At 41.0% G+C, this 50,604-nt stretch overlaps 1 protein-coding gene and 2 pseudogenes across 2 annotated transcripts; 2 read left to right on the top strand and 1 right to left on the bottom strand.

Annotated features, from left to right (window-relative positions):
- Positions 1 to 4,211: 4,211 nt before the first annotated feature.
- On the bottom strand, positions 4,212 to 50,348 carry EXD2 (exonuclease 3'-5' domain containing 2). 2 transcript variants are annotated; one of them, XM_090272080.1, is made up of 10 exons: positions 50,258 to 50,348; positions 47,809 to 47,896; positions 45,797 to 46,206; positions 21,705 to 21,961; positions 15,370 to 15,496; positions 11,221 to 11,552; positions 10,200 to 10,306; positions 9,835 to 9,970; positions 8,015 to 8,371; positions 4,212 to 5,280 (listed from the first exon to the last, which is right to left on the bottom strand). In XM_090272080.1, exons 3-10 carry the CDS (start codon positions 46,157 to 46,159, stop codon positions 5,064 to 5,066), a joined length of 1,896 nt encoding a protein of 631 aa, XP_090128206.1. In that variant the 5' UTR covers positions 46,160 to 46,206; positions 47,809 to 47,896; positions 50,258 to 50,348; the 3' UTR covers positions 4,212 to 5,063. The 2 variants fall into 2 exon arrangements, with proteins under 2 accessions (XP_090128206.1, XP_090128207.1); XM_090272081.1 differs by lacking the exon at positions 47,809 to 47,896.
- LOC150016968 (triosephosphate isomerase-like) lies at positions 29,340 to 30,925 on the top strand (annotated as a pseudogene).
- Positions 34,250 to 35,806, top strand: LOC150016967 (RNA-binding protein FUS pseudogene; annotated as a pseudogene).
- Positions 50,349 to 50,604: the final 256 nt, after the last annotated feature.

The raw sequence follows: 50,604 nt of genomic DNA, 5'->3' as shown, positions 1-50,604 counted from the left end.
TACGGCTGCACTCGTAAGAGGCAACAAATCCCTGAATATTGTGCTTTGTTCACTTTAGGATAGCAAATCACGAATTCCTTGTCAAGCAGGGGAAAGAATCTGCCTATAACTTTTATTTTAAAATAAAAAAATTTTAATTATTGTTATATTTTTATGTTAAAATAAGCAGTTTTCCCAAAAAGCACTGACTGCAAGGGGAAAATGAGGTGATCCAGGTGGGACACAGAAGGAAAATGGAGAAGCTGCAAACATAATGATCAGGCGTATTGAGAGAGGCCCTTGTTAGGTCACTGTCCTCTCAGCTCATCGGCAAGCCCAGCAAGTGTGCCGGGACTCCAGCTGCAGGGTCAGGAGAAGCATTCCCTTGACAGACACCCCTGAGGGAGACAGCAATGGGGACGCATAGCAGCACTGTGAGTCCCCTCCTCACTTCCAATTTCTAGGTGCTTTTCTAATGAAATTAATAAAGATACAGTCAGAGATGTATAGACATGAAAGTTCACCACAGCATCACTGATATTCATTAACAATAGACCTGAAACAACCAAATTTTCAAGTGTGGGAATGGATAATAACCAAAGTAAGACAGAACCACTAGAAATCTACTTCGAATATTTAAAGACACAGAAAATTAATTACTTTTGGTAGATACCACGTTAGGTAAGGGGGGGAAACAGGATACCAAGCTGGATCTATGTATGACTCTCAACTTTGTTTAAATATATGTATTACATGCATTTCTAAATACTGAAATAAAATTCATAAACATACCAGCAAAGGTTAGCTCCGTTCTAGTGGAGGTAAGATAGATGGTTTTTATTCTTTTTTAGACTCCTCTACAATAAGCATATATTATTTTTGTACCAGAAAAAAACAATAAATATTTATTATATAGTTATGCCTACTCTAAAAGATCTCATTTGAAATAGCAATTGTCAGCCTTAGGGAAACGCTAATAAAGTCCAAGGCTGACTCAGAGAACAAAAAGATCCAAGTCTACACAATAACTCGTCTGAACAGGATGAGAAACCTCATGTGCCACAGTCTAGCTTCCTCCTCTGTTGTGGCTGCTGGAAGCTCTAGCAGAGAGCCCATTCCTCTTTCTCACAGCAGCCATTGCATCTTAAATGACCTTGCCCACGTTAATTACCTCTTAGCAGGAGGATCACAGGGAAAGAGAACAAAAGAGCCCTACTCCCTGCTTCAGAAGAAGTTTTTCTCACGAAACTATTAAAATGACCCCAAATAAGCTACACAAATTTTGAAACATTTGTGTTTCAGGAACCATGTATTAAAAAGTCTCTTATTTCTCATGAATATAAAACAAAATCGGTGAGTGCCACCTTGTGGCAAGCCTGGCTACTACATGACCACCTATGGATCTCCATGGTTGACCACTGGGCTCCACGCAGTATGGCCTCAGAGATACAGGCCCTTAATAACCTACTGCATTGAACACCGGCTCCCCACAGTGCCTGGTTACTATTCATTTTCAAGGATTTCTAGTTTAGATCCCAGAAATGCCTTTTTGAGGACAAGAGGGAATGAAGGGGCAGGGGAACAAAATATAGGCTGTGCCCATGCATTTGTGGGCTGCTGCTGACGGGCTGAAGCTGCCCTGTGTGTGTGCACATCCATCTGGGCACACAGCCCATGGTGCTGCCATGTGGCAGAGATACATAGGATAACTGTTTCCTCCCCCGAGAATATTTACCAATTTTATAAAGTTTTACAATTACAGTCAATGAGTTTTGTGCTTAGAAGAAATTTTATTTATCAATGTTAGAGCAACCATCACCAACTTGGGTACAATTTCAAAACAGATCTCTTATTGGATGCTGGCCATAAAATTCTTTTCTAAGCTTATTACAACCTTATAAAGTAAGAAAGTTTTCCTAATACTTTAAAAAAAATACTAATCACTAATAAGTGGATTTCATGCTTCAAGTACTGACCTCACATTTTGAAAGATAAAAACACCACTGTTTTTGAACATCTAAACACATTAATTAATCTCAGTGTTTGAGGTACGAGAGGAGATGGGGAAATCCTCACATTGCAACCTAATCAAATAACTCCAAGAGAGAATTAAATGCTCAAAAGAGGTCAGTATTGCAAATCTGATGGAACACAGAACACTGAAGAGACCTGATACTGCTTCTGCGAAAAAATAATCTTCCTCTCTGAAAAGGATTAAGGGCTTCCAGCCAAGATGGAGGCCTAGACAGACATGCTGCATCTCTCTCCACAACTAAGAAGAAACACAACTATCTCAAAGCTAGAGACAACCAGAAGTTCCAGAAAACCGAGCTGCATGGAAGTCCAACAAACAAAGATATAAAGAAGAAATACTCATCCAGACAGGTAGGAGGGGCGAAGAGGACAGGGTGTGGTGGTGGCAGCAGCGGTGGCAGTAGCAGGCCAGCAGAAAGCGCAGTTATACGTTTTAAAAAGTCAGGAGGGACACCTAGGGAGCACTCCCAGCACCAGAACAGACCACACAGCTCATGTTTTCAGTGCTGGGGAAAATAAAACCTCATTGCTTCTGACTGTGAAAACCAGTGAGGATTGGGGCGGAGGAAGAAACTGCCAATCTTTCAGCAGAGTCTGCTTGTTTAAAGGGCTCCATGGTCCTGGAGCGTCCAGAGACCCACCCAGTCTGGGAACCACGGCCAGGGCAACAGCTAGAGGGGTGCCAGTCCCATACGGAAGTGGGAGAAGTGCCTGGAGAAGGTGAGAGTGCTGAGCAAGTGGCCTTGTTCCCCCTCAGACCCCTCCCCACATACAGAGCCACAACATGGTGAAATGGGTCACCCTGTACTGATGACTACCTTCACTCCTTACAATGTAACAGGTGAGACAACTCTACCTAAGACACAGAGGCAAACAAACACAGGAGCCTATCAAGCTGAGGAGACAGAGGAGTATGTCCCAAAACAGGGAACAGATCAAGGTTCCAGTGGGAGAACTAAGTGATAAGGAGAGGCCAACCTAACAGATGAGGAGATAGACAAACTAACAGACGTAGAGTTCAAAACACTGGTGATAAAGATGCTCACGGACTTGACAGATATGCTTAAGTATGGCAAATGCACAAGGGAAGAAGTGAAAGCTATGCTAAATGAAATGAAGGAAAATCCACACAAAACCAATGGTGAAGGGAAGGGAATTGGGGTTCAAATCAATGATTTCGAACATAAGGAAGAAATAAACAGTCAATCAGTACAGAATGAGGAAACAAGAATTGAAAAAAACAAGGGGAGGCTTAGGAACCTCTGGGACTTTAAACATGCCAACATCCAAATCACAGGAGTGCCAGAAGGAGACGAGGAAGAGCAAGAAATTGAAAACTTATTTGAAAAAATAATGAAAAACTTTCCTAATTTGGTGAAGAAAATAGATATATAAGTCCAGGAAGCACAGAGTCAAAAACAAGATGGATGCAAAGAGGACCACACCAAGACACATCATAATTAAAATGCCAAAGGTGAAAGATAATGAGAGAATCTTAAAAGCAGCAAGAGAAAAAAGAGAGTTACCTACAAAAGGGTGCCTATAAGACTATCACCTGATTTCTCAAAAGATACTTTGCAGGCAAGAAGGGACTAGCAAGCAGTATTCAATGTGATGAAAAGTCAGGACCTACAACTAAGATTACTCTGTCCAGCAAAGCTAGCATTTAGAATGGAAGGGCAGATGAAGTGCTTCCCAGACAAGGTAAATCTAAAGGAGTTCATCATCACCAAGCCATTATTATATAAAATGTTAAAGGGACTTATTTAAGAAAAAGAAGATAGAAACTATGAACATTAAAATGACAACTCACAACTATCAACAACTGAATCTAAAAAATAAAAACAAAATCCAACTAAGCAAACCAGAATAGGAACAGAATCATAGGTATGGGGGGATCATTTGGAGGGTTATCAGCTGGGAGGGGGAAGGAGGGGAATGGTGCAGGGATTAAGAAGCATAATTGGTAGGTACAATATATACAGAGAGAAGTTAAGAATAATAGAGGAAAAGGTGAAGCCCAAGAACTTATATGCACAACCCATGGAAATGAACTAAGGGGGTGGGATTTCTGGAGGGAAGTGGGGTACTGGGCAGAGGGGAGCAAAGGGAAAAGAAATTGGGACAACTATAACAACATAATCAATAAAATATACTTTAAAAAAGTGAAAAAATAAATAAAAGGTTAACTGAAAAAAAAAAAAAGAAGAAAGGGATTAAGCTAAAATCCTTGCAGTTATGGGCAGGAGGATTGCAACAAGCAGACAATGAACAGCATGAAAGGAAAAACTAAGCAAATTATCAAAGGTCTCTTGGGAGATGGTGCTTAGCCTTCTCTCTGCTCCACCCAGGTTGAAAGCCTATTTCCAGAAAAGGGTTCCCTCCAGTGTTAGGGTGGAAGCGTAGAACAGGAAGTTGTTGCTTTGGTCCTAGACATGTCAAGGGGAGCATTCTCAAGCATGTGAAATAAACTGAAGTGATTCAGATGGGATGGATCCCAAACAGGTGCATTGTAGGACAGCATGAAGCCAAAGAATTTGTAATTATGAGGCTGAACTGGGAAAATGAATCTGAACCCTTGTTTACTTCTCCAACCCCCTGGAAGAACTTTTTGTTCCCTCCTGACCTGATGGGATTGAAATACTTGACACCTGGTTTGAGAGAAATCAACATACTGAACAGGAAAGATATGTATGAGAAACATGTTGAGAGTCCTGACAAGTCACTTCAGGGAGAACCCTTCATTTACCATCTGCACAGGGAAAGGAGAAGAGAAAGAGTAAAATGAATTCAAGGCTCTCCTTGTGCATAAAAATAAAATAAACGGAGAAAAAAAGCATTTTCACTCTGCCCAACTAAAATTCAAAACCATAAGCTCCCCTTAAAATAACAGCCATGCTCCACCAGAAGCATCCTGGGATCAGTGTGGGTTAGTATTCTGAGCTGCATCACAGGCTTTGACAATTAACAACGTATTCAAACAGGAAGAGGTGACTTCTCCACCTTGGTTCCAGCGTCCCAGCTGTCCTAACCTGGGAGGAGAGCAGCCCTCATGACAGCTTGATGGGAAGGTCTTCCCCATATTTCCGGAGCAGCTTCTGATGGTTGTGGTCCACAGACCACTGCTGGGGCAGGTGCTTGGGCTGCATGGAGTCCAGGAAGTGCTGGCGCCAGCGGCTCTCCAGCTGCATGAGTGAGCGCAGCCCGCCCTGGCTGTGGCACTGCACCACCTTCAGCCCGTGAGGAATGTACTTTTCATTAAAAATCCTGCCAAGACACAAAGTACAGGGGGTCTGAGGGAAACAGGCACAGCATGGTCCTGCAGATGGCTCCCAGCGCTGCAGGCCAAGGGGCTTCCACAAGAGTCTAAGGGAGGTTGCTAGACTCCTAACGGGTTGGCTACTTTAACGTTTTGAAACACCCTCTTTCCCATATATGCCTCTTAAAACAATAGTTTGGGCATGTTGCACACAATCCGACAGAAGGCGTTTGGGGATTCTGAGCTATATTTGTGGGAAAACCACTGCCTGATGCTCAGCCCCCTTTAGAGAGGCCCTACCGTCTGGCTGATGATGGGTGAAGAACGCTGGTCCTGTATTTACTCTGGGGTGCTCTGTTACCAGCCCATGCTTCTTTGAAGTTATTCATCCTGAACCATACCCAGTATTTATATGAGGTTGTTCAGTCAGGCCATGTGTTTGTTTTTTTCTAACAGTTTAATACCTGAATGTAAAATGCAAGGCAGGCCATTTCCTTAGTACCTTCCTTCTCACAAAAGAATGCCAGCTCACATCCATGAGGAGTGCTTCAGGCACAATGAAACGTTACAGTGGTTGCTCACTGTGCAGCTGGTGCAGCTCAACAGGAAAATGAATCCCTGCTTCCTTCCCAACTACACTGAAGGGCCTTAAAAACAGCTCTGACATCATGTGAACAGTGCTTTCGCCTCCTCTGGATAAAGATTACCTTTCCCACAGATTCCAGATTATTTGCCCCACAGATTCAGCTCCTCGTCCTGCATCCCATCCACACCCCACTATCATCCCCCTCACTCCAAGCTCCAGGAGTCTAGCGATGTCAGTGGCCTCTGGGTATTTCCAGACATTTTATGTTTACTCCCGAGCACCCCACTAACTTGTCTATCTTTCCCTAAACAGCTGTTCTTCTCAGTCCTAGATATCCAAGTCCAGAGCCCTTCTACCCAAGTTAGCAAGGTAAATTTATTAGAAAGGTCTGTGGCTGAAAGGAGAAGTTGGCTGTTTTAGAAAATACATTTGGGAATTAGTTAAAGAAGCTACTGTTATTTATTTTTAATATGACCTTTACAAGTTACTTAACCTCAGGGTATCTAACATAAAACTTGGAAAACATCTATTCCATAATAGATGCTCCTCCATAGCATCCGTAAGTATCAAATTCAATAATAAAATTTTTTTAATTCTGAAAGGTTTTTTTTTTTCCACATTTTTTTTATTTTTCGTTTTTCAATTACAGTTGTCCCCTTTTCCCCCAATTTCTCTCCCCCACCCAACCCACCCCCCTCTCCCACAATCATATCCCTCCCCGTTGTCCATGTCCATGAGTCATTTATACAGGTTCTTTGACTAAACCCTTCCCTTACTTATCCCCCTTCTCTCCCTCTCCCCTCCCCCCTATTGACTGCTATTCTGCTCTTCGTTCTATTTAGTTCCTTTGTTTGTGTTGTTCTTTAGTTTCCTGTATTAGGTGATATCATATGGTATTTTTCTTTCTTTGCCTGGCTTAGTTCACTAAGCATAATTCTCTCTAGTTCCATCCATGTTGTTGCAAATGGCAGGAGTTCCTTCTTTCTTTCTGCTACATAGTACTCCATTGTGTAAATGTACCACAGTTTTTTGATCCACTCATCTATAGATGGGCACTTAGGTTGTTTCCAGCACTTGGCTATTGTAAACAGTGCTGCAATGAACATAGGGGTGCATAAGTTCTTTTGAATGAAAGGTTTTTGAAAATGTAAGATATAATGTTAGCAGTTACCGATAAAAAACCTAAATTCTACCTCATAGGGTTTGTTAGAAGAAATAATCAGGACAAGTTATATAAAGTTTATTTAGCTTGGTTAAATAGATTAGTATATCTATAAATATTTGTTCAATAAATATTTATTGCTGTAATTAAGGTGTTTTGGTTTTTTCATAACAAAAATACTACAGGCAACCAGCATCACTATCAGGGTTTTGTGACCTTGTGGGTTCAATTATTTCCAGCCCTAGGACTGCTGAGAAAAGTGAGGGTTTGGCAGCAAAACTATAGCAAGTGGCCCAGAGTCTTTATCATCTGAGCCATGGACCCATTCATTTCTCAGGACCCCAAACTTCTCATTTAGCAACATTGATTAAAGTCATATGACTTCAACTATGTACTCATGGAGAAGGTGGTCAGAGAAAGTAAGGAAGGAAGGAAAAAGGAGAAAAGTAATTTAAGTAGTAATGGTAAATCTGGCCAACATTCCATTCAGGGGGCCCATGCCCTGGAGTGCAGGTGAGATAGGGAACATGAATCCATTGGTCACAATCCCCATAGACCTGGACAGGTGAGACACAAAACCACATATACTGTATTTCTTGGGCAACTTCAGTGATCTGAGGGTATTTTTTGACTATTACCTTCATTTTATGTGCTGACTTGAGGATTTACTTATGCATTAAATATATAAAGCACACTCTATTGCATTTGAACTTGCCTGCTAATAATGCAAATAGACATAAGTATATGACCTTAACGGGTCAAGGACAGAAGGAAAGTCTCCTATAGAAAGGAAATTCTCAAACAGATTGCTCTATCCACCCCCACCCCCCTGGTATTTTAAGTCATTGGATACTTACTGGGATAATCATAAGCTTATGCATTGCATTTAAACAACTAATACCCCCCTCCCTGGCAAGTGTTCCCACTTAGTAATCAGGGTTGATGTCATTGGATTATTCCTCACCCCCTTCTCTAACCAGACTGTAAATTGTACCTGGTCTCCAGGCAGGCAGCCTCTTGAAGCATCTCATCTGTGACTGTGTCTGTGTTATAAAACTCTCTGAGAGCTTGCAACAGCTCCTCCTTCCGATGAGCAGGCAGGCTACCAGCATTGAGCAAGGCCCTGGCCCCAGAACGCATCTGTCGGCGCTCCGGATCCTCCAGTAGGCGTAAGCCCTCCTCTGAGCCAATGGGGGCCTGGAATTCCTTGGCCAGCTGCTGCTTCAAGTGGTTGTCATAGTAGTTGGAGATGGCATGGCAGGAGGTGCAGAGCAGCAGTACGTCGTGGGAGTTGTGGTCCTTCATCTCGATGGGGAAATGCTTCCGGTACTCGTGTGGAATCACGTTCTTCCTGAGCAAGCCCACCCGGAAGGCAGTGTCGTTAGCATATGGCACAGGACACACCTGTCACTAGCACAGGGGCTACCTGGATTCTGATCTAGACCTAAGCATGACTGTGAAGCCCTGGGCACCACAACCCAACAGAGATGGCATCAAGACATACTACCTATTCCCCTCGTGGCCCACCCACCTACCTGGGCCTTAGCTTCTCCTCTTCTTGAAGTGAGAATAGACTACCTGCTATCAGGTTTCAATGTTTCCAGAAGGAAAAGTATCAGAGAAATGAAAAGACATTCTAATGGCCTTTAACATATGGAAGACAACTCTCTTAAACCATGTAGCAGGTAACCTATATTCCTGAAATTCTGGTGACCTGAAAAAGCCAATTTCCTTCACTTGAAGAATCCCTTACTCTAAGATTACTTCCCTGGTTCATTAAAGTCCATCATTATTTTCTAAGGAGAACTAAGCTCTCAAGAAAAAATCTTGCCCTGACTGGTGTGGCTCAGTTGGTTGAGTATCATATTGCAAAGCGAAAGGTCACAGTTTCAATTCCTGGTCAGAGCACATGCCTGGGTTGTGGTGCCAGTCCCTGGTTGGGGCACATGCAAGCGGCAACAAATTGATGTCTCTCTCATACATTGATGTTTTTCTCCCTCTCTTCCTCCCTCCTTTCTCCTCTCTCTAAAAATAAATATAGCCCTGGATGTTGTGGCTCAGTGGGTTGAGTGCCGGCCTATGAACCAAAGGATCCAGGGTTCGAGTCCCAGTCAGGGCCCGTGCCTGGGTTGGGGGCGGGGTCCCCAGTGGGGGGTGCAAAAGAGGCAACCACACATGGATGTTTCCCTTCCTCACCTTTTCCCTTCGTTTCCCTCTCTAGAAATAAATGGATAAAATATTTTTAAAAAATAAAATAAATAAATATAGAAAATCCTAAAAAAAAAGAAGAAGAAAGAAAAACTCTTGGCAGCAAGAACTACTTCTCCCACTTTGCAAGGGGAGAAAGGAAGAAGGTGAGTTACTCCACAGAAGGCAAGGAGAATGCTCAGTGGGCACCCAGGCTCAACAGGCAGCTTCACCTCCATTGCGGGGGCACCCTCACACAGAATAGTCTTCCAGACCATTCCCGAGTGTGCCTTCAGGTCATCTGGACACTTCATGGACAGCACCAAAGACCAGAACGCTTGTGAGCCCCTCAGGGGAGGGTTATAAGGACACAGAGAGAAAGGCGGCTTGTAAAGGAACTGTCTCTATTCCTTCAGGAGCAAAAACTGCTCTCTTATGGCAAACTGTTACTGGGAAGAGCACTGCACTCCAGAAACTAAGAACTGGGCTCAGGAAGGGTAGGGGCCACCAGAGCAAGGCCAGGCCTAGTGTTAAAACTCTCAGGGGAACTGGGCTGTGCCCTGGGGCCAAGTCTCTCAGCCAAAGTGGGCAGCCTCCAGCAAACAGGGCGGGCAGCCCCACACTCACCGAATGTAGGAGTCTTTCTTGCCACACACTACACACAGGTTCTCTTTAACCATCAGGTAGTAGTCTCCTGGGGATTCAGGTCTTCCTGCAGGTTCAAACTGTAGCTTGACTACAAAAGGCTCCTCACTCACCAGCTCTTAGAAAAAAGAAACTTTAGTTAGCGTCTGACAGTCTATCTTTCCCCCAGAGAAGAAAAACCACCTTAATTGTTCTCGTCTGTGTGCTGGCAGACATCGCTATTCTGGCCTTTTGAATAGCCCCGTCCCGTGGGACTCCAGATCTCTCTGCCTTATCTCACTCTCCACTCCTGCCAGTGCCCACATGAACCTAATTTATAGATAAAATGTGACAGGTGAATCTCAAACCTCCAATGCCTTTGTCCAGGTACCACTGGGCTTTCCTTCGATCACAAGTGCACAGGGGTTGTCCATCAGGAGCATGGAGAAAGCAGTTATCATAGAGTGGCGATTTTCTGCAGGAAGGGAGACAGAAATCTAAAACTGAAAGCTAACTGTTGGTGAAGGCATCGGTCATCTTCCCGTGTTCTCTTCTGAGTGACCCAAGCTATTCTCAACACTAGGGACAAACATTATTTTTAAGGGAGAGAAAAAAACCCAAACAGGGAAAGAAACGTGTTAATTCCTTCATCTGCATTGGGCTAGGAAACCATTAAAAAATGAATACTTTATACTTCTAGTCTTTATATGTATGGATTGGGACATTAGGGAGTGGGTTCTATTGAAAACAAGCACGAACAAAGAGGGTAATCAATCATTGGATTAAACAAAGTAAATTAGAATTTAAGAATGTTAGGCTAAAGTAATGAGAGTCACAGGGGTTTATTTTTGGCTCAAAAGCAATACTTGCTTCAATTTGATCATCCAATTCTTAAGGGCACTTTGCTACAGGGACCAAACTTCCACTCCAAAGTACTTATTAGGCATCTTTCTGCAACAGAGGCATAAGTTACAGAAAAATTCTCCTTGGCTAGAGAGTAGCATTGACTTAGAGCTGGATGCCATTCTAAATAGTCATATACCAAATGAACAAGACATCAAATGATGCATTTCTCCTGAAAAGTATTAAGCATGTCATGTTATTCATTTTCACAGCTACCCTGAAGCAAGCAGGAATAATAATTATACCCTCTTGGAGAAAGTACAGGTCTAAAGTCAAATCAGGGTCAGTGACAGAGCTAGGTTAAGCTCTCCTCATTTCCACTCCAAATGACCAACAATGAAGAAGTAAAAAGGGAAAAGGAGAAAAATACACAAATAAATCAAAGTATAGCTCCAAATGTCCTTGAAGGAAAGGAAGAATAATATTAACCCCTGGAGAGCCTTTGCTTTCTTACTCTCTTTACTAGACAGGGAACAAATCAGTTACCTGGCAGAATAGCCCACCCCCAGGGGTTTTCTTTTATGTTTTCTGGGGTCTCTCCCTTGGTGGTTGCCTGGCACTGTTACATCGATCTTAGACTTCTTATTTCTTGGCTTCTGCTGAGATTCCGTTGCTTCCCCATTAACCTCTTCTCCCAGTTTGCTAATTCCTTTGCTTCGGAATGGGATGTCTACCACATCCTGGCATTTCTCCAAGACCTTTCTCCAACCAGTGTGGTCATCACTTTCTTCTAAAGTTGAATTCCTAGGGAAAGGGTATCCAAGAAGATGGAGAAAGAGAGCCACTGAGATCTGGGCATCCCTGGCAGCATAAATTACCTGAAGAGAAAAGTCAGAGATCAGTGGAATCTGGAAGGCAAACCAGAGAGCATCTTCAAGTCATTACAAAGACATAAGCAACTTCTAGGTCTGATTCAAGATGTACAATAACCTAGGAACAGTGTACTTCTTAAAAACTTTTTATTATGAAAAATTTCAAACTATACAAAAGCAAATTGAATATTGTAATGAGTCCTCATGTTCCCTATGTTTTAACTAAAGTAGTTAAAATAATGACTTACTTTTTCCTCACCTAAGGATTTTTTTTTCATTGCTTTTAGAAAGAGAGAAATCAAAAGAGAGAAGCATCAATGTAAGAAAGAAGCATCGACTGGTTGCCTCCATTATGCACCTGGACTAGGGATTGAACCTGCAGCCTAGGTATGTGCCCTGAACAGGAATCAAACCTGCAACCTTTGGTTATGGGACAATGCTCCCAACCAACTGAACCACACCCAACCAGGGCAATAATGACTCACTTTAAATGTTTGAAAATCCTAATCTATATAGATCAGTGAAGTTTCTATCTGCTACCAAACCTGCTAGACAGATTCTATCCAAGCCTGGGACAGGGTAGTTACTACAGGTCTGACAACTAGTACATGAGCTTCACGTTGGGGATGGTCGTCATCTAGAACAGCTGAGACCAATATTCATTGCGAGGTCTGTGTGACTATAGTGAAGTTCACTGCAATACCAATTAATAAGATGTTGAAAACAAAAGGTTTCAAACATGGGCCTCAAATCCAAAGGCCCATTTCTGGAATTTATTTATTAAGAAGTCATTCTCCCAAACAACAGGTCACAAGCAAGCTGGTCATAAATAAAAGTAGTCAAACCTATAATTAATAGCTTTTCTCAACAAAGGCTATAAAGACTTTAAGATTTATTTAATTACCTTAATAACCAAGCCTGTTAAACAGTACTATTAGTAAAGATTTTTTTAAAGCTTCTAGAATAAAACAAGTTTGGATAAAAATTTCCACCTAGACTTAACAACAATCTACGTATCTATTAGCAAGTAGTCTTCCATAGGAAAAGAGTGTGCTTAAATGTATAAAGTTCAGAGTGCTTTTTAACAAATTATTTTCAAATGGCAAAACAACAAACAAAGAAAACAAAAAATAAAACAAAAACAGGCACTTGCAACAAATAGTACCAGAACAACTGGATCATGTACAAAAGAATGAAGTTGGACTCCTATCTCACATCATACACAAAAATTAACTCAAAATGGATCATAAACCTAAGTACATATAAGAGCTAAAACATAAGACTCTTAGGAGAAAACATTGGAGTAAACGTTGATGACGCTGGGTTAAGCAATGACTTTTTAGATATGACACCAAAAGCATGAATGATTTTAAAAATAAATAACCGGACCTCATCAAAATTAAAAACTTTTGTGCTTCAAAAGACTCCACCAAACCTAGGTGTTGGGAGACAGGGGATGGGAAGTGACTGCTAATGTGTATGGTGTTTCTTTTTGGGGTGACGAAAATATTCTAAAATTAAATTGTGATGATGGTTATACAACTCTGTAAATATACCAAGATCCATTGCCATGTACACTTTAAGAGGATGAATTTGATTGTATATGCATTATATTTCAGTAAAACCATTAAGAGGAAGAAAGTAAAAAAGGAATGAATGAACAAACCAAGGCACAGAGAAGTAACTTAGGGTTACAGCAAATCAGAAGTGGCTGTAGACAACAAATTCACATAATTTGAGTCCCAGAACTCCCTCACAGGATGATATTAACCTTAAGATACTAACTGTTGAACTACTGCTAACTCTTTCCATTAATAACATTTTGGAAGAATAAAAAAGTGGTAGCTGACTTGGCAACCAAGGGAAGGCTGAAACCTAAGCCTGTAGGATGTAGTAGGCCAAAAATTAAAAATCAAATTAATTTGAACCACAAAAAATGGCAAAGCATAAGGAATAGGAGGCATCAGGTATCTGCAAAAGCAAGGATAAGCAGGGGTGAAAACAGGAGGATAAGATGAAAGTCTCCATAATGAACACAAACCCCAGATCTCTTTATACCACAGGGCCAGACAATTACTCCTTCTCTAACCAGAGAGTAAAAAGTCTGTAGAACCAAAACTAAAATGGAGTCACTTATGTCAGGAACAAAATGGAGCTGGCCAAATCAGACACATTAAAGAAAACAAAACTTCACCTAACACAAGTTGCAGGAATTTATACCTCTCCTCAGAAATCAGCAGAGGACACCAGCCAATCCCGACACCACATCTTTGGACCCCCTTGTTCCTTTCTCAGCTACCCTGATTCAAATAAGAAAGAAGACCACTGGGCTGAAAAAGCCGAATAGCTTCCGCATTTACCCTATCAGATCCTCTTAGGCTGGGAGTAACTTGGAGTTCCCACAGTCTTGAATTTCCCAGCTTGCAGGGTGAAACCCTTACAATAAACTCATCATTCTGCCTTGTTTTAATTGATGTGCAGATTTTGGTTTGACCAGTTTAAGTCATATAATGGCTAAATCTCAGAGGATCTGGATCTAATAATATGAGGTATGTTGGAGACTGAAAGTACAGTGTCACCTGGAAAAGAGGGGATTGCTAGAACATCTACATATTAAATGGTGAGACTAGCAGATCCCTCCCCCACTCAGCTATCAGAATATAGGTTGGGCTTATACATCAGGCAGAAACTAGAAGACTCATCTCTGGAGAAACTGAGTAGCCTGTGAGAAAAGATTTATAGTTACTGACATTTGACCGTAATCTATAGTTACTGATAATAAAACCTACTAGTCCAAAAACCCTGGCCATATGTATTGTGCTCTCAATTCATTTTTTTAAATGTCAAATTTAAATATTATTGAGTTGGCCAAAAAGTTCATTTATTTTTTTCTGTAAGATGGCTCCAGTAGCACCTAGTTGTCTTTACCTTCATTCGAAACAATTTTGTTAAGACTGTATTGTGACAGCATGCATTTTTAAAAAACTTATCAAAATTGGTGAATTTGGCCCTGGCTGGTGTGGCTCAGTGGATTGAGCACCAGCCTGTAAACCAAAGGTTCGCCAGTTTGATTCCCAGTCAGGGCACATGCCTGGGTTGCAGGCCAAGTCCCCAGTTGGGGTGCATGAAAGGCAACCACACATTGATGTTTCTCTCCCTCTCTTTTTTCCTCCCTTCCCCTCTCTCTAAAAACAAATGAAGAAAATCTTTAAAAAAAGAATTTAAAAAATTGGTGAATTTTTGTGTAGTCATTTTAAAATTGAAGATGGAATACAATACACAACATTTTGAGCATATTATGCTTTATTATTTCAAGAAAGGTGAAAATGCAACTGAAATGCAAGAAGAGATTTGTGCAGTGTATGGAGAAGGCACTGTGACTGATCGAACATGTCAAAAGTGGTTTGCAAAGTTTTGTGTTGAAGATTTCTCGCTGGATGATGCTCCATAGTTGGGTAGACCAGCTGAAGTTGATAGCAATCAAAACGAGGCATTGAGAACAATCAACATTCTACCATGCGGGAGATAGCCAACATACTCAAAATATCCAAATCAATAGTTATTGGTGAAAATAAAAAATGTGTCTCTTATTTTATGGAAAAAACCATATTGACTTATTGGCCAACCCAATATTTTCTGCATTTCCTAAAATTTCATTAAGTATTATTATAGACCAGTTATCTTGGGTATCATCAGACAAGGCAACTATTTTAAGGCATTTCTGCCCAATACTTACATCTTATCTGAGGATTAGAATTTTAAAAACAATTACAGTTCACAAGTAATGACTCTTCCATTATTCAGCCACTCTGATAAGAAGTACCTGGTTTTCTGTAAGATCCTCAGCATCCCAGTTGCTGCAACGAAGTACAAGGGACTTGTCCAAGGGAAAGTTCAAAACAGTCTCTGCGAGTGATTTCAGGCTAAGCCCATTAGAGAGCAAATTGGTTCTACAAAAAGTGAATGAAATCATGTATCAAAACAGGCAAATTAAAAAAACATAAATAAATGGCCAATAAACAGATAACAAATATTTAATCTTACTAGACATTGAATAAGATAAAATTAAAATTATACACAATTTTTTAAATTTATTAGATTGTAAAGAGTTATTTAACATAACTATATTTAGCATTGGTGGAGCATGAAGAATCAGTCTAACCTAAAATTTGTTAACTTTACATTTCTACAATCTTTATGAAAAACATTTTAACAATAAATAACAATGAAAATATTGAACATGAAAATTCTGATTCCTGGTCAGGTAGCTCAGTTGGTTAGAGCATCATCCCAACAGGCCAAGGTTGTGGGTTCCATCCCTAGTCAGAGCACATACAAAAAGCAACCAATGAATGAATAAATAAGTGGAACAAGAACCTTGGATGGTATGGCTCAGTGGATTGAGTGTTGTCCTGTGAACCAAAGGGCTGCTGGTTCAATTCCCAGTCAGGGCACATGCCTGGGTTGCAGGCCAGGCCCCCAATTGGGGCAACCACACATTGACATTTCTCTTCCTTTCTTTTCTCCCTCCTTTCCCCTCTCTCTAATAGTAAATAAATGAAATCTTTTTTAAAAAGGCATCACTGTAAAAAAAAATAAGTGGAGCAACAAATTGATTTCTGATGTCTGGTCGTCTGTTTCTCCCTTCCCCTCTCTCTAAAATTAATTAATTAAAACAAATTTTTTTTTACAAAGGGCCCTGGCCAGTTTGGCCCAGTTGGCTGGGAGATCATCTCATAGACTGAAAGGTCACAGGTTCGATTCCTGGTCAGGGCACATCCCTAGGTTGCAGGTTTGATCCCCAGTCGGGGCAAGTATGAGAGGAAACTGATCAATGTTTTTCTCCCTCTGTCTTTTCCTCCCTTCCCTTCTCACTAAAATCAATAAGCATGTCCTTAGGTGAGGATAAAAAAAAAAAAATTATGATTCAACAATTCTACTTTTAGAAATTCAGTCTAAGGACAAATGTACTTAAAATAGCCCTCAATACAGCACTATTTAGAGTAGCAAAGATTTGAAAACAACTGAACTGTCCATCAACAGAAGACTGGTTAAATATCCATGTAATGAAATTCTATACATCTGTTGAAAATAAGGATGTGGGTCTGTCTATATTGATGTGAAAAGATGTCCATGAATATTAGTTAAGTAAAAAAAGAATGTGAAGGAAAATGTATGTTATGGTCCCTTTATGTTAATATATATACTATATAATAAATGTATGTGATTTTAGGGGTGTGATCACAGAGAGAGGAAACACAAAGAGATAACTAGAAAGAAATTAATCAAATGTTAGTGATATTATCTCTGGTTGTGGGATTTGGGATGATTACATATCCTCTTTATATTTTTCTGTGTTTGAATTGGCTACTGTTTGTGTATTTTCAAATTTGAAAAAATGATAAGGCTTTTTTCACTGAGGGGGTGAAAATACAATAAAATCGAGTAACCTTTCTGTGCTTCAAACACTTCCTGGTTAAAATAGCTGCAGGGTGGTAAAACAAAAATTAATTTGTTCCAGGATTGGAGATTCCAAACAAGAAGTAACTGTGAAATTAAGAACATGTCGGTCTACAAAAGTGGAGCTTGATTTCTGGTTATGAAGTATGAGACCAAAAATTTTAGAGCAGGAAGCTTGGAAGTGGAGGTTCATGTCAGTGTTAAAACATGCAGGATTCCCTCAGGTACTGTAGGAAATGAAACCATTAAAATGATGAAGAAAAAGAAGTTTTTCCTTAAAAAAAAAAAAAAGCAATAAATTGATGGATTTTATCACCCCCCAAGAGAAGTACTGATTAAAAAGTTAAAAAAAGGTCCAGACACACGTAGGTAAAATACATAAGGTCTTGGATCAATTAATAGAATTTAAGGATTTGGGAGAGACATAACACTTTCTTTTGTTTATTGGCAATTATAAAAGCAATAAATGCTTATTATTAAAAATTCAGGCAACAGAGCAGTACAATGGGGGATAGGTAAAAGCCCTCCACCCCACACTTCCACTCCTCAGGAATATGACTCTTAACAGGGTGTTGTGGCTCCCACCAGACTTTTTCTATGCACAGTAAACCGAAGAGATAATTAGGTGGAGAGATAGTTACAGTTTTATGGTATTTGTTTTGTTTCTTGTCCTGCAACTTGCTCTGTCACTCAATGTATCAGAGACTTCCTTCCATGACATAAAATACAAATGTAATCATTATCCTCACTGAAGGTACTTAAGAAGTACTTAATTCTTAGATATTTATTTCTATTTAGGTCATTAGTCTTTTTTAAAACATCATATTTGGGCCCTAACCCACGTGGCTCAGTTGGTTGAGCATCGTCCTGCAAAGTGGAAGGTTGCCAGTTCAATCCCTGGTCAGGGCACATGCCTGGGCTGCAGGCCTGATCCCCAGTTGGGGTGGGTGCAAGAGGCAATCGATTGATGTTTCTCTCACACATCGTTGTTTCTCTCCCTCTCTTTCTCCCTCCCTTCCCCTCTCTCTAAAAACAAATAAATGTCGTATTTGGGAAGGTTTCACATATTTTTTTTTTTTGAGGTTATTTGGGGTTTTTTTTGTTTTCTTTTGTTTTGTTTATTTATTTATTTTTAGAGAGAGGGGAAAGGAGAGAGGGAGAGAAACATCACTGTGTGGTTGCCTCTCACTTGTACCCCCAACTGGGGACCTGACGTGCAACCTAATCATGTGCCCTGACTGGGAATCGAACCTGCGACACTTGGCTCGCAGGCCGACGCTCAATCCACTGAGCCACAGCAGCCAGGGCTTCACATTTCTTGAGGATGAATGAAAAACAAGATGTCACCTTTGCCACTTCAGAGTTTCACTAGGAAAGATTCCAAAATCATATACTACGGTCTCTATAATAAATTATCTTCGGTTAATATACAATAAAAATATAAAGAGTTATGAAGAAAAAAAGACAGCATTACCAAAAAAAAGTGCTACCCTCTGAAGTCAACTAAAGGTAACAACTACTTATGTTAATAGTGCTAAGTATAATTCTTGCACTAGAATGTCACTTTTTTTTTAATGCATGCATGCCCCCAATGAGGGACCTGGCCCAGAACCTAGGTATGTGCCCTGACCAGGAACCGAACTGGTGACCTTTAGGTTCACATGCAACCCAGTGAGCCACACCAGCTAGGTTTAGAATGTCACATTTTTATACTATAGTGTCAAAATTTTTTATTTTTTTACTACTAAAGTGCTCAATAACTTTTAAATTTTAATGAAATTTCATTAACACTGAAAGGTCTGATAAATGCTTCGTTTTTACTTCTAGGAAAGTTCATGACCAAATTCTTATTCTGACACTTGGCCATTCTGCATATAGTCAAACAGAATTCAGACCACCATTAATTTCTATATAGTCATAGAGAGGACTGTAATTGCATAGAAAAACAAACCAATCATATAATGATACTACAAAGATTGGGGGTGACAGTGATGGTAATAGTTAAAATTTGCATAGTATTCTCTATATTTCCAACACTATTTCTAAGTTCTTTACATAGTTTATCTCATTTAATCCACACATCAGTCCTCTGAGGTGGGAACTTTATTACTTCTACTTCACAGACGAGGGAACAGAGGAATAGTGAGGTTCGGTAACTTGATAAAGGTCACACAGCTGATAAGTGGAGGCGCTAGGACTCTGACCCACACACTCTGCTCTGGAGTCAACTCTTTGCCACTGTACACGCCACCTCTAGCAATAGAGCAACAGTGTGTCCCTCCAGGGAAACAGGGCCAAAGGGAGGAGGGCCTGATGAAAGGCAGCTTTTGCTGTTACATTCCAAATATTTTCACAGAGTTCAAAAATTTTTACAGCGAACAGTTTAATGTACTACTTGGAAAAAAATTGATCCTTATTTATAAGAATTTTATTTACATAAGCCAAACTACAAAGGTAAAATAAAATTTCATTTTATACTAAAAAATTATGATCAGCATAGATTTTAATCAGGCGTTCTTTTAGTTTATCAAATCCTCCAAATTTTTTTTTAAGCCTCACCCGAGGATATGCCTTTAGAGAGGAAGGGAGAGAGAGATCCTCATGTGAGAGAGAAACATTCATCAGTTGCCACCCATACGCACCCCAACCAATGACCAAACCCACAACCTAGGTATGTGCCCTGACCAGGAGTTAAACACCCAACCTTTAGGTATATAGGACGATGCTCCAACCAACTGAGCCATGGGGCCAGGACTACACCTTTTTTTTTATTATTATTGATTTTAGAGAGAGAAAGAGAAGAAGAAAGATCGAAAGAGAAACATCAATTTGTTGCTCCTCTTATTTATTTATTCATTGGTTGATTCTTGTATGTGCTCTGACCAAGAATCGAACCAGCAACCTTGGTGTATTGGGATGATGCTCTAACCAACTGAGCTACCTGGCCAGGGCCACAAATCCTTCAAACTTTTAATGTCAGTGTCATCTAAGGCAGGGAGTATGGCTGATTCAGTCCACATTATAAAAACAAGGACCTGCATACATCCAAGAAAAGGTAATTGCAACTCCCTAAAAAAATTTAGAATAGAATTTCCATAGAAATAGAATTCCAAGGGAAAGAAAAATCTCTTGTCCTCCTAGTAAAGGATTAAAGCTCCCATCATTTTGGCCTAAAGCAGGGTTTCCAAACTCGAATGCTTAAGGGTGAGTCGCAGTTACAATGAGAAAGGTAGGGACTAGGGCAAGTTGAATAGAGCAGGTTCATCTAAAGAGGACAGGGCTACCCAGCCAACTGCTGCCATCTGGAACTACTAACCTAGGATAATCAAATCATCAAATTTTTCAAGAGAAGCCAGAAATACAGATTTTTACATTAAATCTTCTATATTTAAACTAAAATTTCCAAAAATACCATATGGGGAAAACAAAAACAATCTGTGGCCCCTCATTTAGCCAGCGGGGCCATTAGTTTACAACCTGTAGCTTACAGAGACAGCATATTGAATATTTCATTTACAAAGACCAATTCAAGTCCTGGCTGGGTGGCTCAGTTAGTTGGCGCATCATCCCATACACAAAAAGGCTGTGTGTTCAATCCCTGGTCAGGGCACACATCTAGGTAGCGGATTCAATCCCTGGTCGGGGTGTGTATGGGAGGCAACTGATGGCTGTTTCTCTCTCATGTCAGTGCTTTTCTCTCTCTCTCCCTTCCTCTCTCTCTCAAATCAATAAACATATCCTTGGGTGAGAATTTTAAGAGAGAGAATATTTTTTAAAAATAAAAATAAAAAGACCAATTCTAGTTAGCTAGAGTTTTCTCAGGAGTTGGAATGTTTCGATAATGAGATACCATCTCATACGTGTCAGAACGGCCATCATCAATAAATCAACAAACAACAAGTGCTGGCGAGGATGTGGAGAAAGGGGACCCTAGTGCACTGCTGGTGGGAATGCAGACTGGTGCAGTCCCTGTGGAAAGCAGTATGGAGATACCTCAAAAAGGGATTTGCCTTTTGACCCAGCAATCCCACTTCTGGGAATATATCCAAAGGAACTAAAAACACTAATTCGAAAGAGCATAAGCACCCCTATGCTCATTGCAGCATTATTTACAATTGCCAAGCTATGAAAGCAGCCCAAGTATCCATCAATAGATGAGTGAATAAAACAACTATAGGACATTTACACAATGGAATTCTACTTGGCCATAAAAAAGAAGAAAATTTGCAACAATATGGATGGATGTGGAGAACATTATGCTAAGTGAAATAAGCCAGTCAGAGAAAGTCAAATACCATATGATTTCAGTTACATGTGGAATCCAATGAACTGAACTAACAAGCAAAACAGACAGACTCATAGATGGAGAGCAGATGACAGCTAGTGAGGGGGGCAGTTAGGGGGTGGAGGGACTGAGCAAAAGGGAAAAAGGACTCATGGACAAGGACAGCAGTGTGGTGATTGCTGGGGGGAGGGAGGTATAAGGGGACTAAATGGTAATGGAAAAAATACAATAAAGATTAAATTTAAAAAAAAAGAAGTTGTAATGTTCTTCACAAATTCAATATGCATCTCAGAAGCCTCTAGGCTTGTAGTGCATTTTAGATGCTTCATTATTGCATTTCATTAATCTACAAATCTTGCTGAAGTATGTGCTCCACAGCTACAGGAATCCCAGAGCATTCATACAAACCATACCTCTGCCTCACGGCCAGGTATCGGAGGTCCAGGCACCCCTTAACAACAAGGCTGTAATCCTGCAGAAGCTTGCTGGCATCTTCTGAACATCCTACTCCAACTTTTAAAATAGTGCCATCTGCCAAAATGTTCAATAATGTTTTTGGTAGTGTTTTTCCTCCACAGATCAGCTTGGGCAAGCGAACCAAGACACAGAAGCCACTTGGGGAGGCCATCTGAAGGAGTGACAGAGGACTGGCTTTGCCTTCCGAGTTCACCTGCAACAGAGGGAAAAACAGTGCCACAGTTCACACCCTAATACAGTACTAAGTACAACATGAAACTGGCAAAAAAAAGTCTAAGAGCTACATCCTTAACTGCCCAAAGCTGACTGGATTTTGGCTCAAATCTAAGGATTAGAATATACTAATAAATGCAATGGACTCTGTGAAGCAGCAACTTCAACAAAATTTACTGAGGCCCCAAACTCCAGAGGCTGAAATATGAGCAGCCCATAAATAGTGACCAGCTGACACAGAGGAGCACTAGGACACATACTGGCAGAGTCACGTGAAACATGCTGGTTTTGGCCCTGGCCAGGTCACTCAATTGTTTCTCTTTCTTACTTCCTCTCTCTCTAAATAAATAAATAAATAAATAAATAAAAATCAATAAACATATTCTCAGGTGAAAAAACATACTAGTTTTAAAAGGCTAACAAACAAACAAAAAAGGCTCAGGAGCAGAGTGCCAAATTATAAACATACTCTTTTCATTATCCAGACTCTCTAACATTACATGCTAGTGCAGTGGTTCTCAACCTTCCTAACGCCGCGACCCTTTAATACAGTTCCTCATGTTGTGGTGACCCCCAACCATAAAATTATTTTTGTTGCTACTTCATAACTGTAATTTTGCTACTGTTATGAATCATAATATAAATATCTGATATGCAGGATGTGTTTTCATTGTTACAAATTGAAAATAATTAAAGCATAGTGATTAGTCACAAAAACAATGTGTAATTATGTATGTGTTTTCCGATAGTATTAGGCGACCCCCGTGAAAGGGTTGTTTGACCCCCAAAGGAGTCACAACCACAGGTTGAAAACCACTGTGCTAGTGACTTGACACATTTACCTTATCACCTCTGCCTCAAGATCTTATTTTTGAAAAGGAAATACTAGTATAAATAAGTGGTACCTGTCATTATAATAAATCCTGGTAGTACAAAATGCCTTCTCAGCATTTTATGATCATAAATGTTGGTCACAAAAGAAAAAAATGTATACTGAGCATAAGCTAGGATCCTTGTATCTTAAGAGATGAAAATAACTTCATATATACACTGGTCTAGTTTTAATCTTTCTTTTTATTTAAAAAAAAAAATCCTCACCTGAGGATATGTTTATTGATTTTAGAGAGAAAGGAAGGGAGAGAAAGAGAAACATCAACATGAGAAAGAAACATGGGTTGGTTGCCTCCCCAACATGTCCTGACCAGGGATCAAACCCATGACCTAGGTGTGTGCCCTGACCGGAAATGAACCCACAACCTTTTGGTGTATGGGATGACACTCCAACCAACTGAGCTGCCCAGACAAGGCTAATTTTATTTTTCAATTACAATATTATTCTACATTAGTTTCAGGAGTATAGTTCTAATCTTTCTGTGGTATTATGTAAGTTGGAGAAAATGCTAAAAGCTAAGGGAGTTACTAGTTTGTTTGTTTTTTTCACATACAAAACTGGCATTAATTAAAGGTTCCCTATAAAGTACCCCAAAAATTCCAATCCTCATTTTCCAAAAGAGGAAATTTAAGGCCTACAGGTGAAGCAGTTTGCTGAAACATGAAGAGAGAATGGCAAAGTCATGAATAGGACCTAAGTTTCCTAATCTCTAGAACTACTAGTATTTCTCAACTAAGACTGATTTTGCGGACTGATTTTGCGGACAAAGACACACACCCACGCCCCACCCAGGACATTTGGCAATGTCTAGAGAAATTGTTGGTTGTCACAACTTGGGGGAGAGTGCACTGGTAACTAGTAGTTAGAGGCCAGAATGCTGATCAACACCCTACAATGTACAGGAGAGCTCCTCACAACAAAGAATCATCTGCCCAAAACATTAACAGTGGAGACCCGAGGCACTGTACTGGGTGCCACTGTGGACATACAGTTACAAAGACTACGATGAACACAAGTTTACGCCTTCAGAAATTGCATGTTAAAAACCAAAGGAGTGGTTCAAACAAAGTCTTACAAGTAATCAAGGAAGGGATATTTTATTGTTGAGGTGAACAATATCACAGAGAAGAAACAATCAGGATCTCAAAGAATTGTTGTTAAAAACAAAATTCAGGAAGGCCTTTGCCCTCAACTTCAACTTCAATGCTAAGTAAAACCATGGCTTAACTCACAAAAGCCTTGGATTTCCCTTCTCAGGCACTGCTTTATCGATAAGGGCAATTTCCATATCCTCGGAAGAGAGCATCCCAGTTTGATCTTTAATATGCCTACTTCTTGGGGCTCAGCCAGGGTCAAAAAGACCTACAAGACTGACTAATGGGTCCTGTTCTATAATAATTCATCTGGATGTAGCCAAATTGCCTTTTTTTATTGAGCAATTTCCTCTTTCTGTTATACCAGCTCTAAGAAAAAAGCTATAAATCTCCACTTCTAATATTTAGCCTGCTAATTTGACATAATACTCACTGCAAATCCCTAATGTTGAATCCCTGCACATCTTTTCTGCCAGGTTCCATTGTCTAAAATACATTAAGTAAATAACTAGATAGGTGGACTGTGCTTAAGATCCAATGTATTACTTTACGGACTTCTGGTCAAGATGGAGGGTAGATAGATATGCTTTGCCTCCTTGTGCAACCACAGAAAAAATTACGACCACATTTCAAAAACAAATAACAACCAGAACCATCAGGAAACTGAGCTATATGGAAGTCTGACAACCAAGGATTTAAAGAAGCCACATTCATCCAGACAGGTAGCAGGGGCAGAGTCGCAGAGACGAGGCTGCGAGGTGGTGTGGCTAGGACAAGCAGCGGCGGCGGCACACACAGTCCCACGTTCACGTGCAGTGCATAAAAATCAGGAGGGATAATCTGGGAGCAAGCAATCCCAGCTCCAGGCCAGACCGCACAGCCCAGCATTCTAGCATCAGGACGATAAACTCCCACTACCTCTAGCTGTAAAAACCAGTGGAGACTGGAGTGGCAGAAGAAACTGCTGGATTTTTGCCACTGAAAGGGTCAGAATGGTCTTAAAATATATGCAAACCCCAGGGCAGCAACTAGAATGGCGCCAATCGCATAGGGGAAGTGGGTGATGTGACTACAAACAGGGCAAGTGCCAGGAAAATAGCCAGAAGCCAAGCAGCGACATGGTCCTCTCTCTGAGCCCCCCACCACAAACAAAGCCAAAGGCAGTGAAGTGGTGGCCCTGCCCTATGAATTATCTAAGGCTCTGCCCCACACAATTTACAGGTACCTTTGCTATAAAGGCCAAGCTACTAAGACAGGGAGTCAAAGCAGCTCTACCTAATACATAGAAACACAGGAAGACTGTCAAATTGAGATGACAAAGAAATACGGCCCAAATAAAAGAACAGAACAAAACCCCAGAAAAAGAACTAAACGAAAGGAAGATAGCCAATCTAGCAGATGAAGAGTTCAAAACATAGGTGATAAGGGTGCTCGAGAATGCTTAAAGTAAAGAAAGAAAGAAAGAAAGAAAGAAAGAAAGAAAGAAAGAAAGAAAGAAAGAAAGAAAAGAAAAGGAAGAAGGAAGGAAAGAAAGAAAGAAAGATTGCACAAAGAGAAATAAAGAAAAATATACAGGGAACTGACACTGAAGGAAAGGAAGCTGGGATTCAAACCAATGATTTGGAACAAAAGGAAGAAATAAACATTCAACCAGAACAAAATGAAATAAGAATGCAAAAAAAATGAGAGGCTTAGGAACCTCTGGGACAACTTTAAATGTGCCAACAACCGAATCGTAGGGATACCAAAAGGAGAAGAGGAAGAGCAAGAAATTGAAAACATATTTTAAAAAATAATGAAAGAAAACTTCCCTAATTTGGTGAAGGAAATAGGCATACAAGTCCAGGAAGCACAGAGTCCCAAATAAATTGGACCCAAAGAGAACCACACCAAGACACATCATAATTAAAATGCCAAAGGTTAAAGATAAGAGAATCTTAAAAGCAGCAAGAGAAAAGCAGAATTACCTACAGAGGAGTTCCCATTAAGACTACCAGCTGATTCCTCAAAAGAAACTCTGCAGGCAAGAAGCGGCTGGAAAGAAGTATTCAAAGTGATGAAAAGCAAGGACCTATATATAACCTAGATTACTTTATTCAGCAAAGCTATCATTTAGAATGGAAGAGCAGATAAAGTACTTCCCAGACAAGGTAAGGCTTAAGGAATTCATCATCAGCAAGCAATTACTACATGAAATGTTAAAGGGACTTATTTAAGAAAAAGATCAAAACTATGAAGATTAAAATGGCAACAAACTCACAACTTATCAACAACTAAATCTAAAAAACAAAAACAAAACCAAACTAAGCAAATAACCAGAACAGAAACAGAACCAAAGGTATGAAGATTATTTGAAGGGTTATCAGCTGGGAGGTGGAAATGGGAGAATGGAGGAAAAGATACAGGAATTAAGCATAATTGGTAGGAACCAAATAGACAGGGGGATATTAAGAATAGTATAAAGAAAGGAAGAAGTCAGCCCTGGCTAGTGTGACTCAGTGGATTGAGCACCAGCCTGCGGACCAAAGGACTGCCAGTTAGATTCCCAGTCAGGGCACATGCCTAGGTTGTGGGCCAGGTCCCCAGTTGGGGTGCTCAAGAGGCAACCACACATTGATGTTTCCCTCTCTTTCTCCCTCCCCTCCCCTCTCTCTAAATAAACAAATAAATAAGTAAACAACACACAAATCTTAAAAAAAGAAAGAAAGGAAGGAAGGAAGGAAGGAAGAAGCCAAAGAACTTACACAATCCATGGACATGAACTAAGGCAGGGGGTTGCTAGAGGGAAGCAGTGTACCAGGTGGAACAGGGCAAAGGGGGAAAACTCGGGACAACTGTAACAGCATAATCAATAAAATATACTTAAAAAAAAGATTCAATGTATTACAATTAAAGTTCTCTCACTAGAAATCCAAATGTTTATGATTCCAATAGGTACCCAATTTATACTAAATGTATAATTGAAAGAATAATGACTCTAGCAGAGTCCACTTAGCTTAATTAACAAGATATCTAGTTTTTATTTCTCACATAACTACCCCTTTTGCTTTCTAACATCCTTTTGTCTTGTTATCACTTTCTACTCATGGAAAACAACAGAACTCTTAATGGGAAAAGATATGACATATTTTAACTTAATTAGCACTATTTAATGTGATAGTCTATTTCTTTAATTGGTCAAGTCATAAAAAAATGTGTGGGACATTAACATATATGCATATGTATTTATTAATTATATACATGTAGTAGTAATGTATTACAGACATTACATTATTATATATAGACAAAAGTGAAAAAAATTTTGTTTTTTTAAAGATTTTATTTACTTACCTTTTAGAGAGGGAGGGGAATGGAGGGAGAAAGAGAGGGAGAGAAGCATCGATGTGTGAGATACAATGATTGATTGTCTCTCCCATGCCCCCAACTGGGACTTGCCCCACAACCCAGGCATGTTCTGGGATTCGAACCAGTGACCTTTTGATTTACAGGCCGGCACTCAATCCACTGAGCTATACCAGCCAGGGCAAAAATAAAAGTTTTTAATGAATGATGCCATCAATCATAAACAAAATTTTTAACACTTTTTTCCCATATTTCAGTGATTCACTTAAGAGAGCACTGGTTTAGAAATCCTCTTTCCTGAGGGTCAGTGGATAATCCATTTTTCTTCAGGATTCTTTTCTTTTTTTTTTAATGAAGCACTGCAGCATTGGCTGGGTGACTCAGCTGGTTGGCATAGAGTCCTGGACACCAAAATTTTACGGGTTCAATTCCCAGACAGGACACATACCCAGGTTTCGGTTTTGGGGCATGTATGGGAGGCAACTGATTGATGTTTCTCTCTCACATCAATGTCCTGTGTCTCTCTCTCTCTCTCTCTCACTCCTTTCCTCTCTAAAATCAATAAACATATCTTCAGGTGAGGATTTAAAATAAATTAAATAAAGCACTACATATTTATTGCAAAAAAATACAATTATACAAATAAAAAACTTATCCAAACTTCACAACGCAGTAATAACAACCACTGTTATTTATGATATTTTTTTCTTCCAGACTTTTTCTCTTCGCATTTAAAAGTACTTTTACTTTTAACATATTTGTGATTATATATTATGTAGCATTTTAATTTTATGTTATTGTTATGTTTTTATATATGTGATACATCGAAATAATATAATGATTTGTATATAACTTATAAAGCATAAATAATATAACACCTGTGAAATTACTCTAACCTTTATGCAAAAAAAAATTTTTTTTTACTCCTCACCTGAGGACATTTTTCATTGCTTTTAGAGAGGAAGAGAGAGATACACTGATGCCAGAGAGAAGCACTGATTGGTTGTCTTCCCCTACAACTGAGGATTGAACCCACAACCAAGGTATGTGCCCTGACCTGGAATTGAACCCACAACCCTTTGGAGCAAGTCTCCAACCAACTGAATCACATGGTCCAGTGCTATGCAGTGTTAAAAGTCCAGAGCTGATAAATTTCTGGGAAAGCCAGTGATTCTTTAAATAACCCCACGATGACAGCACAGAGTAAAGGCTGATCTGGTACCATGTTCTGGGCTGGAATAGGTTAACTAATGAGCATCCCTAGTCTGTGGCATTTATATATCAGTTAAATTTAGACAAGGGCTCTGAGACAGGAATGAGCTTGTCCTGTTCAAGTGACAGAATGAAGGTCCAATGAGGCTGGAAACTAATGAGAAGATGGGAAGAGACTATAAGGAGAAAAATTCAGATGTTGAGAGAGGCCAGAGCATATAAATCCTTAAGAGCATGTAAATAATTAAGACATCTTGATTTTATTTGAAGCCATGGAAGGGTTTTAAGCAGAGGACTGACATGATCTGATTTGCATTTTTAAGATATCACTTTGGTATGGAGAAGGGGTTGTAGGGACACAAGAGTCCAAGAAGGGAGGCCAGTCAGGAGGCTATTGCAAAGATTCAAATGAGAGATACTTGAGGCTTGGACTAGGGAGGAAGTAGAGGAGATACAGAGTAGATGAATGCAAAATTTGTTCTAGAGATTGCACTGGTAATACTTCCTAAATGGGAAGGGAAGCGTTAACAGTGAGGAAAGGAAATAGACCTTGGGCAAGCCTGGAGCCTGGGCACGCAGCAGGATGCTCTTGGGAAAATGACCTTCACTTCATACAACATTTATTGCACCAATTATTTGTACCTGTTAAATGAGGAAGTCTGTAACCAGATACTCCAGAAAAATATCAGGCATGAGTCAGGGAGCAGGAACATATTTAACATCTCCATCCTCACATCCCCAGAAGAAGGGCAAAATGATAGCTGCCAAAACATGGCAGAATCCCTATTTTGTACAGGTGATTTATCCAGTTGTACATCATGGGTAATTCAGGGGGATCTAGAAACCCATACCTCTATCTGGTAGCATGCTGTGTTATTTCCTGGTTTCTATAAACATTTCTTTGAATTTCTATATATTTTGCCATTAAAGTAACATAACATACTATTATATAACTGCCTGTTTGTGTCTTGACTTTCAATCATATCACTTTTGTTGGAAAACCCTTATGGCAAGAATGTATCCCTGGTTTTAATCTTAAAGGTGGAGAAGACTAGGGATAATAAGTTTGAGAAGAAAAATCAAGAGTTCTTCTAGGAATATGTCAGGTTTGAGATGACTATTTAGACATTCAAGGTAAAATGTAAAGGAGACAGGCAGATATAGCCAATAAAAGGCTGGAGATTACAAAAGATTAAAAATAGAACTATCTGACAACCCAGCAATTCCACTTCTGGGTATTTATCCAAAGAAAACGAAAACACTAATTTGAAGATATAGACCTATGCATCACTGTTTATTGCAGCATTATTCACAATAGCCAAGATATAGAAGCAAGTTGTCCATTGATAGATGACTGTTTAAAGATGTGATAGATGTGTGTGTGTGATACACATACACACACACACAATGGACTCAGCAATAAAAAAGATTGACATCTTGCCATTTGTGACAGTATAGATGAACCTAAAGGGTATTAATGCTAAGTAAAGTCTGACAGAGAAAGACAAATACTGTTTGATTTCACGTCATGTGTAAGTTAAACAAAAAACAAACAAAACAAAAACAGACTCACAGATACAGCGAACAAACTGATAAGGTGATCCTGACCTTCAGTGCTTTGGCTCCAGTGCCATAGCGCCCTCCAAGAGGTGTCTTTTTGTTTGGGGGGCGGGGCGGGGGGGCTGACTGGAAAATAAATGATGAGCGGAAGACAAGCATAGGAGAACTCAGCAACACCCTAAACGTGGCCAAGTTGCCAGCCGACACCAAGGTGGTTTGTGCACCCCACCACCACCTACACTGACTTCCCCAGGCAGAGGATAGATCCCAAGATTGCTGTGGCTGCCAAGAACTGCTATTAAGTGACTAATGGGGCCTTTACTGGGGAGATCAGCACAGGCATAATCAAAGGCCATGGAGCCACATGGGTAGTCCTGGGGCACTCAGAGAGAAGGCCAATCTTTGGGGAGTCAGATGAGCTGACTGGGCAGAAAGTGGCCCATGTCCTGGCCAAGGGACTTGGTGTGATCACCTGCATTGGGGAGAAGCTAGATGAGAAGGAAGCTGGCATCATTGAGAAGGTCATCTTCAAGCAAACCAAGGTCAGAGCAGATAACGAGAAGCACTGGAGCAAGGTTGTTCTGGCCTATGAGCCTGTGTGCGCCACTGGTACAGGCAAGACTGCAACACCCCAACAGGCCCAGGGAGTACGCAAAAAGCACTGGGGATGGCTTAAGTCTAACGTCTCTGATGCCGTGGCTCAGAACACCCGCATCATTTAGGAGGTTCTGTGACTGGGGCAACCTGCAAGGAGATGGCAAGCCAGCCTGATGTAGATGCCTTTCTCATGGGTGGTGTGTCCCTCAAGCCTGAATTCGTGGACATCATCAATGCCGAACAATAAGCCCCATCCATCTCCTCTACCCTTCCTGCCATTCCAAGGGCTACAAAGCTCAGAAGCCCAGTAACTGCTCCCCACCCAATACACACACATATGCTTCTGATGGTATCACCTGCCCCTTCTCGTGGCCTAATCCAAACTGTACTTCTCCTTTACCATTTACACATTACCTTGTAATGCTTGGGACAAGGCTGATCCCTTCACCACTTACTATAAAAATTGGAACAAAGTATGTCACCAAGGTGGCTCCTCCTTGGCTGAGAGGTGGAAGGGCTGGAATTTGCTCATGAGTCCCCTCAGTCCCTAGTGGGGGCAGGAAAGGGAAGCCATCTTCCTCTTCCATCTCACACCATGGGGGAGGGCTGGGAGAGGGCCCTGTCCTCCCCGCAGAGGCTAGGGGTTCTGTTCTCACCCCTGGTGCCAATGCCTGTGTGTGTTGTATATGTGAGCAGTCCCACTTGGGGTGGGGGGAGAGAAAAACACTTGGCACTAAAAACAAAAACAAAGAAAGCCCTGATGATTGCCAGAGGCAGGAGGGGTGGGAGGATGGATGAAAAAGGTAAAGAGGAATAAGAGGCACAAAATTTCAGTTATAAAATTAATAAGCCACAGAGATGTAGTATACAGCATAGGGAATATAATCAATAATATAATAACTTTGCATGGTGACAGTGTAAGGTACAGAATAGTATGCCAACTATACTTTAACTAAAACGTTTTAAAAATAGTGAAAGGTTGCTGGTTTGATTCCCAGTCAGGGCACATGTAGTGTGTATGCCCCCGCAGTGTGTATGGAAGGCAACCAATCAATGTTTCTCTCTTACATCGATGTTTCTGGCCCTCTCTTTCTCCCTCCTTTCCCCTTTCTCTGAAATAAAAAATAAAATTAAATATATATTTCTTAAGTGTAAAAAATAATCAGTTCTCAAAAAAGAATAGATGAGATCACTTAGACAAATAATGTAGATTAAAGGATATAAATTAGTGGTCCATGGACACATCTGCTAACACAGAGACATGTTTAATTTTTTTTTTTTTGTCTCCACATATTTAAAAACTTGTGCCAGAATTTTAAAATTAGTGGAGTTCACATTTTTAAAAATCTATATTCCAAGTTTCTCTTTAAAGAATTGAACAATCTGGCAACACCTGGCTTGAACTGCATAGTAGCTTCACCATAATGTCTTCTCAACACTGAAGCAAACAGTCACTTTCCATTTATCATTGTATTTGAATACCGCCATTTTTCTAATACAAAGAAGTATTTTTCAGAATCCGTGTCTCTCTCAAAACTAGGAAAATGAAAGACAGGCCATAGAGACCTTGTGTTTAAAGAAAAAAAAGGGAGGAAGCATATTTCTTTGAAATTTAAGAACATTCCTATGCATCCAAAATACAATAACTCTACATCATTCATTTGCATGTCCTGTCTGGAGTTTGTAGGCATCTGAGTTTGCAAACCCTGGGGTGGACAGAGAAGAGACCAAGCCTGAGCCATGTCAATATTTAGATGTCAGGTAGAAGGGAGATTAGAAAAGGAGAGGAAAGAACAGTAAGATAAGAAACAGGAGAGTGTGAAGGCATGAGAGCTCAGAAGAGAATGTCTTGTGTAGGAGTTGTGCAGATGTTTTTAAGAACTAGAATACAGAGCCCAAATAAGTGTCCACTGGATCAGAAAACAAGAAAGCCATCACTTGATCAGTTTCAGTGGAGTAATATGGTAGGATGTCATTAAAGCAGGCTGAAGAATAAACAAAGAACAGCAAATTATGCCCAAGAGACTAGAAGACCAGAGAAAGAGCAGAAATCAATTAAATAGAACATATGCAATAAAGAAGATCAACAAAGCCAAAAGTTGATTCTTTGAAAATACTAATAAAGTTGATAAACCCACAGAAAGAGTAATAAAGAAATAAAAGAGAAGCACAAATAAGCAAGAATGTCAAAAACGTCAAGAATGAAAAAGAAGCCACCCCTACATAATCATTAGACAGGGGGAAAAACTGGCAGTAGATATTATAAACAAGTTTATGCCTGTAATTTAAAATTTTGATAAGACAAGTTCAGATGAAAAATATAATTTATCAAAACAGACATGAAGAAATAAAAAATATGAATAGCCTGAAACTATTTTTAAAATTGTATCCATAATCTAACAACTTCCTTTAAAAGCAGACTCCAGATGGCTTCACTAGTAGATTCTAATCAAACATTTAAGGAAAAGAAAATTATAACCTTACGTATCTTCCAGAGAACACAAACATAAGGAACAGCCCTAACTCGTACGAGGCCAGAATAACTTTTTCATCTAACTTTGACAAGGTCATTTCTAGAAAGAAAAATGATAAGCCAATATCACTCACAAACATAGGTTTTTAAAAAATTATCTAAAAATTATTAGCAAAATGAATTCAACAGTGTATGAAAAGAATAAAACATCATGGCCAAGTTAGAATTATTCCAGGAATTCAAAAATCAATGTATTTCACAGCAACAGAATAAAAGAGAAAAACTGCAGTCATCTCTAGAAATGCAGAAAAAGCACTTGATAAAATTCAACCATCTGTGATGTGTGTGTGTGTGTATATATATATATATATATATATATTTATTTATTTATTTATTTATTTAAAATCTCAACAAATCAAGAATAGAACTGAATGTATTTAATCTAGTAAAGGGATTTACAAACAAACCTATTTCAGATACATTTAATACAAAAATGTTGAAAGCTGTCATTTTGAGATAGGGAATGAGGCAAGGATGCTTACTATCACCACTTCTACTGAGCATGATATTGTGATCCTAGCCAGTACATCAAGGCAAGAAAAGAAATAAAAAGTGTAAGGACTGGAAGGACATAAAATTGTTATAGCACAGATGATATAATAGTGCACACAGAAATCCAAAAGAAGTGAGTTTAGTAAGGTTTCTTAATATAAGAGAAATCTATAAAAATCAATTACATTTCAGCCCTGGTTGGTGTGGCTCAGTGGACTAAGCGCCAGCCTGAGAACCAAAAGGTCGCAGGTTCAATTCCTAGTCAGGGCACATGCTTGGGTTGCAGACCAGATCCCAGTTGGGGGTGTGAGAGAGGCAACCAATCAATGTTTCTCTCCCTCTCTCCCTCCCTTCCCCTCTCTTTAAATAAATAAATAAATAAATACAATCTTTAAAAAAAAAGGAAAGAAAAAATCAATTACATTTCTATATACCAGAAAGTTTTAATTTATACTATAATAAAAATATCAGCTCAGTCCTCGTGACGCTGGTGCTCTGTGGTGTTGGAATATTGTTGCCTGTCGGCCTGTGTTGGCATGTGCCGACATGGCCTCAAACTATACCCAACAAGCAACCCAAAGCTATGGGGCCTGCCCTAACCAGCCCGGGCAGGGTTATTCCCAGCAGAGCAATCAGCCCTATGGACAGCAGAGTTATGGTGGCTACAGCCAGTCAGGGGACACTTCAGGCTACGGCCAGAGCACCTACAGTTTATATGGACAGACTGAGGCTATGACACTCAAGTTGGCTCCCCAGGGATATGGCTCAAGTGGAGGCTAGGGCGGTGGCCAGAGTTCTCAGGTGTCTTATGGGCAGCAGTCCTACCCCGCAAATGGCCAGCAGCCCGCTCCTAGCAGCACCTCGGGAAGTTACGGGGGCAGGTCTCAGAGCAGCAACTAGGGACAGCCCCAGAGTCGGGGCTGTGGTCAGCACAGGAGCCTAGCTGTAGACAGCAGCAAAGCGCCTATCGTCCTGCTCAGGGCTACAGACAGCAGATACAGTAGCAGCGGAGGTGGCAGAGGGGGTGGTGGAAGTAACTATGGACAAGATCAGTCCTCCATGAGTGGCGGTGGTTATGGTTAATCAGAGTCAGAGTGGTGGTGGTGGCCATGGATATGGGGGAGGCAAGCAGGACCGTGGGGGATGAGGCCTGGTGGTAGCTGTGGTTACAACCACAGCAGTAGTGGCTATGAACCCAGAGGTCACAGAGGTGGCTGTGGAGCCAGAGGTGGCATGGGAGGACATGACTGTGGTGGCTTCATTAAATTTGGTGACCCTCAAGACCAAGGATTACATCATGACTCTGAACAGGATAACCCAGACAACAACATCTTGTAAGGCCTGGGCAAGAATGTTAGAACTGAGTCTGTGGCTGATTACTTCAAGCAGATTGGTATTATAAAGACAAATAAGAAAACAGGACAGCCCGTGATTAATCTGTACACAGACAGGGATACAGGCAAGCTGAAGGGAGAGGCAACGGTATCATTTGATGACTCACCTTCTGCTAAAGCACCTATTGATTAGTTTGATGACAAAGAATTCTCTGGGAACCCTATTAGGGTCTCATTTGCTACTCAGTGAGCAGATTTTAATTGAGGTGGTGGCAGTGGTCCTGGAGGCCGAGAGCAAGGAGAACCCAAGGGCTGCAGAGGCTGGGGAGGTAGTGGCAGTGGTGGTGGTGGCCAGGGAGGATTCCCAGTGGAGATGGTGGTGGTGGAGGACAGCACTGAGCTAGGGACTGGCAGGGTCCTAATCCTACATGTGAGAACATGAACTTCTCTTGGACGAATGAATACAACCAGTGTATGGCCCTAAGCCAGAAGGCCCAGGAGGGGCCCTGGGAGGCTCTAATATGGAGGCAACTGTGGAGATGCTAGTCGTGGTGGAAGAGGCTATAATGAGGACAGCTACCAAGGATTAGGCAGGGAACATGGGGGCTTCCAAGGGGGCTGCGGTGGTGGGGACAGAGGTGGCTTTGGCCCTGGCAAAATGGCCTCCAGGGGTGACCACAGACAGGACTGCAGGCAGATGCTATATCAGCCTGTGAGGTTCTGGAACAGGTTTTCTTTTGTCCCCAGTGCTATCGTCATTATTTTGTAACCTTCCAACTTCTGATCATCCACAAGCTTTTCTGTGTCAGACTATGAATTTGCAACCGTATATCTGGGTCCCGTTAAAAACTATCATTTTAGTTTTAAAAAAAGAATAAAATAAAAAAAAGATACTATAAATGCATTATTTAGAGACATTAAAGATCTAAATTAATATTCTTAGATTAAAAAACCCGATATTACGAAGAAGTCAATTCCCCACTGATTTACTGTTCTAATGCAATATGCAAATTAAAACCACAATGAACTACTGCTACAGACGCATCAGGATGACTAAAATTTCAAAATCTGACAGTACCAAATATTGATGAGGATGTAAGACAAAGCAATGTTCATATAGTCTTAGAGGGCGGTTAAATTAGAATCACTTCTGAAAAACAGCTGGACAAGCCGCACGCCTGACCCTCTCTGGGGGCGGAAGGGCCGTGCCCTGGCCTGGTTGGGTTCAGGGCCGCAGCAAGAGCAGCACAAGCAGAGCCTGCAGATGCACCCAGAGGCCCCTGCTGTCCTCTGGGGAGATAAAAGTGGGTCCCTCCCTGAGAGAGAGGGGAAGACTTCCTGTCTGGCTCCCAACTCTGTTGCTGGGCCTCCTGCTTTACTGTAGCTCTTTCCTCTTCTGAACCCCTTATCTCTGAGTTTCCATGATGTCTTTAGGGTCCCTCCCACCAGCCCCGTTTCATTTCCCCTCCTCCTTGCTATTTCTAAATTCCAGTCACAGTGTCTGGCAGATCTTCGGAGCTGATTCACAGTGTCTTTAAAAATGCTGCCCTGACTGGTGTGGCTCAGTGGATTGAGCACTGGCCTGTGAACCAAAGGGTTGTCGGTTTGTTTCCCAGTCAGGGCACATGCCTGGGTTGCAGGTGAGAGGCAACCACACACTGATGTTTCTCTCTCTCTCTTTCTCCCTCCCTTTCCCTCTCTCTAAAAATAAATAAATAAATAAATAAATAAATAAATAAATAAGCTGGTCTCCCCGCTGGGGACTCCCATGAGTTCCCACATCCTGTCAGTGACACCAGGGTCTCCAACAGGGGCTGTGCCCTTGTCACCTGCTAGCCCCACAGTGGCCTCAGCAAGCCTGGGTGGGTGTGGGGGAGCTGGTAGTGAAACACTGTTCCAAGATTGGGTTTCTTGTTCTTTTACACCTTCCCTCTGAGGAGAGGTGAGGGGTCCAGATAGCAGGCTGGGTTCTGATCAAGGTGCTCTGGCAGTTGTAGGCGGGCACAACCAAGCCCTCTCCTGGGAGTCCCTATGTTCCTGGTGCTAAAAGCTCTTTTCGCTTTGGACCACTATGGGCAGGAACTCCTTTCTAGCCAGACCACGAGGGTCTGAAGCAATAATGGAACCCCAGCAGTGCCAGTATGGCTGGGGTTCTTTTTTCATCAGCTTTTCTACTTCCTTTTATTTTAAAAATAAAATAACAAGCACCTAGATATTAGAGGGAGGGTACCGGGACATTATACCTACTTCCCAGGGCTGGTGGCAGTGGCGGGGAAGGGACTCAGGATCATCATCACCTTCCACTGGAGTTCCACTGTGAGGGGCTCCCCCTGTCCAGCTGGACTTCTTGGCCCATTTGAACGGACCTCAGGTCTGGAAACTGGGCTTGTTCCCCACCCCGTCTCTCCCTGAGCTCCCTGGTCTTGGGCCAGCTGGGGGTGAGAGGCCAGAGAGATGAGGTGGGCCTCAAGCCCCGTGACCACAGTTCTGGGAGCCAGGGCTGGTATCAGAGCCTGAGTCTCCAATGCTGCCACAGTGCCACAGTGGCAGAATGGTTGTGCCCATGCTTGTGGACCCCTGATGTCTGGTCATATGTGGCCACTCCACAGCCGCAAAGTGGACAGTAGATGGGTGAGCGAGAAGAGTAAGGGGAATAAAGTCAGTACAGCTGTTAAAAAAAAAAAAAAAAGAAAAGAAAAAAAACTATTGGAAATGATGAGTATACTCATACCCTAATGAAGGCAAATTAGTTAAAATCACCTTAGCAACAATTTGACAGTATCTATAAAAACGTTAAAGATACATATACAAATTCTATGACCCAGAACTCCACTCAGATAAACATGCCCGATTACTAAGTACAGCATTCTTTGTAAGAGCCCCAAACTGTAAACAACCCAAACGTCCATCAGTATTAGAATCAACACATAAACAGCGATATTATTTATACGATGGACTGTTACAGAAACAGGGGAGTCCAAAAATCCCCAGAGTTTGCTGCTGGGGGATGGGGAGAAGTAAGCAGCTTTTCAAATGCTTCCACATGCCTGAGGCTGGTGGCTACTGTCTTTCTTATGCAAATGGCTTTAATGCATCCAAAGCCTCAGGCAGATGGGAGGAGTCTTGAACCAGGGGATGGTATGGAAAGCACACAGAGCCTACGTAAGGGTCTGTGAATGGTCAGAACTGTTTGCAACGCCCACTGCGTCAGATGACGCAGTCAGGGATATATAAGCAGCTGCAGACATTTTAGCGGGGTCTCTCAAGCTCTCGTTCCGGCTCTGGCTCTCACTGGCACTCTGGCTCTCGCTCTGGCGCTCGGACTCTGAGACTCTCTCTGGCTCTCGCTCATGCTCTCACTCTGGGACTCTCGCTCTCAGACTCTCTCTGGCTCTGGCTCGGAGACTCTCTCTGGCTCTCGCTCATGCTCTCACTCTGGGACTCTCGCTCTCAGACTCTCTCTGGCTCTGGCTCTGAGACTCTCTCAAGCTCTCGTTCAGGCTCTGGCTCTCACTGGCGCTCTGGCTCTCGCTCTGGCTCTCTGGCTCTTGCTCGTGCTCTCTCTCTGAGACACTCTCGCTCTCTGACTCGGGCTCTCTAGCTCTCGGGCTCTCTCGCTCTCTTGTGTGCTCCCTCCACGTGGCTTGGTAAAGAGGCCTTCTCCATGTGACTCGGAGAAGGGGTCTCCAGGCTGCTTTAAGAGGCTCTTGCCATGCGGTTTTGAGGAGAGGAGATCCATGCGATTTGCAGGAAGAAGGCAGTTTGCAAGGAGGCTGAGAATCCAGGCGGTCCTGCATTGAGAGCTGGAGGGCACCACAGCACAGAAAGGACCTCCCCAATCAGAATTGAGTGATTGGCAGCTGCTGGTAAAGCTGAACTGTGTTTGGAAAGTAGGGAAGCGGTTTCTCTAACTTCCCTAAAACTAGCCTGGTTTGGAAGGGGGGGAGGCAAGGATATGTGTTTGTGGGTGTTTTAAAGAGCATAAGACTTAACAACGGAAATCCGCAAATAACTAAATCTATATAACTGTTAAATAAACAATTCGTTTTCTTTTCACCAAACTCTGGTATTGAGAGTTATAATTTTGGCGGCGGGCAATCGGGCCCCTAACTAAAGAGCCCGTGGGTTTGTTTTCAACTGGAGTGGCCCAGGGGTTCTGTAACAGGACTACTAAATAGCAATGAGTCACAGTCACATACAACATAGGTAAATCTCACAAACATAAAGCTGAGCAAAAAAAGACAAACAGAAAAGAATACATAATTGATGGTTTAGTTATATGAAATTTAAAAAGAAGGCACAACTAAATTACAGTGCATGCTTGAATAGTAAAAGTATAAAGAAAAACAAGAAAGTAAATACCATGAAATCAGGATAATGGCAAACCTTAGAGGGGAGAGGGAGCTGTGATTATAACGGGTCACAAGGGGAGCTTCTGGGATATCAGCAATTTTGTTTCTTGACCTAGTTTCTAGATCCACAACTGTTTCCTAGATAAATCATTTCGCTGTTTACTTCAGGTACTTTTCTTTCACAATAAAAAAAGGTTAAAAAAAAAAAAAAGACTCAGAGCAAGTTAAACAGCAGATTAGACAAAGCCAAAGAAAGAAAAAGGAAACTGTAAAAAAGGCCCAAAGAAATTGTGCAGAATAAATCCAGAGACTAAGATATAGTTAAATGTAAAAGAGATTACCAGACATGTAGGTTAGCATAAAAAGTTGAGAATGTAGTCGATCAAATTCCAGAAAGAAAGAGGAAAGGGGAGGAAGAGGGTGGGGAGGAGGAGGATAAGAAAAAGGAGAAGAAAACAGGATAAAGATAATCTTTAAAGAGAATTTAAAAATTGATAAGATACCAATCCTCATCTCTCTGAATCCCAAGCTGGAAATTCTGAAAGAAGACAACACCTGGTCTTATCATAATGAATTTTTAAAACCACAAACTCAAAGAGAAGATCTTAAAAGGAACTACAAAAAATCAGATTACCTATAAAGAATCAACGTGTAGATTGACAGTGATTTTCAACAGCAACAGAAGCCAGAAGACAGTGAGAAACGCTCACAATAAAAACTGGGACACAGGACTTGAGCAGTAAAGCGAGGCCTTTATTCACGAGTCTGCAGAGCTGGGCGCACCCTCACAGCAAGGAGAATGTGTGCACCAAGTAGACAAAGAAACCTGGTTTCATAGTCTAAGCTTCCCCACCCTGAAATTGCCACCCTAAAGTGATTAGCTCCCCCTCCCCTCTCCTTTTTCCCCCGTTTCTCCATTACTGGTTACTCTGGAGTTACAATCTAACACGATTATCTAAATGCCCCTATTGTGATTTGTAAATATGTTAATGCTGTCAACTACCTTCTCCCAATTTCCCTTTGTCTGGTGATGACTTATCTTTCCCCCTTCAGGATGTCCCCTTAAGACCCTCTTATTACTTTTGCCCTTTGTTACTAATGACTTTCTACTGGTTTGGGGGTCACTATGTCCTTGTTTCTTACAACAGTGAAAAACTATGTTGAAAATGATGATAAATTGCCAAACTAGAATTTTACATCCAGTGAAAATATCATCAGGATCAAGAGCAAAATAAAGACATTTTCAAAATAATAAATTTATTATTAATGGGCCCTCAAAAAAATGTTAAAACTTCTAAAGTATGACTGTTACAGAAACAGGGGAGTCCAAAAATCCCCAGAGTTTGCTGCTGGGGGATGGGGAGAAGTAAGCAGCTTTTCAAATGCTTCCACATGCCTGAGGCTGGTGGCTACTGTCTTTCTTATGCAAATGGCTTTAATGCATCCAAAGCCTCAGGCAGATGGGAGGAGTCTTGAACCAGGGGAAGGTATGGAAAGCACACAGAGCCTACGTAAGGTTCTGTGAATGGTCAGAACTGTTTGCAACGCCCACTGCATCAGATGACGCAGTCAGGGATATATAAGCAGCTGCAGACATTATAGCTCAGACTCTCTCTCAAGCTCTGGTTCAGGCTCTGGCTCTCACTGGCACTCTCAGACTCTCTCTCAGACTCTCTCAAGCACTCACTCGCGCTCTTGCTCTGGCACTCGGGCTCTCAGACGCTCGCTCTCAGACTCTCTCTGGCTCTCTCTCATGCTCTCACTCTGGGACTCTCGCTCTCTGGCTCGCGCTCTCGCTCTGGCGCTCTGACTCGGGCTCTCACTCTAGCTCTCGGGCTCTCGCTCTCTCGTGTGCTCCCTCCACATGGCTTGGTGAAGGGGCCTCCCTCCATGTGGCTTGGAGAAGGGGTCTCCAGGCTGCGTTAAGAGGCTCTCGCCATGCGGTTTTGAGAAGGAAAGGAGATCCGCGCAGTTTGCAGGAAGAAGACAGTTTGCAAGGAGGCTGAGAATCCAGGCGGTCCTGCATTGAGAGCTGGAGGGCACCACAGCACAGAAAGGACCTCCCCAATCAGATTGAATGATTGGCAGCTGCTGGTAAAGCTGAACTGTGTTTGGAAAGTAGGGAAACAGTTTCTCTGACTTTCCTAAAACTAGCCTGGTTTGGAAGTGGGGGAGGCAAGGATATGTGTTTGTGGGTATTTTAAAGAGCATAAGACTTAACAACAGAAATCCGCAAATAACTAAATCTGTATAACTGTTAAATAAACAATTCTTTTTCTTTTCACTAAACTCTGGTATTGAGAGTTATAATTTTGGCGGCGGGCAATCGGGCCCCTAACTAAAGAGCCCGTGGGTTTGTTTTCAACTGGAGCAGCCCAGGGGTTCTGTAACATGACCTTAAAGAAAATGAGTACAAAATGAAGATCTGAGATACAAAGAATGACAAACTGAAAAAAAAAAAACGGTAAATACTTTGGTAAATTTAAACAAATACTGACTGTAAAGCAAGAGCAAAAACAATAGCTAAACAAACACTCCAAAGCAAATGAAAGAGAAAGGGAAACAGAAGTAGAAGAATGGCAAGAACAAGGATGGATGACCCTCTCATAGAGATTTTCTGTGGCGGCAATCACTCCTGTGGGGAGATGTGGCGTCCAGCGTGAACTAAATACAAATTGAAAGCCAAAATGAAGTGGGTTTTGGATGAGTCGCCACTTCTACTTTTCCGTGCCTCTGCTATAGTAATTACTCCCTATTATTATGAAGTCAATTGCTGTTACTAACTATTCACTTCAGAACACCCGTTTGTTGTTGTAATTACACTTCATTTAGTTAGAATAATCAAGGTATTTGGCAAATGCCAAAGCTCAGTGTTTACTAATGTTTTCTATTGATGTTGGTGTCAGTATTTCTAAAATGATATAGAAATATAAAAATATTTCTACAAGGGTATAATTTCTTATATAGAATAAATTAAAAGTGCCCAATTCTTTCTTGATGGCCCAAAGTCACTGGTATAAACAATACTACTATTGCTGATATAAAGAAATACGCCCAGTCGCTAAGGTGTAAGGCCTTGTTGTGACTAGCAAACTTTCCCCACACTGTCAGATGTTCTCAGTCATCAGTGCGTTGGCATCTAGTTGTCACTCCTACCAACCTTGACCTGATTTTGTGGCAAGTATTCTGCTTAGGGACTCTTTTGATTACATTTCCTAGTTCTTGGCTGTATTCTAGATATCCAGAAGAAAAATATCAGAGATCCTTGGCAAGGTACTACACTGAATTAATAAAAGATGATAACTCTGAGTTATTTATGTTTTTGTAATATCTTCTAATTGAAGGAGATTAAAGTTTACTCTGTGAATCAGAATGACAGAAGAGTACATGTGCCATATTACTGTCATCATGTAAGGAATAAAGACGCCAGTGCCTCCCTCTCAAACCAGTAGGAGATAATTAACAGATGAATCATGGAAAAGGGGCAAGGAAATGACATTCTGTGGCTCCTCACACATATCTCTGGGATCAAAAGGAGGAAGACTGTCATCACCAAACACAGAGAAGTGGGAAGACGTAGCTAGATAACTTTGCAAATAACTTGGAGATAGACCTATAACTAGATTACCCTTAGTTAATCACACCCTGAGTTAAATAGTTAATTGTGTTAAGATTGTGAACCAGATTAGCCAGTAATAGAGAAAGGGGGAGGGAGGAGCTAATCACATTAGGGCAGGGGGAGCTAATCCTGTTAGTATAAAATCAGTTTACTTTGTCTACTTCGGGCACATATGCCCCTGGCAGGCAGTGTGCACAACTCTGCAGACTCGGAAATAAACATCTCACTTTGCTGCTGAAGCCCTGTGTCCCGGTGTTTTATTGTGAGCGTTACTCACAGTCACAACTATGCAACAACTCCCCCAAAGTTAACAGCCACTAGAACAATTAACCAGATGGTAAAGAAAGCCCTGGGCTCAAAAGCTAGTTTTCAGTTTTGTGGCCTTGGGCAAGTAACTAACTCTATTTATGCCTCCATTTCCTACCTGTAAAAGTGAGGATAGTAATAGTATCTCCCTATTTTGGATTATTAGGAGAATCTAATTAAGCTAAATGAGATGATCAAACAAAACAGCATACTACCTGGCTTAGAGTAAAAAATGTTTCAAATTTTAACTGTTATCTTTTAAAATCCCAACTCATATAATAATGCCCATTTAAAAAGACTTTCTTGAGAGCTAAGCCAACACCTAAATGGCTGAGTTCTGGGGCAGACATGGTAGTCCACGAGGCAGATGTGAGAGTCTCGCTCTCCACAGGCTCTTATGTTAGGGAAAGAATCATCTCAATATTTCTTATAGATGCTCATTAATGTAATTAAATAGTGGTTAATTCTCTATATTATATTTTATTACATATATGTTTATCATTATATATATACAGTGTTCCCTCATTTATCGTAGGTATTACGTTCTAGACCCCCTCCCCCGTGATAAGTGAAAATCCGCAAAGTAGGAACCTTACATTTATTTCAGTATTTATATATATTTTAAGGCTTTACAAGCCCTTCCCACACACTTATAAACCGTTCCCAGTCCCTTATTAACCTTTTCCACACTTTTATAAACACTACTTGTGTTCTTAAACATATTCTACACTCTTAAACCTACGTAACTTTAACAACATACATATACAGTACCGCAAAATCCCATGATATAGCGAAAAATCCGCGATAAATAATTAAATATAATATTTTTCAAAATCCCGCAATACAGTGAGGCTGTGATAGTGAGCCGCGATATAGAGAGGGACTACCGTATATATTAAATATATATACATATTTAAATTATATATATATATATTTTTAATATCCTCAAGGAGAAAGGAAAGGGATAGCCAGGTTGCACAATTACAGGTGTCCTGAAATTTTATCAGACCATCTGATTATTGAATTTACTGCAGCTTTGGAAAACCAGAGAAAGGCTTAAGGAGCTCTTTGTGCGACTAGGTTAAAGAGTAAAACAAAGTTTCTTGAGTGCATGTTGTGGAGAATGATGTGGTCTAAGTCTCTCCACTCTTAGTTCCTTCTCCTTGACTCCCACCTTCCTTGGGCTGGGACGGGCTGTGCTAAGCTGGGCTTGTTTGTACTTGCATCTCTCTTTCGCTCTCCTGTTTTTTTTTTCCCTTCCTTTTCTTTTTCATTCTCAGAGTTGTTTCTGACAACAGATTTGATGTTCCATTCTCACTCTCATGGATGTTACTTCCTGTCAACTATGAGCAACGGGGCTTTCCCTTCAGTGTCTGAGGCTTCCGCAAATGGACTGTGCCCATTAGAAGCGAATACCAAAGAGCCAGGGGTCAGCTCATTGCTACCGTTCCTCTCCCTGCCTTTGGTTGCAGCTCTCTTAACCAGAGTTTGCCTCCAGTGGTTCCTTGGTCCTTGAGGGAATGCTGCATCCTGTTCTTTTAAATGGGACAGGCATTGGTGATATTCTCCTTTTCCTTCTCACATAAAAGGTACCCTCTGTGGCATCCCCAATGCAAACAGCCCCCTTGCAAACAGCTGCTGTAGAATTTTGGGCTTCTAGGGTTATCTGCCATGTTTGGGTGCAAGGTCAGGCAGAAATGAAGAGGAGGATAGTTAGGGAAAGCCAAGGACATTCACGGAGATGAGGGAAGAGGCAAGGTGAAAGCGTACAGGAAAAGGGAGTTTCATGTGGATTTTTTGGTTTCTGTGAGAAATAGGTTGACACATTTGACCTCATTTTGTATTAACAGAATACATGTTTAGATAGTACAGAAACTCCCAGGAATTCTGCAAAAAAATAAAAATAAAAACTTTCTTAATGAGCTTCTCCGTGGCTTCTTTATGAAAATACTATTAAAATATTAATAGTAACTAGTTTTTATGATCACTTACTAGACAGGGTGTGGCAAAAGTAGGTTAACAGTTGTATGGAAAATAATACAAGAATAAACTATAAACTTTGTGTTTCATGTACTCATAACTGTAAACCTACTTTTGCCCCACTCTATATATTAAAACAGTGCTAAAGCCTTTATAGAGGCTCTCTGATATATCTGAATCCTTGGAAAAACCCTGAGAGGTAGATACCATTACAACCGTATTTCAAACAAGTACACTGGGGCTCAAACTTACTTAAGTAGCATGTCCAAGTTCACAGAATGATAAATGGTTAAAATGGAACTCATATGGATCTGCCTGACTCCAGAATCCATGATTATGAGCACTCCCCTATGCTGAGAAGAGAAGCAGCTTCTGCTGCTAAAATCTACTTACTAGCAAGTTGAAAACAAGCTAATTCTCCTATAATCTTATCCTTTACCTGCCTATTCAAAGTCCCTGGCTGGAAAAGCAGAAAAGATTTTATTTTTGCTTTTTAACTTACCCACTCACAGTCAATTCCAAGTACTGGAAAATCTTGTAACTCACTCCTAAGCAAGGGTTCGATCTGATCCCACTCTGCTTCCTGAGACACAGTCACCACCTTGGCGTCAAGGATCTTTTCCTCCCATGAGGCTCTGGGGGCACTGGAGTGCAGCTGGTCCTCTTCTGGAGGGGGCAGCTCTCTCCTGCCTGGAGCTTGCTGCTGCTGCTGCTGCTGCTGCTGCTGCTGCTGCTGCTGCTGCTGCTGCTGGATCCCACAGCTCGTTTTACTCCTCCGGCGCTGGACGCCTTTCCACAGGACAAACCCCCCCACTGCCACACCAAGAAGTGTGGTTGCTGTCAACGCCACCAAGTGTCGAGACATCTTCAACTTTGCTGCTGTTTAGGAAAGCATGTCACTAATCCCACAATCTGCAAACAAATGGTAACAACATATTTACACACAGAATTTAAACCTATATGGAAACAAGTTTCCATTAAGAAGTGTTCCATTTATAATCCATGTGCCCAACAACTAAAGACCTGCTACAGATTTCCACATGAAACAGTGATATTTTAATTTTTTTACTTTTGTATATTCTCTACTCCATCTTTAGCTTCATTCTCATCTAAGAAAACCCTCCTGCCCTCTACCCGTTGCCCAGGGCTCTCTTAATCATACAAAACATACCAATTAAAACAGAATAAACTAGACTCTCGCTTCCACTTACTGATATGTTAGTGAATACATTTTTGTTAATGGATCTGCATAATGACATTTTGGTCATTTTGAACTGCCTATGTGACATTATACTGCCTTGTGACATTATAGCCATCATAATGTCATAGCACAAAGCATTACTCACATGTTTGTGGTGATGCTGGTGTAAACAAACCTACTGCACTGCCAGTCATAGAAAAGTATAGCACATATAATTACATACAGTACATAATACGAGATAATAACTAACAACATTACTGGTTTATGTATTTACTATACTATACTCTTTGTTTTTTAGACTGTACTGTTTCTACTTATTTAAAAAAAAACACAATTGCTATAAAACAGTATGCTGTGTTAATGTCAGCAGCAGCTTCATACATCTTGTGTTTACTATTTTTCTTGATTGCCATCATTTTGTCTTGTGCTTGATTTAACCCCATGTTGCTGTGTACAGTAACATGCTGTACAGTTTGTAATCTAGGCGCAATAGGCTTTCCCATATAGCCTAGGTGTGTAGAAGACTATACCATCTAGGTGGTGTAAGTGCGCGCTATGATGTTTGCACACGACAAAATCACTTCACCACGCATTTCTCAGAACATATCCCCATTAAATGGTGGATAACTGTATGTAGGAACAGTGGTTACCCAAAGGTAATAAGATTATAAGTAATTATTAAAAATAATAAGTATAAGTAATTTTTGAATTCTATACAAGTATATATATATTCATAATTAGAAAAACGTAAGTTTTTTAAATGATGCTTTTTTGAGACAGGCAACATAAACATCCCACTTAACAGTTAAGAAATATGATTATATTCCTGAAATTAATCATACTTAATGAATTAAACAAATTGTTATAGTGTTCAGAGAGCATAAGGTAGATGATAATGATATGGGCCTTAGAGGGAAATACTCTAGGTTCAAATCCAGCCTCTGCCACTTGCTAGTTATATAAACTCAGGCAATTCACTGAACTTCTCTAAGCCTCAGATTCCTCATTGACAAAATGGGAAAGATAGTACCTACCAGGTAGAATTATTGTGAAGCTTAAGTAAGATGATCAATATGCTTCATTTAACAACTGGCTAGCACATTAAGGTTCAGTAAATATTAGCTATAACTACTACTGAGATGCTATAAATCACAGAACTTCTATTAAAGGAAAACAAAGAATCATAGTGTCAAAATTTAGGAGCCAAACCCAGCTCCCACACAATTCAAAAAGACTTTCCATGGTAATACTGATAAATCTCTGGTCTCTGACCTGGTCTGTACCTGAGTACTTCTAGGAACAGAGTTCATTACCTTAAGAGGCAGTTTTTGTTGAAAAGTGCTTGCATTCTGTTAATATTTGCTAGATAGAAACTGCTCTCTTTGATGCTCAGTCTGGCCTCTGAAATGACAAAAGCGTTTAATCCCTCCTGAGAGCTTGTAAAATATGTGAAGACAGTAACTCTTATGACTTCCATTAGTATATTCTACTTAACCCACCAGTCTTCCTATGACCTACTTTATAAACCACTCACCATCGTGGCCAGATCCTTCCGACCCAAGTTTGTCAAGGTATTGCTTAAAATGTGACACCTAGGTCTGTATTCAATACTGAGATACAACATACACATGTAAAAGATTGGTATTTAAACATAGATTTTAAAACTTTGGTTTAAGGAAGATGCCACATGGCTAAAGACAAGCAACAATTTCAAAAAGCACTAAGTTGGGCTCTGGTTGGGTGGGTCAGCTGATTGGAGCACCGACCCATACACCAAAAGGCTGTGCATTTGATCCCTGGTCCAGGCATGTACTGGGAGCAACCGATCCATGTTTATCTCTCTTTCCCTTCCTCTCTCTAAAATCAATAAAACATATCCTCAAATAAGGATTAAACAATTAAAAATTAAAAATCAATAAAGAAGTACTAAGTTGGCGATAAAAATTTAAAACATATATAAATGACAGATTATTATCCAGAATATATAAAACATAACTATATACATATAAAAAGACAACCCAATAGAAATGAGACATTTCTCAAAAGAGGAAACACAACTTGCCAATAACCATTGTAACCAAATATCATTGTAACTACTGTGGCATTAAAATAGCCACATCCTCCCACCCAGCAATTCCCCTTCCATGTGTCTATCCTTGAGACATGCTCACATGCGCACACAGACACATGTGGAAGGATTTGCTATACCACAGCAAAAAATTGTAAGCAATCTATGGAATGTCACATACTATGAATTTTTTTTTTTTTTTTTGATCCTCACCTGAGCACATTTTTTTATTGTTTTTTAGGGAGAGAGGAAGGGAGAGAGAGAAACTCAATGTAAGAGAGAAGCAAGGATTGGTTGCCTCCCATACAGGCCAGACAGGGGATCATAAGCACCAGGAACAGGGATCAAACCACAACCTAGGTATGTGCCCTGACCAAAAATAAACACCCAACCTTTTGATTACAGGATGACACTCCAACCAACTGAGCCACACTGACCAGAGTGAAATCTTAACATACTATGTAATTTACAGAGCAAATAGAAAGAATAAGGTACATTTGTACGTGCTGACAAAGAAAAAGTTCTAAGACCCATTTTTAAACACAAAAAAATCAAGTTGCTGAGTAGGTACAATTACACCTTATTTGTAAAGGATGCATTTGTAAAAGTTTAATACGAATATATATCTTAGATGTACAAACACTTGTCAATAAATATAAAGAAAAAGAAATAGAAAAGCACACCCCAAATGGATAACAGTTCTTACTTTGGGGCAGGAGACTAAAGAATAAAAAATGGAAATGGGAAGAGCCAGGTCAAAGAGGATCTATTCTGTTTAAAATTTTCACATCAATGTCTTACAAGGTGTATGCACGTACTACAACTAAAAAAAAAAAAAAAAAAAAAAATACATAAGAATAAATGCATTTGTAAAACAAGTCTAACTTGACCAAAATCAATAATTCCATTCCCCCAATTCAACCTCCTTCTTCCCGGACTTCCTAATTCTGATAATGAAACATTTCAGTGTAGTTCCTTCCATCCTTGTAAGACAACTAAAAAATACAATATAATTAATTTGGTGTTTTAATAAAGGAGTGGGTAGGTAAAGAGTTCGTTTGCGTCCCATAGTACGTCAAAAACTTATAAACTTTCAGGTTTGTTTATATTTTAATGAGGAGGTATCGGTTATGTAATACATAATCATTAACGTTCTGGTTTTGATCTGCCCCAGGGATGCGAAAAAAGGGAATAGATGGCTCTGCACCAAGGCCCGAAGCAGCGGGTGTGGCCTGGGAGGAAAGGGGTGGTAACAATGGGGGGCGGGGGTAAGTCCCCACGAATCCAGGGGAAGGAACTGTAACTGGACGCGTGGAACACGCAGCGCCCAAGGAGTTGCTAGGTGTTGCAGATGGTGCTTCCTTTTTAATGGCTCAAGAAGCCATCAAGGTTTGGTAGGTGCTCCTAAAGAAAAGAGGGGGTTCGAAGGGGATGCCCTGAAAGGCGCAGGGGGCCGTGCACGAGGTATTGAACCGCCCCGCCCGAGGCAAGGAATGCGAGGAAGCCGCGCCGAGGGGCAGGAAGAGGGACAGTGCCAAGCGGCTCTGGGACGGCATGGTCCCCGCAATCAGTCGCCCCCGCACATGGTGACATAACCAACTCCACGACCCCTCTCTTCAATCCGCACTGGAAGCCCCCTCCGCCCCTCGCACGAGCCGGGCGACAGGCCTTGCCAGCCCCAGATCCTCACTTACTTGCAACCCAGATCTCATCTGAACACCTGCGGCCCCTCACGCTGAAGAACTGGAACCTCCGCGGCCACCTGCGTGAACCCACCCGGATCTACTAGAGCGGAGACCACTTCCGGTCCTGAGACGGGCTAGGAGGACGTAATCCGAGCTGGAGTGCACAAGTGGGCGGCGCCATATTGTACGGAAGCTGCTGGGGCAGCTCTTGCATCCCGTCTTTCCATGGCTGAATATAAGGATCTGTTAAAATTTGAAAGGCTTAACATCTCTTCAGAAAAGCAGAGTTTTGTCTTTGTTTCTGGGGTAAAATTTTTGTTTGCTTTGGTTTTGGTTTTAAAGGGATAAGTCTCTGG

The sequence above is a fragment of the Furipterus horrens genome, unplaced genomic scaffold (assembly GCF_987537825.1).
Source record: "Furipterus horrens unplaced genomic scaffold, mFurHor1.1.pri manual_scaffold_3, whole genome shotgun sequence".
NCBI lineage: Eukaryota > Metazoa > Chordata > Mammalia > Chiroptera > Furipteridae > Furipterus > Furipterus horrens.
Note: the sequence above shows the minus strand (reverse complement) of the source record. Positions and strands in the feature narration are given on the sequence as shown.

What these genes read in the sequence shown, in the direction of transcription:
- EXD2 (XM_090272080.1), bottom strand. Translation starts at nt 46,159, where the DNA reads ATGTCTCGACACTTGGTGGCGTTGACAGCAACCACACTTCTTGGTGTG. An exon ending in AGGATCTTACAGAAAACCAG is followed by an intron (nt 11,553 to 15,369) that starts GTACTTCTTATC and finishes TTTTCTCTTCAG; the next exon opens with GTAATTTATGCTGCCAGGGA. An exon ending in GGGGTGGGCTATTCTGCCAG is followed by an intron (nt 10,307 to 11,220) that starts GTAACTGATTTG and finishes CCCTTCCTGCAG; the next exon opens with AAAATCGCCACTCTATGATA.